This window comes from Salvelinus fontinalis, chromosome 20 (assembly GCF_029448725.1).
Source record: "Salvelinus fontinalis isolate EN_2023a chromosome 20, ASM2944872v1, whole genome shotgun sequence".
Lineage (NCBI taxonomy): Eukaryota > Metazoa > Chordata > Actinopteri > Salmoniformes > Salmonidae > Salvelinus > Salvelinus fontinalis.
The window spans coordinates 11,061,437-11,133,069 of NC_074684.1; the positions used below are offsets into that span (position 1 = coordinate 11,061,437).

General features: G+C 43.0%; 2 protein-coding genes across 2 annotated transcripts; both read left to right on the top strand.

Moving 5' to 3' along the window:
* The first annotated feature begins 18,927 nt into the window (after window positions 1–18,927).
* On the top strand, window positions 18,928–36,346 carry LOC129817284 (homeobox protein Meis2-like). The gene is made up of 13 exons (XM_055872376.1): window positions 18,928–19,524; window positions 19,802–20,034; window positions 20,410–20,551; window positions 20,775–20,825; window positions 21,522–21,572; window positions 21,796–21,942; window positions 24,768–24,882; window positions 29,353–29,492; window positions 31,819–31,895; window positions 32,992–33,050; window positions 33,302–33,391; window positions 34,197–34,294; window positions 35,447–36,346. Exons 1-12 carry the CDS (start codon window positions 19,507–19,509, stop codon window positions 34,253–34,255), a joined length of 1,182 nt encoding a protein of 393 aa, XP_055728351.1. The 5' UTR covers window positions 18,928–19,506; the 3' UTR covers window positions 34,256–34,294; window positions 35,447–36,346.
* A 26,238-nt stretch (window positions 36,347–62,584) lies between these two features.
* On the top strand, window positions 62,585–67,156 carry LOC129817285 (zinc finger protein 770-like). Its single transcript, XM_055872377.1, is given in 3 exon segments — window positions 62,585–62,746; window positions 63,235–63,363; window positions 63,366–67,156. Coding segments are annotated over 2 exon segments (3,264 nt in total). The 5' UTR covers window positions 62,585–62,746; window positions 63,235–63,332; the 3' UTR covers window positions 66,599–67,156.
* Window positions 67,157–71,633: the final 4,477 nt, after the last annotated feature.

The following is a 71,633-nucleotide window of genomic DNA, read 5'->3' on the forward strand; positions in this document are numbered from 1 at the left end:
TCAAGATGACCTTACCTTGATCCAAGCTGGCCCAGCCTCTGGTCAAGCTGGCCCGGCCTCTGGTCAAGATGACCTTACCTTGATCCAAGCTGGCCCTGCCTCTGGTCAAGCTGGCCCAGCCTCTGGTCAAGCTGACCCTGCCTCTGGTCAAGCTGGCCCAGCCTCTGGTCAAGATGACCTTACCCTGATCCAAGCTGGCCCAGCCTCTGGTCAAGCTGGCCCTGACTCTGGTCAAGCTGGCCCAGCCTCTGGTCAAGATGATCTTACCTTGATCCAAGCTGGCCCTGCCTCTGGTCAAGCTGGCCCTGCCTCTGGTCAAGCTGGCCCAGCCTCTGGTCAAGATGACCTTACCATGATCCAAGCTGGCCCTGCCTCTGGTCAAGCTGGCCTTACCATGATCCAAGCTGGCCCTGCCAGGGGTTGTTGGTGTGTATTGGGGGGTCAATTAAAAGTATTGATATTACTGCTAATGTCAGGTTTAAAGCTAGGATTCAGGACTGTGGTTTGGTGTGTAGTCAGCTATAACTGAAGTATGACATTTGAATTTAGTTTTTTTTAAGGTTTTTACATTATTGGTTGAAGTTTTTACACGGTTCATGAATACAATTTTACCAATTTTGTAATGTAATCAAAATTGTCACATGTATCGGATACAACAGGTGTGGACCTTAGCGTGAAAAACTTACTTACAAGCCCATAACCAACAATGCAGTTCAAGAAATTAAGTTAAGAAAATATTTACTAAATAAACTAAAGTAAAACATTTAATAAAAGTAACACAATAAAATAACAATAACGAGGCAATATACAGGGTGTACCGGCACTGAGTCAATGTGTGGGTGTTCAGGTTAGTCAAGGTAATTTGTAGGTAGGGGTAAAGTGACTGTAAATAGATCATAAACAGCAAGTAGCAGCAGTATAAAAACAAAGTGGAGGTCAATATAAATATTTATTTAATTAATTGCTCAGCAATTGTTCACCAAACGTACGGCTTGGAGGTAAGAGCTGTTAAGGAGCGCTTCGGTAACGCTTGTCGTGCAGTAGCAGAGAGAACAGAACAATTTTTTGGACCTTCCTCTGACACCGCCTAGCATATAGGTCCTGGATGGCAGGAAGCTTGGCCCGAGTGACGTACTGTGCCATACGCACTACCCTCTGTAGTGCCTTGCGGTCAGAGGCCGAGCAGTTGCCATACCAGGCGGTGATGCAACCAGTCAGGATGCTCTCAATGGTGTAGCTGTAGAACTTTTTGAGGATCTGAGGACCCATGACAAATCTTTTCAGTCTCCTGAGGGGGAAAAGGTGTTGTCTTGCCCTCTTCACGACTGTCTTGGTTTGTTTGAACCATAATTATTACATTGTGCGCAAAATAATTATTATGTTATGTGTTCGGTTTATTTATTACATGATTTGTGATTTATTACATCATCAGCATTTATTATTAAAAAAAATATATATTTTTTTTTTTATAATTATTTTTTACAAAAAACACAAGGAAGGGGTAACATTAAAGTATTAGAACATGAAGGACAAACAATACAGCATCAAGACACTATCAAACATGTATCAGTCTTTCCGCAACAGAGCCATCCTTATGTGTGAGGGTGCGTGTGCATGATAGTGATATAAAATATGTCATAGTTCCCTTTTTCATGATCACAATCTTGTGAAACCCGAACCCTCCAAGATCCCCCCACAGTTCCCCAATTAGCTGTCCCTCAACCATTCGAGACCCCTCCCACAGTCTCCCCCCCCCCCCCCAATTAATTCCATTCCCAACCCCCCAATGCACCAACAACCAAGAGAATGAACTAAAGAGAAAAAAGGAAAAGACAGAAGAAAACAGCAAACAACAATGCAAAAAAAATTAAAAATAATAATAATACATTTAAAACAAAGGACATCAAGGACAACTGAAATCATAACAGCAATGCCTACTTGATATGTTTGTGTGCATGTCTGGCACTATTACATGTATGTGTGTGTTCTTGTATGTGTTTATTTGAATGAGAGTGTGTGTATATGCATGTGTACAAACACCTGCACGGCATCAGCCTCAGGCAAACCGGCATTAGTTGTAAAAACACTGCCACTTAGTGTCATTCAAATGTACTTTTATTATGTTTCATTTTGACATTTTTTCCCTTTATCTTTTGACCATCGTTCTCTCTCTCACACAGCAACTACACTCCCACTTGTCTCCAATTCCACATACCATCAGCATTTATTACATTATACATGCAAGAAGTATTACATTATTCGCAGCTATTACAATATTGTCAGTTATTACATTATCAGTTGATACAAACCATTACCAAAAATTGCCATTGTATAGATACTAGATACTGTTGTTTCTCATGATTGGTATCAATAACAAATGTAAACACAAAGCTATACCATTTGGGTTTATGATCCAAGATGTAAAAACTTACCTTTGATTAATGTGTCATGATTCATGAATTACATTCTCACAAGTCCAATTCTGATTCAATTACATGACTGTACTGATTATACTTTACCTGCAGTAAGGTGCTTTTGTTTTGTCCTGTAGAATTAAAGTCATGTTTATTGGCTGACATTGAGTGATGGGTATTGTTTATTGGCTGACATTGAGTGGTGGGTATTGTTTATTGGCTGACATTGAGTGATGGGTGTTGACTATTGGTGACGAACTTCTCTGAAAAAAGTGCTTGCAGGCACCATCTCTTGGTATGTCCATGACATACCAATTTCTTCCAGTGGGAGAGGAGACCAGGTAAGCATGCCATCTTCTGGCCATTCTGAGAGATACACAAATAGATCCGTCTGAATATGGATGATGGTCCCCCCTCCAAGAGTTATGCCGACGAGAAATGACTGAGATAAAATAGGAAACAATTACGGACCAATGCCATAGTACAGACTGATTCCTAATCATCTTAATGTAGGGTCACAAACTATTTGAGTCTAAAAAAAACTGAGGTCACACACACACCAGTACAACCCCATTCTCTGCTGGCCTCCTTTCCCACCACACACATGACAATACACTTACTTGGCCAATAGCTAAATTACCTCGACTCGAGGACTAAGGGAAAACTCAAACACAGGGCAAAACGCCGGTGAACTCACACATCTGAGTATTTTGTGCAGCTATCCTAGTAACAGCATGTTACCTAGACAAGTACATTGGCTTGCGAAAGTATTCACCCCCTTGGCATTTTTCCTATTTTGTTGCCTTACAACCTGGAATTAAAATAGATTTTGGGGGGGTTTGTATCATTTGATTTACACAACATGCCTTGAAGATGCAAAATATTTTTTATTGTTAAACAAACAAGAAATAAGACAAAAAAAAAGAAAATTTGAGCATGCATAACTATTCACCCCCCCCCCCCCCCCCCCCCAAAGTCAATACTTTGTAGAACAAACTTTTGCAGCAATTACAGATTACAGTCTCTTGGGGTATGTCTCTATAAGCTTGGCACATCTAGCCACTGGGATTTTTGCCATTCTTCAAGGCAAAACTGCTCCAGCTCCTTCAAGTTGGTTGGGGTCCGCTGGTGTACAGCAATCTTTAAGTCATACCACAGATTCTCAATTGGATTGAGGTCTGGGATTTGACTAGGCCATTCCAAGACATTTAAATGTTTCCCCTTAAACCACTCGAGTGTTGCTTCAGCAGTATGCTTAGGGTCATTGTCCTGCTGGAAGGTGAACCTCCGTCCCAGTCTCAAATCTCTGGAAGACTGAAACAGGTTTCCCTCAAGAATTTCCCTGTATTTAGCGCCATCCATCATTCCTTCAATCCTGACCAGTTTCCCAGTCCCTGCCGATGAAAAACATGGTGGATGGTGTTGGTGTCCTCAGGGTGATAAGAGGTGTTGGGTTTGCGCCAGACATAGCGTTTTCCTTAATGGCCAAAAAGCTCAATTTTAGTCTCATCTGACCAGAGTACCTTCTTCCATACGTTTGGGGAGTCTCCCACATGTCTTTTGGTGAACACCAAACGTGTTTGATTATTTTTTTCTTTAAGCAATGGCTTTTTTCTGGCTACTCTTCTGTAAAGCCCAGCTCTGTGGAGTGTACGGCTTAAAGTGGTCCTATGGAGAGATACTCCAATCTCCGCTGTGGAGTTTTGCAGCTCCTTCTGGGTTATCTTTGGTCTCTTTGTTGCCTCTCTGATTAATGCCCTCCTTGCCTGGTCCGTGAGTTTTGGTGGGCAGCCCTCTCTTTTGTGGTGCCATATTCTTTAAATTTTCTAATAATGTATATAATGGTGCTCCGTGGGATGTTTAAAGATTCTGATATTTTTTTTTAACCCAACTCTGATCTGTACTTCTACATAACTTTGTCCCTGACCTGTTTGGAGAGCTCCTTGGTCTTCATGGTGCCGCTTGCTTGGTGGTGCCCCTTGCTTAGTGGTGTTGCAGACTCTGGGGTCTTTCAGAACAGGTGTATATATACTGAGATCATGTGGAAGATCATGTAACACTTAGATTGCACACAGGTGGACTTTATTTAACTAATTGTGTGACTTCTGAAGGTAATTGGTTGCAACAGATCTTATTTAGGGGCTTCATAGCAAAGGGGTGAATGCATATACATATTCATTTTTTGAAACAAGTAATTTTTTTCATTTCACTTCAGCAATTTGGACTATTTTGTGTATGTCCATTACATGAAATCCAAATAAAAATCCATTTAAATTACAGGTTGTAATGCAACAAAATAGGAAAAACGCAAAGGGTACTTTTGAAAGGCACTGTAGCACTCCAAGAATGAGAAGCACGGGCATCCCGAAGGACCAACCCTCAACCCTTAATCAGGAGACTCTCGGGTATGTTGGGGTGGACTGTCATGATAATTGCTTCACAGGAACCTGGTAAAATGAAGGTTGTAGTGTGACTAGACACTGGATGGCTCTGATTGAATGGACTGTCAGCATGCAGCCAAAGCTACAAACCTTGTGGAGCTAACTAGTGCTCTCAAATAGTATCCTGATGTCGACAGCAGATAAGTTGTATTCATAACATGGCTAACATAGCTAGCTAACATGCATTAAAAATAAAGTTATTAATTGTCTAGCTTGCGCTATGCGCAATGTTGTGTGGTCAATGAGACTGAGACTGGGAGCTAGCTAACCAGCTGAGCTAGCAAACATAGGCATCATTTGCATAAACATTTGTGTTTCTGGTAAACAACAAAACACCTTAAACGGGAGAACCAAATAACAAGAGGCGCACAGCTGTGGCTAGATGTGAACATGACTGGCTAAAGTCGTGAACATGACTGACACGCGTACACTTAGGAAGCCAGTTCAACAGCGGTGGTGAGTAAACATGTTGGCCATACCAAGCAAAGAGAAAACAAAATATAACACACAATGTTTGATGGGAGTACGATAGCATAGTTCATTTATCAACCAATGTTTGTAGACGACCAAACGATGAGTCTGCATTTGTGCGGCGAGAAATGGAGGAAAATGTCTGGAAGTGATGCGTCCCGATCCAAAAAGATGTCACAATGTTTATAGGGCCTAGTTATATATTTGAATATAGGCTACTTACTAGCCTATATTCATTTTATATTATCCAATCCTATCTTACTCTATCAGACTTGCTACTACTGGTTGTAATTATACACATGCCGCGTTCAACAAGTTCCTAATTCCGACTAGCACTTGAACGCGGCATTAGCTGTGGAACGCACACAATGTCTACAGACGACTGAGACACCCCCGGAATGGCCTCCAGCGTATCCCTCCCCTGAATAATGTACACTGTAAAATAATGTATATCTTGAACCCAGTTAAAATGTACACTCAGAAATATACTTATCAGCCAGACATGTTGTGGAAGGCAGAAATTAATAAAATATTACAAATGTTTGAGCAAGACTGAAAACAAAATCCCGACACTCCCCACACTGTTTTTGATTTTCTTGTAGCTTATTCACGCTCACTCAAACAGTCCCAACATGGCAGGACAGTGACACTGGTCCCCATTTACGTTATTAGGGCAAGTACCACTGACATGACCAGTGAGCCAATCAGCATCTCTATCCTCTGGCCCTGCAGGGAGACTGGCACTGGAGTTTAAGTATTTGGTTGACTCTCACTGGTGTCAGCAGGGCACATAATCAGGGCCACTCCACTGAAATGTGAACAAATATAGAGCTGGAGTCGCTAGACTAAGAAAATTTGTAAGTCGCTCTGGATAAGAGCGTCTGCTAAATGACTTAAATGTAAATGTAAAATGACAGCATGTAGGTAGTGGGATTGAGATACAGTACCATGCTAAACCCTATTGCAAACACCGCTCTGTTACCGCACTGAAAAAAAAATATGTAACTTTCTCTTTGGAAGAGGGCGGATAGTGTAAGGGGCGGACTTAGTGTTTTGGAGGCCCCAGGCAGAGGCCAGGCTGACATGCCATACTACTTTTGGCCAGACAGCATCAGATACATGGGCTACATATGCAATAAGTATACGAAACATTAAGAACATCTTACTAATTTTGAGTTGCACCCCACCTTTTTGCCCTCAGAACAGCCTAAATTCATTGGGGCATGGACTCTACAAGGTGTCGAAAGCTTTCCACAGGGATGCTGGCCCATGTTAACGCCAATGCTTCCCACAGTTGTCAAGTTGGCTGGATGTCCTATGGGTGGTGGACCATTCTTGATTACACACGGGAAACTGTTGAGAGTGAAAGATCCAGCAGCGTTGCAGTTCTTGACACAAACTTGTGCACCTGGCATCTACTACCATACCCCGTTCAAAGGCACTTACATATTTTGTCTTGCCCATTCTCCCTCTGAATGGCACACATACGCAATCCTTGTCTCAAGGCTTAAAAATCCTTCTTTAACATGTCTCCTCCCCTTCATCTTCACTGATTGAAGTAGATTTAACAAGTGACATCAATAAGGGATCATAAGCTTTCACCTGGTCAGCCTATGTCATGGAAAAGAGCAGGTGTTCTTAATATTTTGTCCACTCAGTGTATGTATATACTTTTTTATATCCATCTCATGAGGCCCCTTGATGATGTGAGGCCTGAGACAATTGCCTGTTCTGCCTAATGGTACGTCTGCCAGTTGATACTGTGCAATCTGGAACCATTGGGTGTGTTTGAGTGGTAAGGTAATGTAACCGACTGTAGACGAAAGTCGAGGAGTTATGTCAGGGGAGGTGCATCTGCGACAGCCGAAGGTCTGACACTAATGTGGTTTTCCAACAGCAAGGCTCAGATCAACACGGCAGTGTTGCCATTGTTTATAAAGAAGTTTTCCTTTATAATGTTGAAGTAAACTTGGCTCCAACACCCATATCACACGCTCACAAACTAAAATCATATGTGTTCATTGTACAATCAATTACTGAGAGAGTCTCAAATATCACATTCATTTGTACAGTACTTTCGTAAAGTATTCAGACCCCTTAAATCTTCCACATTTTGTTACGTTACAGCCTTACTCTAAAATAGATTCAATCGGGGGGGTTTTCCTCATCAATTTACACACAGTACCTCATAATGACAAAGCAAAAAACAGGTTTTCAGACCCTTTACTCAGTACTTTGTTGAAGCACCTTTGGCAGCAATTACAGCCTTGAGTCTTGGGTATGACGCTACAAGCTTGGCACACCTGTATTTGGGGAGTTTCTCCCATTCTTCTCTGCAGATCCTCTCAAGCTCTGTTAGGTTGGATGGAGAGTGTCGCAGCACAGCTATTTCAGGTCTCTCCAGAGATGTTAGATCAGGTTCAAGTCTGGGCTCTAGCTGGGCCACTCAAGGACATTCAGAGACTTGCCCTGAAGCCACTCCTGCGTTGTCTTGGCTGTGTACTTAGGGTCGTTGTCCTGTTGGAAGGTGAACCTTCGCCCCAGTCTGAGGTCCTGAGTGCTCTGGAGCAGGTTTTCATCAAGGATCTCTCTGTACTTTGCTCCGTTCACCTTTCCCTTGATACTAGTCTCCCAGTCCCTGCCGCTGAAAAACATCCCCACAGCATGATGCTGCCACCACCATGCTTCACCATAGGGATGGTGCCAGGTTTCCTCCAGACATGACGCTTGGCATTCAGGCCAAAGAGTTTAGTCTTGGTTTCATCAGACCAGAGAATCTTGTTTCTCATGGTCTGAGAGTCTTTAGGTGCCTTTTGGCAAACTCCAAGCAGCCTGTCATGTGCCTTTTACAGACGTCTGGCCACTCCACCATAAAGGCCTGATTGGTGGAGTGCTGCAGAGATGGTTGTCCTTCTGGAAGGTTCTCCCATCTCCACAGAGAAACTCTGGAGCTCCGTCAGAGTGATCATCGGATTCTTGGTCACTCCCTGACCAAGGCCCTTCTCCCCCTATTGCTCAGTTTGGCCAGGCAGCCAGCTCTAGGAAGAGTCTTGGTGGTTCCAAACTTCTTCCATTTAAGAATGATGAAGGCCACTATTCTTGGGGACCTTCAATGCTGCAGACATTTTTTGGCAGCCTTCCCCACGTCTGTGCCTTGACATAATCCTGTATCAGAGCTCTACGTACAATTCCTTTGACCTCATGGCTTGGTTTTTGCTTTGACATGCACTGTCAACTGTGGGACCTTATATTGACAGGTGTGTGCCTTTCCAAATCATGTCCAATCAATTGAATTTACCTCAGGTCGACTCCAGTCAAGTTGTAGAAACATCTCAAGCATGATCAATGGAAACAGGATGCAGCTGGGCTTAGTTTCGAGTCTCATAACAAATGGTTTGAATACTTATGTAAATAAGGTATTTCTGTTTGTTTTTTTTATATAAATTTGCAATCATTTCTTAAAACCTGTTTTTGCTTTGTCATTATGGGGATTTGTGTGTGTTTTATTTAATCCATTCTAGAATAAGGCTGTAATTTAACAAAATGTGGAAAAAATCCAGGGGTCTGAATAATTTCCGAGCGCACTGTATATAGGATATCCACTGCATAGCCACTATCCACTATCACTCCAGTGTTAATGCTAAATTGTAATTATTTCACCACTATGGCCTATTTATTGCCTTACCTCCTTAATCTTACTGCTTTTGCAAACACTGTATATAGATGTTTCTATTGTGTTATTGACTGTACGTTTGTTTATCCCATGCGTAACTCTGTGTTGTTGTATGTGTCGAACTGCTTTGCTTTATCTTGGCCAGTTCGCAGTTGTAAATGAGAACTTGTTCTCAACTGGCTTACCTGGTTAAATAAAAGTGAAATAAAAATAAATAAATAAATAAAATAGCTTATATGAAGTTGCTTCCTGTCTTTGGTCACATTCGTCAAACACATGGGTCAAATAAAATCACCCTAATGATTGGTTGACAATAAAGCCTCCCACAATGCTGGCGACGGCTGCAGGATGAAGTTGGTGAAGAGCATATGCCGACTTGCAGTTGACTGCAGTCAAAACTTCATGACCTTTGATCACACGGTTTCTGTAAAAATCATGCAGTCGATATGTAGGCGCAAGTCGTACAATTTTTAACCCCATTATGGTTAGCGACTTGACAAACGTGATCCACTCGAACATGCCCAATAAGAGTGCCTCAACTGACTTTTGAAAGTAGTTTGGCAGCATCTGTCACTCTTTTGGAGTGGTGCCGGTAAAGTGTGGGTCAGTCAGAGTCTCAACTTGCTGTTGAGAATACACAAGGTGCAGTTTTCGAAATATGGTTTTGTTTCAGCAGTTTTCCTTTTGTTATGTCAGTCAATGACAGTCACTCAATTGTCACTCACTAAACATTTTTAGATTGGTAAATTAGTCTAGTAAGCTATCTTAACTTGTAATCATTGCCCACGCAAAAACACATCTCTAGTTTAACCTGGCAGATTTTGATGTGGATTTTTTTATTATGTTACTTAGATTAATGCACAGGTGAATCAATAGACTTTTAAGGAAGCTCTAAACTGTGCCAGCCCACTTTTCATTTATATTCAGTTCGACTCGCCATAAGTTTGGCGTCTGAACTGTGAGTAAGAGAAGCAACTTGGCGTTTTAATTGTATTTTTCTTCTGCTTTAGTTGTTAAAAAGTGATGTATTGCTAAACTCTACGGCTGATTTACATGTATAGCATGGAGCTTGCAACGCCAGGGTTGTGGGTTCAAATCCCAAGCGGGACCATCATGAATGCTGTAAATTGCTCTGGATAAGAGCCTCTGCTAAATGGCTATAATGTAATTGTAACGCCCTTGGATCTTATTGTGAAGTAGTACTGTCATATGGCCAGTGGGTGGTGCCATCTACCTACTAGACAGCAGGTGGTGCTGCCTCAACATAGTCAGCAGGGGGCCCTCTAACAACGTCCATCTATACACCTCATATAGGCAACTGAGATTACCTTTTACGTATATCTCTTAAATACACCGTGTTTAGGGGTCTCAACTAAAACATGAAGATTAAACATTCTCAAATCAATTATTTTGCTAAGTCTTTCAACACGCAGCGATAGCATTTTGGTTGTGTGAAAGGTGAACTGTTGAGGTTCTGATAGTTTAATAACACAGTTTTATGACGATAATAACGTGCTTTAATTATCTATTTAAAGTTGTGAATTTATGCTACGTTATGAAATTGAATGATTGAATAGATACAGGATAATGGATCTCTTCTCTCTAAAGCTATGCCTAGTTAGGTAGGTGGAAACTGCACACTCCACATGTGTTGTTGTTAATAAGTTAACCAATATAGATCCAAACTGATGAATGAGAGTACAGTTAGGTACATTGTTTTGCACAGTCCTTTAACAATGGACCTATACCCTATAAACCACACAGACCTCCTCTAAGTGACTGGATAATGCTATCAGTCCCTCCACACCCACATCCACACCAGGTACATATTGAAGAGGGGTGCGGTGGTGCAGAGGGACACACATGCATGCACAACGTGTGAGGCATGGCACACAACAGAAGTGGCCACAGAGACCAACAGTCTTTGTTTAGGATGAACAATTAAAATGCTCCAAAGGACCCGTAATGAGCTGGCTGGCTTCTAGCCCACAATTCCCTAGGCGAGGGGAAAACAACACACTCCAGCGCTTTGAACGGCTAACGACCAATCAGATCCTTACTGACAGTAGAAAGCATAGGCATACAAAGAATCATAGATATGGATTTATGGTGCTAATGTTTTGTAGCAATTGGGATAAACATTGTTGGCTAATATTTAGAAATTTAGAAAAAGGTTCAAGGAAAAACTGGAAATTACTATATGGAGGTAGGATTTGTTATGGGGACATCATGGGAATATCTGGTGCTCCTTTTTCGGGTGACACTTTATTTGAGGTGTACCTGCACAACACATTCCTAACCCGTATTCTAATGCAGTACATAGGAATTCCATAAAGTCAAACTTCCTGTAATACTTGCCTTTTTGTGGAGTAAGAAAGAGTTTTATACAAAAAAGTGTGAATAAAATGCACTGTGATGGGTTTAGTAGTATTGTCATTTGCATCATGCAGGTGACCTTATCAGAAGTGATTTGGCTTTTGTTCTACTTCTAACACTGTTCACTCCTAGCAAGGCTTAGCTCATCTGTGAAAACTATTGGTCGAGATATCCTTTCTACACCTTTGAGGGTTTACACCTCACCTGTGCTAGATGAATGTAACCTCACTCTGATTGAACTCACCATTATTCCCACCAATATTGAGCTGAGCCTCTTTTTTCTTCTTCTTCCTGATAGTCTTCTACTGGCTTGGCTGTATTAAAAGCAAGCGCCTGCCTTTGAAAGTTGATCTTTACTGTGTACTTACTGGGATCTTTTGTTCACGGCAGCGACTGGGCGTCTGGTCTCATGCCTCTCGCCCTCTGCGGGGTGTGGTCTACAGATAGGTGGCAGTGTGACTCATAGGGTTTCTGTTTTGAATGGACCCCACCATCTTGACTTCTTTCACTCTGCCTCCCTGGGTAAATCTTGTGGATTTGTTGTGGTTACTTACCACTGTTTTTACTACGGTAGTGGTGAGGTGCTGATAACTGACCAAGCACACAACTGTGAGTGCGGATAAGCACGCAAGCTAACTTTGATCTCACTGCTACTACAAGAAATTCGATGTGGCCCTCGTGGTTACACTTGTAGACGGCACTTGTTTCAAAAATTGCAGGATATTAAATCATATCCAATTAGACAGGTCATTTTTCCCGGCTCGCTGTGCGAGATAAGCTTTCTACGATCTCTGAATGAGTATAAGGTGACTTTTCTTTCCTATGCTTGGCTCTTTCCGTGCTGGGTGACTGCTACAGGGTGATTAATGTGTTCATTTCCTATTATTAAAGACTAGACCCGCGCTGCAGGCTACAGATATAGGGCCTGTCATAAATCTTAGCCAAATGAACAGTCAAATAATCGCTCATCGGAAATGAAATCCGGTCTCATTAATACTGACACCCAGACTAGGAAGGGAGAGTACACACACACACACAATGCGTCTGGGCTGTCTCGTTTGTGTGTGTGTTCGCGGTAACACACACTTGCACACAGACACGTTGCAATTATAAATCACACACAAACATACATGCCTTAGAGGGGACTCCGCCACCCTGGCTCACCACTCAGAACAATGACAGGCTAATCATTACAAGCTAACATTGAGGATCTTATTGTGTATCTTTCTCCTCTAGAGATCGATGTGGGCATCACACAGTGATCAGTGACCCACACTGTTAAGACAAAGAAATGAGCATCTCTGAACGATGCAGTAAATGACCCCTATAGGCCTCCGAGGCATCACAAACTGGCATCCTCGCATTCATCCTGTTTATCTACGGCTCTCATAAGCTGTTTGTGGATAATACACACACGTGATTGCGCAAGCGCATACATCACACACACACACACACACACACACACACACACACACACACACACACACACACACACACACACACACTCGTGAATACACAACCACGGAAACATATACACACTCAAGCTCCCTCTCGCTCTCTCTCTCACACACACACACATACATACGCTCCTTAGGGGTCTCCCATCTCCTATAACGGTGGAGATGGAGTAAGAGGTGAGGACAGAGTGTGTCGTGGCTTTGCTTTAATGACTAATGGCGTGCATGGGATTGATTATACGAATGATTAATGGCATGTATGGGTTGCATTAGGCCTGGGATGTATAATAGGCATGGTCTGGATTTATGGTTAGTGGGAACTCTGCCTTCACTCTGAGCTCAACACTCACTTATGTGTCTCCCATACATGCAGAGACACTACGTGAAGGATAGAATGGTGTAGAATGGTGTTTTAAGAGAATGAAGAAAGCAATAGATCATTCAGTATTTTCAGTCCCACAGCGTGCTTATTGATAATCATATGATGTGGCATGCAAAGGATGTGTTAACCCTTTAGAGGGCTGGGCTTATTTGAGGGTTGTAGTACTACTTATAGGAGAAGCCATGCAGCCTGCATACTGACAGTTCACCATCTGTTTGATGATTTATAAGCAACTCTTCACTTTTAATAGCATATTACTAAATATACAACAATCTGCAGTATTGTTACTAACAGTTGTGTATCAATGTATGAATTCATATTAAAGAAACCATAAACAAACAAAAGGATTTTATTATTTTCAGTATTCATACTTGCCTTCCAGTGATCGACATCTTTATATGTATAGCATGTGCTTCAACACAGAGGTCGTTAACACATCCAGATACACACAGCAACATCTCTCCTATCCACAGCCCCATGCACAGCTCCACTCACCCAGACGCTGAGACCTGCCACATGTATACTGTTTACCATTCATCACCCACCCTCTCTCCATCTCTCCCTCTCTCCCTAGACACGACACTGTGTACCATTCCACTACACTGCCTCACACACATGCACACAGATTTGCATGCAAGCACACACACACACACACACACACATACAAATGCATGCAAGCTAAAAAATGCACGCACACAAACACACACACCATCCCAGTCTCTGCTGGCCTCCTTTCCAGGCCCAGTACTGACAACGCTAATGATTCTCACTAAGGCACTGGATGACGGGTGACAGAGTCAGCCAGACCAGGGCTGAGGATAGGGGGTGGGAGTGGGGAAGATGGGGGGGGGGGGGAGCGAGGAGGTCAGGGATGGTGGTTGGCCTGGGTCCTGCTTTCTGGATGGTGGAAGGTTGGAGGATGCTCAGACACGAGGAAGATGGTAATTTATTACATTTAAGACAGGCATGACACCCTGAATCAGCCTGCGTTCAGATCACTGGCCGGGCGAGAGAGTGGGAGGGGGAGGTGGGGAGGTAAACACAAAGGAGGAGAAATGGGGAGCAGAGGAAATGGAGGAGAGTAGTAGGAAATAACGTGCAATGGGAGAATTTAGCCTCAGGCATGATGCATGTTTTGCCTATTTCTGTATAGTTAGTGTATTTATAATTCAAATAGCCTATATGCCTTCAATAATTCACCAGAATAGAATATCAAAGGGTAGTGCATAATGATATTTTTAAAGAGAATAAATAATAAAAGTGTGTTGTTTTGCTAGAAGAAATGACCACATGATTAAGGCTATTTAATTTCTTCCTCACTCTGTTGGTAATGATGTAGATAAAAGTGAATGGTTGTTTTTCATTTGCTTGTCAATATAATTATATAAAGGATTTTTTTGTTTGTTGCTAGACTGTATTTTTGTTAGTTTTCTATAAGGTTATGAATAATATTTATTACACATAACCAAATGCCTATATATTATAGGCAAAACTATTTTTAACAGATTGAAAACAAAATATTGTTCACAAACACCAGGAGGCTTGTTTCCTCTAAACGCTAGATGGCAATGTAATTCAGTCATTTCATAAACCATTTCAGATCCAATTGATTTCATGTGTTAACTTCAGAAGTTTGGGCAGGTGGCTCCTAATGCTTCTTCAATGCTACAGAGAAACTGGAGTAGCCTAAGAGTCACATCAGCTCCAGTAGGCCTTCAGTTGGTAGCTATAGGACTAGCCTACAGATCTTCCGAAATCTGTGAGCACTCAGGCTTACATTTTTTAAGTGGAGAGTCAGATATCATACAGTAGGTCAGTGAAGAGAGGTAATGTTCTTGTTGACCAAAAGTTTATTGTTTTAGTAGGCTAGCTACTTATAAAAATGATTATGCTGCGTTCGCAACCAAGTGGGAAATGGGAATGTACTACCATAGATAAACCCCTATTGGCATGGATTTCTGACATGACAGGAAATTACCTCTAATAGCATTTTCATCAGTTAAATGCAACTACCAAACTGAAAGGTTGATGGTTAGAATACCTGAGCAGACGAGGTGAAAAGTATGTTGATGTGCCCTTGAGCAAGGCACCTAACCCTAATTTGCTCCAGGGGTGCCGTACTACTATCACTGACCCTGTAAAAACACTGTTGGAAAAGCATTCCAGTTGGCTCGTTGAGAGAATGCCAAGAGTGTACAAAGCTGTCATCAAGGCAAAGGGTGGCTACTTTGAAGAATCTCAAATATAAAATAAATGTTGATTTGTTTAACACTTTTTTGGTTACTACATGATTCCATATGTGTTATTTCATAGTTTTGATGTCTTCACTATTATTCTACAATGTAGAAAAGAGTACAAATAAAGAAAAACCCTGGAATGAGTAGGTGTGTCCAAACTTTTGGCTGGTACTGTACTTCCATCTAGAATGTGTTATTTGAACAGGTTTAAAGCCAAGGGTGGTAATTCACTGCCATCTACAGTTATGGAATTTTTGCTCACAAGTATAATTCATTGGCTGATCCCTCCAAATGACCCGGATGGAATCATGTGACCCTTCCTTCATCCATAGGAAGTCCCACCCAGTTGACTACTTTAAAATGGTGTAGCCCTCAATGGCAATGTCCATGCCAAAACAGGTTTTATCCATGTAGAGTCCTGTTCTATGGTGGTAAATGTCCACTTCCCACTTGGTTACGAACGCAGCACTAGCCTGCAGGAGTCCTATAAGAGGGAACAGATTTACCAAGATCCAACTTTTTATTTTTGTATTCCACATTTTAATCATTTTAAACAAACAAACAGAAGACATTTGGTCATTTTTTATTTTAAACATTGGAATAAAATAAGCTTCAGTCCAAGAACAAGATGGTTTAGGCCATATTATATCACTAATATCGAGTTTGTATTACTCCAATGCACTTTATTGACATGTCATGTATTTCATTTTAGTGGAATAAAAATCTAGGACAGTTCTTTATTACAATCTAATAATAAAGCGAATATTTGTATTTTGTTATTTAGGTGTGCATACATTGCCTTCGGAAAGTATTCAGACCCCTTGACTTTTTCCACATTTTGTCACGTTACAGCCTTATTCTAAAATGGATTAAATAAATACAAAGCTCTGCAATCTACACACAATACCCCATAATGGCAAAGCATTTTTTTTAAATGTATTAAAAATAATAAACAGAAATACCATATTTACATACCTTGTCAGACCCTTTGCTATGAGACTCGAAATTGAGCTAAGGTGCATCCTGTTTCCATTGATCACCATTGAGATGTTTCTACAACTTGATTGGAGTCCACCTGTGGTAAATTCAATTGATTGGACATGATTTGTACAGGCACACACCTGTCTCTATAAGGTCCCACAGTTGACAGTGCATGTCAGAGCAAAAACCAAGCCTTGAGGTCGAAGGAATTGTCCGTAGAGCTCCGAGACAAGATTGTGTCGAGGCACAGATCAGGGGAAGGCTACCAAAAAATGTCTGCAGCATTGAAGGTGCCCAAGAACACAATGGCTTCCATCATTCTTAAATGGAAGAAGTTTGAAACCCCCAAGGCTCTTCCTAGAGCTGGCCACCTGGCCAAACTGAGCAATCGGATGAGAAGGGCCTTGGTCAGGGAGGTGCCCAAGAACCCGATGGTCACTCTGACAAAGCTCTAGAGTTCCTCTGTGGAGATGGGAGAAACTTACAGAAGGACAAACATCTCTGCAGCACTCCACCAATCAGGCCTTCATGTTAGAGTGGCCAGACGGATGCCACTCCTCAGTAAAAGGCACATGACACCTAAAGACTCAGACCATGAGAAACAAGATTCTCTGGTCTGATGAAACCAAGATTGAACTCTTTGGCCAGAATGACAAGCGCCACGTCCGGAGGAAACCTGGCACCATCCCTATGATGAAGCATTGTGGTGGCAGCATCATGCTGTGTGGATGTTTTCAGCAGCAGGGACTGGGAGACTAGTCAGGATCGAGGCAAAGATGAACAGAGCAGAGTACAGAGAGATCCTTGATGAAAACCTGCTCCAGAGCACTCAGGACTTCAGACTGGGGTGAAGATTCACCTTCCAACAGGACAATGACTCTAAGCATACTTACGTAAATGTGATAGTCTATTTCAGATACTGATATTTCATTTTTTTTATTTGTAATACATTTGCAAAAAATTATACAACTATTTTTGCTTTGTAATTATGGGGTATTCTGTGTAGATTGATGAAAACAATTTAGTCAATTTTGGAATAAGGCTGTAACGTAACAAAATGTGAAAAAGTCAAGAGGTCTGAATACTTTCCAAAGGCACTGTATACTGTTTAGGATTCTTTTTTTTCTCAAGTAAATAATTTAGTAACACAAAATGAACATTTCATTTAAAAATATTAGAAACTAATTTCCAATTTTAACATGTATTGTCATAAATGTTCCTGTTCTTCAAAATGTAATCATAAGATATGCCTATTATTAGCCATATTAAAAATACTGGCTTCATGTTATGTGAATAAAAGTTTATATGTTGTGTAAATGCATTTCATAACTGCCAATGCAGCGAAATATGTGTTCATCTACAAATAACTTACACTTGGACTAACTACACCTTACCACCAAATCTGCATGTTTCATAATGTATTTCACATGCAGTATTTGTCACCACAAAATGATAAGGCTATCTATCTTTATCTGTCCACACATTCCTTTATACACATGTTGGTCCAGTAGGCATGACTTGGTCGAAGAAAAAGGAGGAATGGAACGTCGAAAGGCAGAGAGAATTCGAGCCAACACGCCAACAGCATTCTTACAATCTGAAACACAACCTCTTCATACGCTGACCACAATATACATGTATAGTGTCTGTAGCCTAAACTCTGTTTACGGATGCATTGTTATCCAATCCTGGCGCTGGACCGGAAGGCTTACTTCAAGGTACCCATATCTGTCATAAAGAGCAAAATATGTGCCCAAAATATATCCGATTCAACCTATATATATGCCACACTCATAGAAAAAAAGGTTCTAGATAGAACCAAAAAAGGTTCTGTGCTTGCTTCATATATGGCACCTCGTTCTATAAAGAACCGATATTGGTTCCACATATAATCTTATATGGAACCCAAGGGTTCTATATGGAACCCTGCAAAAGGGTTATAAATAGAACCTTTAGGGGTGCCATATATGAAGCAAGCACTAGAACCCTTTTTGGTTCTATCCAGAACCTTTTTTTCTAAGAGTGTATATCAAAATATGACTGAGTGACCAATGTCAAGGCTGAGTGAGGCTATTTGCGCAGAAATTCAACTCCTGTTTTATATCCTATCCATAGCCTATACTATGCATGCTATAATGTAAGCCTATACCTTGATCATTAGTACAGAAAGTGGAATATAATTATATTTTCTCAAGACTGCTCTAAAAAATAATCAGACATTTGGAAAAGTTAGATCATTAAAACAAATAAGTACAGTTTTCTTGACGGTTACGTTCAAGGGGAATAGTTAAAGTGTTGAATTGTCATCCACCAAATTCCTTTCTAGCGCTAATTGCAATGGATATCCTCACCGCATTGGTGACAAGATGTGACAGTTATTTTGCGTCACCCTCTGCCTTATCCAATGCAAACAACATTCGTTGGCGTGTCATGGGCTTCACTCCAGTCCCCCTTTATTTGGCAGTATGGGACTGGTTAAACCCTCCCTCTTTCCAGGTTCCGTCATCACCTTCTACCGCTGATCAGTGGAGCCAGTCTATCCTATAAGCGCGCTCACAGCCAACCTGCAAACATTCACTGACACCTTCACATTTCAGAGCAGGAGGCAATGGCCACGAGGACCGACGCATCGATATAGCCTGTTTATCCTGGGAAGTTCTTTCTTCTTAGGCTACATTTCATTCAAAAAGGGAAAACGGTGCGTTGGAAGCAATATACGGCCTTCTGGAACGAATCCTCTCTATCAACTGTATTGGCTATAGATTGCCTTGACAAGCAGTCTCGGTGATTGACAGCAGGACCAATACACGAGGGTTGTCGATGCGCTTATTAGAAAAACTTTTAACCGAAGGTTCTTAGTTAGTTTTATCCGTCATAGTGTTTCGCCATTTAGGCTATTGCATTAATTATTCTTGAAAAAATACACATCTTCTCCTTGCTGCGGGTTTCCTTTTTATTGCCACTGCGGATTAAAATATTCAATTGGACGTAAAAGTCTCAACTTCATACACCACCTTCTCTGCGGACTGAGTCAGTAGCTGTTTCTTACCTCTCTGTATCTCCAAGACAAGCGCATGTCGATGGCGCAAAGGGTAGGTCTTAGTGCACTTGCAATGTGTAATTTCTGAGTTGATCAAACTGAATGCAATTTCCTTTTGGAATACCCATAAGAAGTCTGGACCCTGTATTCGATGCATTGTTCTGTTTTCCATGCATGGGCAATTTGATTAGATTAATGTTCACTGTCATCCTCATGCATAAAGGCTTGTGTTTGGAGGGGATGTCTGTAGCCTCTCTTATATCCGTGATAGAAGCATGCCAACAGACAGTCCTCGAGTTTCTCACACTTAACTGTATTTCTCCGTCCAGTACGATGAGCTGGCCCACTATGGTGGTGGGATGGACGGAGTTGGACTCCCGGCGTCTATGTATGGAGACCCGCATGCTCCCCGGCCGCTTCCGCAAGTCCACCACCTGAACCACGGTCCGCCTCCACATCCAACGCAGCACTACGGAGCCCACGCACCCCACAACATCATGCCCAGCAGCATGGGCAGCGCTGTCAACGACGGACTAAAAAGAGACAAAGATCAAATCTATGGGTGTGCATCAGAATTTTCCCATGGTTTACACTGGGTTTTCTTATTTTTGATATAGCCTACAAATTACAGTTACAAGTGAAGTATTTAAAAGCATCTAGTCAGACGTTAGAACCAAATCCTAACTTGACATGATTGAGTAAATCGAATTTCATTCATTTTGCGCAAAACAATCTAGGCCTATTTTACGAGCATATTGCATCTCAAGATTCGGCCCTTACTCTGAGTGGAGATCCTTCCCTTTTGTCAGCTATTGTGGGCCACCCAGAAATATAAAACACGGATCAAGTGCAATGCAGTCCACTTAAAACATGTTTTTATTTAATATTCCTGGAAAGTGGGAACACATATTCACGTTTTGTTTCCATCATGTTGCAGTCACCCGTTATTCCCTCTGCTAGCACTGGTGTTTGAGAAGTGTGAGTTGGCGACCTGCACACCGAGGGAGCCTGGAGTAGCGGGCGGCGATGTCTGCTCCTCAGACTCCTTCAACGAAGACATCGCTGTCTTTGCAAAACAGGTAGGCTACTTGTGGTTTATTAAGCCACGTTTTGTCAGCAAAAATAGGGATACAGATATTATTGTTGTGAAGGCTACTGTAAATGTTAAACATGTTTTCCTTAATTTATTTAATGTTTGATTGATAGGTGGATGGATTGATTGACTGATTAATTGATCGATTGATGGACTGATTGATTGCTGTATGCAGATAATCGACTCATATTATATATATTTTTTTATAGATACGTGCAGAGAAACCGTTATTTTCATCGAATCCAGAGTTGGACAACTTGGTAAGCAAGTTAACCTGTAAATCCACTGATTACGCATCAATTGCGCAGCTGGATAAATAGTGTGCTATGGGCTTGTTTTGAGTTCACTTTATTTGAACACAACACGAATATTCAGAACGTTCATTTGAAGGAGCAACAGGAAACGCAGACGAGTCATCTATCCAAAGACACATTCCCACTCTGCAGTGGGAAGCCGCGAAGGTCCTTGCCTTGGGCATCCCCAAAGCAGGGACTCTAGGAACCATTGCTGTGCTATTGAATCCATTTGAATAAGAAAATACATTGTTTTAAGTCATGTAGAATACTGTTACATATCACTTTCTTTACTGTATATGCCTGCAGTGGGCGTTCATGCATTTATGGGGTTATTACATAGCGTTGCTGTCTAATGAAAACCTCATCTCCGTTTTCGCCAATTTTCTTCTTTTTTTTTTTTACATTAATTGAAAGCAGTAACTCCCCTCAATGTACTCTATTTCATGACTCTAGGACCAAGAAAATATATTCAGAATAGCTTCTGAAGTTTTATAATATGCTCGTTAATAGGAAAATATGGGCGTTTTATTCTTTTTTTGTTGCTGAGAAGTTTCTGTTGATGAGCTTTTCATCAGACAGCGACAATAGGCTAGTTACTATCCATTTGAGGTCAACATGCCAGCATGAATAAAGCCTAACTCGTATATTTTCCTTTTCCAGATGATCCAAGCTATACAAGTATTACGATTTCATCTTTTGGAATTAGAGAAGGTAAATTATGTTGCTATATTGTAGACCTATATTTAATGCTTTACTCTGTGCTTTTTTTGTGTTATTCTATATTTTTGTCAAAACGTCCTGCAATCACTGATAATCGCACAGTTGTACTCATAACTGCATATTTTACTCGAACACACTAAGCATATAGTTTACCTGGCTGCTGCACGGATGTCATGTGTTAAGAGTGAGGCTAACACGAATTTTCATGGAATAGGTGCACGAGCTCTGCGACAACTTCTGCCATCGGTACATCAGTTGTTTGAAAGGCAAAATGCCCATCGACTTGGTCATAGACGACCGAGATGGCTGCAAATCAGACTTCGATGACCTGACAGGATCTGCCACAAATCTAGCAGATCACGTGAGTGGCTCGGCTTTGAAATTAGCCTACATATTGGTGCTACTTTTGACAAGGTGTCCCAATAACATGGTGTTTGTGACGTACAAAAAAATATAATTTCAAGAAATGTGCGTAATTGTGAGTCAGTTTAATAGATAACAAATGTAATCAACAGCTTTTAAAATAAACGGTAAAAATGTAATTTACTGGTATTAAACGATTTTTGTATTAATAACCTATTAACAAAACGTTATCTAATGCACATTAGTGTGTGCAAAACTGAGACAGTCAGTCCCTTAATTCATGTGTGTGTGTTTCCATTATATTTTGTCCTGGTGGTGTGTAGGGAAGTTTCATAGAGCCTTCTTAAATAGAGGACGAATTAGAGAGGGAATGATTTATTTCGTTCTTAACCTTCTTCTGCTCTATTGTATAAATCATCTACTTTATCTGTTTATCAGAGAGAGAGCGAGAGAAAATGACAATTGTATGCACGCATGACTGTAAGCCGCTTTGGATAAAAGCGTCTGCCAATGGCATATTTTGTATATTAGATGAGAATGTGCTTATTAGAAATGTCCTAAGTCAATTTTCTATAATTTTCTATTCTTTCCTAAATTGCATTTTTGATGTTTTTACTTTGAGGTAATGGATTAGTACAGCTGGATGTGTCCTGTTTGGTCTTTCTCCTCTCCTTCCCCTTCTAGTGTTTGATTTTACACTTGAATGCTAATCCAATCAGATTATTATTGTCAGTAAAGAGGGGGGTCTTTGTCAATCCATGTGCCCATAGCGTGCCCCCTGCTCTGGCTCTTCCTCTTCCCAATACCCACTCCCCCTGTCACACATGTCATCTCAGATGGCATGGTTCCTGAACCTTAGCATTGGAGCAATGGCAGGAACTTTGTGTTGAGGGAGATTCCTCACATTAGATTACTGTCATGTATAGTCGATTTTTCAGAAGTAAGCCAAAGAAATGCTATCCACTGTCCACATTCACTTCCATTTTTGGATGATGTTGCACTTTGTTGATTCGGCGGTTGTAGACACAAACAAACATTGTCAAGGTTCATTCGTCTGTCAAGACAGAACATTTTCCTGCTGGTCATCCTGGGATCCAGTTCACCTTTCGTAATATAATATATGCCGTTTAGCAGACGCTTTTATTCCAAAAGGACTTGCGGTCATGTGTGCATACATTTGATGTATGGTAGGCCCCGGGAATCAAGCCTACAATCCTGGTGTCGCGAGCGCTATGCTCTACCACCGGAGCCATACAGGACCACTTCATCCGCTGCATTATGTATGAGCTGTAGTTCTCTGGGTGTGAGGGCACACGCAGTACACACACAGAATGGTGTATGTGAACGCCAACCACACCATATGTTGGGCCTAGTTCAAGTTTGAGAAGAAACACCAGCTGTTTGTTTATGTTAGCTATGTGCTGGCGAAGGCAACTTTAGCCTCCGTTTCAAGTCTTGCCCATTTGCATGATTTCAGTAACATTTGTGTGACTTGTGATACTAACGGCTACTAGTGTATGTGTGAGAAATTTATCAAAAAAATCTTGTGGAGTTTAGAACTATGTTTCCTCTACTCATTCTATTTCTATAGTGAAGGCTAACCCTCACAGTGATACAATGTGTGAGGGCAAGAAAGTATATTGGTCTGAGTATGCTTCTCTAAGTGGCATCAAGTTCTGCCTCTCTTTTTCCATCCCCTGCTCTTATGCAAATGTGAGCTCATCTCCCTCTTTGAGTGCACAACCCAGCCCATAGCCAAGAGACAGCACCTTTTTATATCTATGTTTAAATCGCACATTTACAGACTCATTTGAGTTAAGGTACGACTGGCTTGAAAAATTGATATTTGAATCAGGTTAACCAGCTAGTTGATACTGCCATTTTTAATATGATTTGAAGACCATGTGAGTTGAGAAATCAATCCAGATATCATAATGTCTTATTTATCTCATCAACTTCTCTGCCTTTATGGGTCTCAGTTTTTATGATACATTTTAAAGAACGATGGACCACACTGTATCAGTAATTAATGTAATCTTAACAGCTGGAGTGTGTGTGAGTAAAGAACCCCCTTCGTTTGCTTGATACACGTGAAAACACATGGCACTTTGAATGGGGCCGCCACACAAACAGCTTTCTAATTACTGTGTGTTGGGATGGAAAAGGGGTCTGCTCGTCGAGCTCGTCGAGAGGCATCATTCACACTGCGCTGCCATTGTTGCCGTGATTATTCTTGTCGTTGGCTGAGCTCTTCATCTGAGCACCATCCGGCAAACAGCTGACGCCAGGAGGCTGAAGAGGTTGCTCTGCTGTTTGGCCCTCAGCTTAAGTCTGTCTAAGTACCATGGTCCCTGCCCTTATATGGCCCAATAAATAGGGGTTCGGACAGATACTGGGCTTCTGATTCAGGATAGGGAGGAGTGTTGCTGGAGCTCTGATGCTGATCGGTTTTGCTCTACAGTATTAGCAGGTTTAGCTGAATATAAACTCTATTTGTTTTTGTTTGTTCTTTTTTGGGGGGCCATCTCAGTTTCAGGGAAAATGGTAACTTAGAGTTTGGGATTATCGATTGTTTGGAACTTGTTCTATTTTCTTATTGTGGTCAGGGTCATATTGTTCCATATTGTGTGCTGTGGTATATCGGCTAATAATGAGGAGAGAGAAGCGGTGCGTGCGTGTGTGTCCGGGAGTTACATTGATATTGAGTAATGGCATACTGTTCCACTGCTTTCTAATGTGATCTCTCTCTCTCTCCCTCCTCTCCTGGTGTGTGGCCGGGATGTGGGATATGTTTATGACCCGATGAACCTCTGTGGACCCCAGAACCCGGCGTCCTGGAGAGACCTGGAAGACGCCCACTCCACGCCTTCTGTGGGCACCCCGGGGCCCTCCAGCGGGGGCCACGTCTCCCAGAGTGGGGACAACAGCAGTGAACTCGGTAAGAGACCCACAGCTTCTCTTTAGACTCAACTCCATATCAAAGGTTGACCTCAGTGCTGACCCCATACAAAGGCAATGGTCTTTTCTTTGTAGGCTATAGGGTAAACTTAGTCTTTCCAGAGATCCTAATGATAAGCGGTTGTTGTTGCTCTATCCTTATCATTCAGATAAAGTTGATGAGATGTTGTTGTTGAATCAACAGCTATTTGATTGAGTTTTGATAGTGACTTTGTGGTTTATCACTTATCGAGGTCAGGTCATGGAAAGAGTTCTATAGTTTAATCTGGTCTCTGTTATATGATGGCTTGTCTGAGGAGTGTCATTACTGCCAATTACTGGTTTTGCATGATTCTGCCGAGCATTGCTGTAGTGTAGCCTACTTGGGTTGCTGTCCGTGTGTCGGCTGTTAATTTGGCCTGTGATTTGCTCAGTGGAGTCTATAACGGTTTTATGACTTGTTTTTCTTTTTATCTCCTATGGCCACAGTAAAAATAGAATAGACTTTAAAGCAACTTACCACCCTCTGCCCATCAGGCATCAATAGCCAGGGCATTGAGCTAAACAATGGGAGGATGCTTTGCAAGACAAGAGCAATTCAGAGGATGAAAGGACAGTCAGAAACACAGATTAAGTCTCTTCCTCCTCTGATTTTACCACAGTTTCCTCACTTATCCTAACTATCTGAAAACATGTCAAACAAATTGCACTTAATATCCATGCCTGCATTTATTTGTAATGTAATTGGATGCTTTAACACAGTAACACTGTGTATCTGACTTGTATGTCAGCAAATAGAGGGGAAGAGGATGGGTGTGAATGACTTTTTCCTTGGTTCCTCGGGAGGGCTTTTTTTAAACAACAGCGGGGGAACACCCAAGGTCCATGCCTCCCTGCCCTTTTGACCTGGGTAGAGAATGCATAGAGGACGGGGGAAGCACAATCCCCCCTGCCGTGGAGCTGGGAAGGACAGAGCCACTTTATGTATGGATGAACAAAGAGGAGAAAAAGCCCCTGGTAGCAGGATCTGATGCTGCCGTGCCTACCTGCTGCTCCTCGTGCTCCTCTTTGCCCTTTTTCATCCCTCGTTTCCATCCCTTGTTTTCATCCCCTTTTCTCATTCAAGGGGATGAGGAAAGCAAACACTTTTAACATAGGAAGGGAACTGGGGCCCAAAGTGGGGCCCTTACGTCAGTAGTGCAGACCTGGGTAGGAGATTGCCGATGCTCTTCAAAGCACCTGCTACTATGAGGGAGCTCCTATTGTCCTAATGGACATTAGTCATGGTTTTCTGGGCCAATGATAAAAGCCTTTAAAGAGTTAACGTACAATCTTAACTAATCTGGGAGCCTTATGGTTGGTTGCCGCGTGGTTGTCGTGTAGTATCAACCACATGTATTTGATATGTGGTTAGTTGGTGGTGGTATGGTTATGGCTGTGTGGCTATGTTAGCCATGTGGCTAACCGCTAACCCATGGCTTATACAGTCTTTGGTTGTTTCCTTGTAAGCTGTGTGATGTGCAGAGGGCTTTCTCTTTGATAACACCTCCCCCAGGGTGACTCTCTCAGATGGGGCACAGGGGCAGAGCTAAAAAGGCTGAGATATCCTAGGAATGTTTTTTTGGGGAGGGGTTTTGAATGTCCATGACAAAGGCAAAAAGGAAAGGAACCCAAGGGGAGATAGCTGGCCGCAAAGCTCCTGTACAAGAGGGGAATGCAGAGAGGGAAGAAACAGGATGCAGTCAGTGCATCTTTTAGTCTCCTCCGGATTCCACCGAAGATGGCATCCGGAACAGCAATGACACTGCAGGCTAATGTCCCTATAGAACCTGTCACAAAATGTTCTCACAAATAACAAGGGAGTGGGACAGGAGAACTATAAGTGTTCATCTCCATCTAACCCCTATCAATCACCACTCGCCGTCAATAGGATATAGGCCTACGGAAGGCACAATTCTAGACATATGCATGATCTGGGGAGAAGATTCAGCAATTATCAAGATCTTCACGCTATGGATTCGGCCGTGTTTTGGCAAGCTGCCAGACAGCAGCTCCCATTTAGCAGCGTGCATCATGGGTAATAACAGGAGGGCTGAGAAGTGTCACTGGTGATGGATCAGGTCCCGGTGAGCTCATTAAGCAAGCTGCACTGGGCTCGCATCACCGATGCAGGACCGGGATACAGCAATCAGTTCTGCTAGCTAGTAGCCCACCCTGCACTTTGTCTTATATGGACATGTCATCATGGGGATTCTCTTGCCTCTAGTTGTCCCAGTTTATACCTGACTGTAGGACAACTGGTCTCTGCTGTTGTTGATGGGAGAGAGAGGACGAGAGATAAAAAGAGAGAGAGGCAGGGAAGTGGGGGGGGTGGAAGCGGAAGTCAGACAAGGATGCCTCTCTTCTTCATATCTTAGGGTACTGTTTTTCCTAAAGCGCCCGAGGCGATACTCCAGCTTTCCTTGCGGCAGCAGGCCGCCCCCCCCCCCCCCCTCCTCTATGTTACGCGTGTAGACACTGGGGCATGCAGGGAGGGAGCTGGGCAAGCAGGCAGGCGAAGGGGGCTAGGTCACGGGAGGAGAGTTCCATGGGTACAACTTTGTGAGTAGTGCACCATCACACTGGTTAGATTGGCTGAGTTGCCAGGGAACAGTCAGAAGTGATTAGCGTAGTGGAGGATCTGCCCTGAGGCCTTCCCTCTCTGGAGCAGGAAAAAAGAGAAGGATGGGGGAGAGGAGGAGGGGGGCAGGAGGGGGGTTGACGTTCCTTAGATATAATTAGGCCATGCTAGTGAGTTCTGTCCTGTCTTTCTTTCTTTTTTTCTCTTATTTTTTTCAGTTATTTGCTTCAGGGACAAAATTACTTAAAATGACCAATATTGGTTTTGGTCATTTTGATTTCCCGCTAAGCCCGAGCGTTTAATGATTGATTGGCATAGTTTGTATTGATTATTTCACCACTCAAGGCATGTCTTGAGTGGTGTCTCTCCCAGCCTGTGAGACGGGATACTAACTGTCCTCTCTGAAATGACAGATCTCTTCAACACCATCCTTCAAGTACTCTGCACCCACAACAAACCTCATCATTTCCTTAGAGAATTAAACTGTTATAACAACTTGTTATAACATCTACAGACAGAGAAGGTGGGGTATGGAGAACAAAGTGAAGCATCACCTATGCCCTGTCCGGTCCACGGATTACACCATCCGTCAAAACTCCCACCCCCCCTCCTCTCCCTCCCCTCACCCCCGTCCCACCCCACTCAGTCCAACTCATCCTTTTTAATGTCAATATTCATTAGCTTAAATATTTATGCATGAATATGGGTGCATATATAGAAGCCCCTTTGATTGATGCATCCCCAAAAACAAAAAGACATGCCAGGGCAAATCTTAAGAAAAGTAGGGTTCCTGTCCCGCCCTGGGGGAGGGGTCTCTCAGATACATTATTCACATGCCCTCCAGGCAGGCTTTCAAGGCATCTCTGCCCAGAGGGCAAGAAAAATAACCACCACTGTTAAAAGTAAATCATCTCTGCTGATGCACAATTAATGGCGGAGAGGGAGAAGGAGAGACATGGAGAGAGGGCACAGAGAGTGCTGTGATGGGGAGCAAGGGCAGGGGCAGAAGCCGCGGAAATCTCAGTTTAAAAGGAAGCCTTGATCCGTGTGAAGGTTCCCGCAGAAATCGAACGAAGATGCCCTGCTAATAATGCCAGGAGGAGAGGTGGCGTACGGGCGTGTGTGTGCGTGTGCATGTGTGCGTGTGCATGCGTGCATGCGTGCGTGTTTGTGTGCGTGTGCGTGTGTGTGTGGGTCCGACAATCCAACACAGACAGACTGGAGGGGGGTGTGGAAGGGGTGGGGTGTGGGTCACTGAACACATGGGGGGGCTTGAGGGGAAATGACCACAACCCCCCCAACCATCCCCCAACACATCCCTAGCCAAATGTTTGATATGTTATTGTCCTCTTATAGCTTTAACCATGAGGTTACAATTGTTGTTTTTGTTATTGTTCGTGTTTTTCTTTTTTTATAACCAAATCATTAGTCTATATCAAACGGCGGCGTATATAAATAAATACGCTGCTGCCTGTGCATTGTGTCCGGCCACGGCACTAACAGTCATTATTCATGTCAAGTGTACAGCCCGGATCCCGCAGTCATTACTTCATGTCAAACGTGTAGCTCAGATTGAGTTAATAACGTGGCTTTTTCATTGAGGTCTCTCAGTACAGCATACTGTATGAACCTCTCTTCAATATCCAGACACTGTAGCAGAGTGTGGATGAGGAGATGCAAATGTGAACGATATGTGGAATATTGTGTTGCTATGCTGTTGCCGTGCCCTAGACCTCTGCTGCACTTTTAATGTGTGTTCGTGGCGAACGGAGGCGACGTGCCGAAATGAAAGCCTTCTCTCTCCTAACGTATCCCGCCACCTCTCTTCTCTACTTCTTCCTCTTATCGCAGGAGACGGCCTCGACAACAGCCTCGCATCGCCGGGCACAGGGGACGAGGACGACCAGGACAAGAAGAGGCAGAAGAAGAGAGGCATCTTCCCCAAAGTGGCCACCAATATCATGCGAGCGTGGCTCTTCCAGCACCTTACGGTAAGACGGCAGGCCGAGCCTAGCACCAGCTCCAGACATTCTCCCTTCATGCAGTGGTTCTCAACCTTAATTTGGGTTATTGTACACCAATCACACCGTCAGGTGCAACTGGTCATGACTATTATCAATTTAACCATGAAGCCTATGTTTTGTCCATATCTTGTACATATCTTATGGCTCTTGTCTAGTACCCCCTGAGAGTAGGCCAAGTACCCCTAGGGGCAATAGTAATAACGGTTGAGAACTGAAGGCCTTGCATCCAACACTCAATGCGCAACAACACAAGGGCGTCGGCCTGTGGCTTTGTAGTCCTTCGCCGGGCAGTTTTCTCCCGGATGTTTTCTTAGTGAGAACAGTCATTGAGACAAAGGCACAGAGAGCTGTGTAAAAGACAAGTAGCGTATGTTGTCTAAACGTGGCCTCTCCATCATACCACACTTGTTAGGAATGATGCCACTTTACTCAGCGTCTGAACTACGTTTTACAAAAACAGAATAGGCTACTTTCCCAAAGTGAAAGGACTAGCTCACATTCCAACGACTTCCAACCAATCGTCAATGAGGAGAGTTTCACCTTTTATCTACGGACCTAAAAGACGCCGCCACTGCCTCTTACTCCTCAGTTTTTCTACTTTTCTCCTCTTCCCGCTCTCAGATGTTTTCATAGCCTCTTATTTGGTTGCCGGGTGAAAAGCGGCCACACAGCTCCTGTACACAGGCAGCAATCCTTTCCCCTAAAAACCCACCTTTAGATTCCCCAGTTAAAAAAGAAGAGGCAAAGAAGGGCTAATTTAATTATCCCCTCTCTGTTCCCCCTTTTCAGCCTAATTGGTTAAGCACAAGTGTTTGTCGTGGCAGGATGTGCCTCGTGAACACTGTGTGAGGGCCCCTCAATGTCCTCTGAATGGTCCAGTTGCAACACCCAGGCGATCAAGCATTCATCGGGCCGCGGAGGGTGTGAATTGTGAAAGGAGCCGGATTATGTTTTGTCCCGACTTTACCGTTGAGGCTGGCATCGGAGAAGGGACAGGGGACGGGGGGGTTCTCTGGATGGTCTTAGCCTCCAGCTTTTGTGGTCCCTATTCTGAGGAAGAACTCTAAGGATCCTCCTCTACAAAGCTATAGAGAAAGCAGCTGTGTAAGGTTTACATTACTTCTAGGATTCCTTATTGGCCCATTAGCATGGCCATACAGTAACTGTTGGTTTCCATGCGAGCCATTCTGTTTGAAGACCTCCATCTGCATGCTGGTGAAGACAGATCTTTGTGAAGCTCTGTTCTAGACAATGTATATAATTAGTTACGACAAACATACATTGCGTTTTGAAATGCAGCTGTAAAAGGGTCCTCTTGTTCAACCATGAGACCCTTTCCTCTGCTAGGAGATAAAAGGATTAAGTCCACAGCTCAATGACAGGTTGCCCCAGAGTGACCTGAGTAAATTTGGTTGTACATTGGAGAGAGGCCCCAACGTGACAACAGTCTGTGGGATATTAGCAAAGTGTTGTTGTTTTTTAGACAGAGGGGTTCTGCTGGGTTGAGGGAGGAGCACTGAGCCATCCGTCACTAGACTGTCAGCCACCAAGCTGGGAGGTGACCATGACGATCACTTGTGGTAACAGTGGCCTTTGTCACTACCATGTCGGTTTCTGTGTGTGTGTGCTATATGCTTGCATGTGTGTACACGCTTGTGTGACTGAGTGTGTGTATACATGTGTGTGTGTGCCTGAAAGCCTTGTTTAAAAATGAAGTGCTTGGAAGCTCATCCTTCACCCGATGACCACAGGAGGTGGCTGCGGCCCTGACAGCGCCAAAATGGGGACGCGCCTCCGACCCTGTACCCTGTACATGGGTCACCTCTGTCTGCCATCTGCCACCCTCCTCCCTCTGTCACACCGCCAGCGGAGAGGCAGGGACAGGGAGACAGGGGCCGGGGCCGGGGCCCCTATTCAGGCCCTAACAAAGGCGGCAATTGTGTCCCTTTGTATCGCATCTGATCATTTGTCAAATAATGTCAAATAATGTCAAACAGTGCCACACGCTTTAAGCCCAAAGTGTTTGGGGCGGGGGCCAAGCAGTGGTCAGTCTTGGTTGTTCACTTGTGCTTATGCTAACTAGAGAGAGAGACTTGTATGTATATGTGCCAAGGATCACTGTGGATGGGAGTCGGTCACAGGGCTTGATTACATTTCCTGAGCGACTTTCCCTTTAAAAGGGTGTTTCAGGGTGTTTCCTTCTAGACGTGATCATTCTAAATGAATGCAAGCTGCGTGTTCTTTTTTCGACTGAAGCACAGACTCTTCTCTTTCTGTCCTCTGTTTACCACAGCACCCCTATCCTTCAGAGGAACAGAAGAAGCAGCTAGCACAGGACACAGGCCTCACCATCCTGCAAGTGAACAACTGGTGAGTAGCTAACCCCAATGTCCCCACTCTAACCCTAACCCCTGCACTTCCTTCTCTCCTTCTTTCTTCCTTTCCTTCTTTGTCTGTCCTTTCTTTTCCTTTTCATCTTTCCTTCTTGCCTCCTCCCAGCACTGGTGAATATGCTCTCATTCGCAACTACACTACAGCCATGTTTTAAGAGAAGCAGAGACGTTCTAAGCTCAGCTCTTTGGAAATGGAACTGAAATGGAACTGTTTTACATGCTCTATCTATCTTCACTGTCTGGGGGACACACTGAAACTTTAAAGGGGAGGTGTGTGTGTGTCCCTCCTCCCCACACAATCCCCCAGCCTCATTTTACATGTATAACATGATGGATTAAAGTATATTTAAGGCCCAGCACCCTTGCCCCTTTGTAGATGGCTTAGCATATTTTGGGAAAGAGGAACAGATACAGGGGGATTTGGGATTTGGTTTTGAGGATACAGTTCTGGTGTGTCATCTAAAAGGCATCATTTTACTTGGGGCTTACACAGGGTCAGTTTTGGATTAATTGAGATGACATTGGCTTCTCGCGATTAATCCTCCCCCGTCCCAGAATCCCATGGTAGGGTCTTTTTTAAGTGTATCAGATTCTCAACAGACCTAATTACATAGACGTGCACCTCTAATCCCAAGGAGTTAAGAAGTCTATGGATTTGTCTCATGGATCTACTTCAATACACTAATCAAAGCAGGCAAATGCTTAGTTTACCTAGCTGTCCGTTCTTTTGGGTAGTGGTACGTCTCTGCCCAAAATTGGCAAAACGTTTAGCCTTATCACAGCCCAAGGCTAAAGGGGCTAAACCCAAATCAATAGACTTGGTAAGATACTGTATGTGGCTTTCTCCTAACACCCTAGATCACGAGAGATTAGAACGCTAGTAAAACTGGGGTAGGAAATTGTCACATTCTGTTTGATTTCTGAATGCTTTGATTGTGTAAGATCAAGTAGACCCGGGAGATAAATGCAAAGGAGATCTAAAGCAAGGAGAAGCTTTATGAACTGTATATTCCATGTTTGTCCGGACAGTGATTGGCTATTTTCTCTCCATTCTATCTTCCCTATCTCTCCAGGTTCATCAACGCCAGGAGGAGAATAGTACAGCCTATGATTGACCAGTCTAACAGAACAGGTTAACCATAACTTACATTTGTTAATTGATAATAATACGATGAGATGATAATGTTGCTCTGTCATATATTTAATTGTACTATACTATATGATTATTTTTATGTAGATAATGATTTTTTGAATGCCACTTTTATTGTTACGGTGTATCTCTTCTGTTTTATGGCCTCAAAACATACTGACCATAGAAATAGAATTATAATCTAGTATTATATCTCTATTTTGACCCATTTCTGGTTTATTTTACATCCACAGTGGGCCAGGGGACAGCATACAGCCCTGACGGTCAACCAATGGCAGGCTTTGTACTCGACGGACAGCAGCACATGGGAATTCGACCTGGCGGTAAGCAACCTTTATTCTCACCATGTCATATGCAGTGGTGGAAAAAGTACTGTATTGTCATACTTGAGTAAAAGTAAAGATACCTTAATAGAAAATGACTAAAGTAAAAGTGAAAGTCACCCAGTAAAATACGACTTGAGTAAAAGTCTAAAAGTATTTGGTTTTAAAAATGCTTAAGTATCAAAAGTAAATATAATTGCAAAAATATTCTTAAAATATACTTAAGTATTGAAAGTAAAAGTAAAAGTATAAATAATTTCAAATTCCCTATATTAAACCAACCAGATGGCACCATTTGTGTGTTTTTTTAGTTACGGATAACCAGGGGCACACTCCAACACTTAGATATAATGTACAAACAGAGCATTTGTGTTTAGTCAGTCCCCCAGATCAGAGGCAGTAGGGATAACCAGGGATGTTCTCTTGATAAGTGCGTGAATTTGATCATTGTCCTGTCCTGCTAAGCATTCAAAATGTAACGTACTTTTGAGTGTCAGGGAAAATGTATACAGTAAAAAGTACATAATTTTCTTTTGGAATGTAGTGAAATAAAAGTAAAAGTTGTCAAAAGTATAAATAGTAAAGTAAAGTACAGATACACCAAAAAACTACTTAAGTAATACTTTAAAGTATTTTTACTTAAGTACTTTACACCACTGGTTATTTGTTCCTTTCTACCAATGTAGCCTAGAATCAGTTTTGGTTCAGGTTTGTCTATTCATGGGTTAAATATTGCAGAGTTTTATATGAACCTGTGTATATTGCATCATGTAATTGGTTCCTCTCTCTGTCACTCATTCTGCAGGACCAATGGGTGGCATGGGAATGAATATGGGTATGGATGGACAGTGGCACTACATGTAAACCCTCTCCAACCAAGGCAAGCCTGAAGAAGATAGTGAAGTAAGCACTGCCTTAATCTCTCTCCCCTGCTACATTTGTCACCCACAAGCCTCCCTCCTCTGTCGTTTCTCTATTCCTCTCCATCACTCCCTCTCTCTCTTTCTCAATCTTTCTCCCACTCCCTCCTCTCTACTCCTCTCCTCCTCACCCTTCGCCTCAATAGTCCCCCTATTCCTCCACAACACCCCATCTATTTAAAAAATGTTCTTGCTCTCTCCCTCCTCTCCTCTCCTTCTCACCCCTTTCCTCAATCGTTCCTCGATCCTTCTCCATCACTCCATCTCTCTCTTTCTCCATTTTTCTCCTCTCTCCATCCTCCTCTCATCTCCTTCTCGGGGCCCGATATGATTAAGAGTGTGGGGTTCTCGACTCCCTCTGTCCCCCTCCAGCCCTATCAGCTCTCTAGCCCTGCTGACAGTTCACAAATCAAGATGTATCGCCTGCCGGAGGCACTGGAGCTCACCGTATTTTATTTAACACCCACACTCCACTGCTCAATGAGCCACGCTATAATGACACTTACCTTGATTAATTGAGCTCTTTATATGTAAATAGGGAACCCCGCGTTTGCCTCACTTTTCACTGGGCGCCAATTCCGCCAACACAGCCCCTTTCCCTTCCCGATAATCCACAGATTTTGCTAATGAAGTCCAAAGAGCATGATGGTGATTGCAGCGACGGCACACCGCCTAAATTTTAAATACAGCCCACATAGACATCTTATGCACTCAAGCTGAATAAATGTTGGCAATGTCATTTTTTGACTGTTTCATCCAATCATTTCTCATTGAATGATCATTGACCGGTTACTGTAATGGCGTAATACAGGAGGCTGTTCTCCTCACCTAATTTAATCTGTAGTGAGACCGTATGCTGATTGTGATGGCAGTAAATTTACCCATGGACCCATGTGGGGTTGTTTTGCAGTAATATGTGGTTATTCTATGCATGATGGAGTCAGAGCCATAACAGTTATCTATTAGGGAACCCTTAAGAATTACACCAAAGAACCAACACTGTCCCAATGTATGTATATGTTGTAAGGCCTAAGTTTGCCTCTGTCATGTGTGGCTTTGTCTTTAACTTATAAGATTTAGGTTCCATGTTTGTTTTTCTGTAGAGACTGACCCAGGCTTCTTCTTTGTGTGACAGGCCTCCATGGTTTGCTCAGGGAAAATTCCATCCTGCCGCGTGGTCCAATGAAAGCGTGACTCCGCCCAAGTCGCACCTGTACCCATCATCTGACCACGCCCACCTCACAACCGCACTGGAGCATAGAGGACCACACCTACCCTGGGACAACCCACACCTGTACAGACCCTGCCCACATTGACCTTTACTAACTAACCCCATGGCTGGAGGAAGACCAGGATCTAGGAATAAACAACAACAACATTTACAGACAACAACAACAAAAAATACTTCTGAATGAACAACAGAAGCTAAAATGACCTCAACAACATTTTGACAAATTAGTTTTCTTTTTTTAAATTATTTATTTATTTTTCTACAATGGTGGACCATTGGGACAAGAACTTTCAAGTATTTGCTCAAGATATATTGTCACAATTGTACATACACACACACACACACACACACATATATTCTCACACACACACACTTCATCCTATGAGCACACCATTTGAAAACAACCACTGTGGAATATCTAAAAAGAGGATGGAGACTAAGACTTTTAATAACTGTTGTGATGTATAGACTTGTGCTTTTTCATTTGACTGTTCTGTCCATGTTTGTGCTTTGTGATCACTAGTTTATAGAGTGAGAGTTTATCACTGATCCCACCTTTATGTGCTGTGGAAGAGAGAGAGAGATTGACTCAGTCTGCAGCTCCATCCAGCTCCCAGCAAAATACCAAGCCCGCTTTTTATACGAGTAAAAGACTGAAAGAGCTGATGAACTGACTCCATACTGGTAAGGTGGATCCTTGACTGACTTCCATTTAGATCATATTCAAATAGTTTTATAGCACACAGGAAGAAGGGAAGGATTTCTACACTAAAAACCAAAATAAAAACTCATTTTAAAACTTGACCTCAAATCTTTTGGAGGAATCTTTTTTCAGCACATATTCCCTTTCATCTGGGAAATAAATAACCTTTTGGAGAGAAAAATAAGAGGTATGCCTTGAGTTAATAATATTTTGTACAAAATATAATACGATATTGTGACCCAATTCATTTGGATAACATTAAGAACTGAATGCATTTTTTGGTTTGGTGTTTGGTGGTTATTTGCACATTAGCTACCTCCTGCTCTGTATCTATGGTAAACATTTATGAAATACCGCATATCTTTGTAAATTAAAATGATTTTCGTAATAACACACAACAATTCGTATTCACACATGAGGTCAAGTTACAGTTTTGGTCGATATGGGACGAAATTGCTGTCGCTGTTTTCTTACTCGATTGAGGCTGACAGGAATGATGGATGACCTAGGACTACCGGTATTCGAAATACAGGGAGATACGCTGAATACCAAAGCCACACTAATTCGTTTTTATCAAGACACAATAGGCTTATGCAATAAAAATTAAGTGGAAGCCTCGAGGAAAATGTCATATATTTTCAAATAATTTCGTATGACATCAGTCCCCCGACAAAAAGGGGGAAAAAATATTTCAAGATGGGTCTTGTAACTTAGCCTAAACAAAACGTCGATTGAGATAAATTCGTTGGTATACGGTTTAATAATGAGTCTTGTTGATATTGCTGTATTTTTCAAGGATATATTCGTTTGTCTAGCTGGCTGTCTGTATTGCGGGGTGTGAATTGGACTGAGAAAAAAAATGTTGTGGGCTACTTGGAGGATCATTTATCAATGTCAACCAGTAACGATATTGTGTGCTGTATTGAGGAGAAGAATTACATTATGGCGAGATGAGAGACTCATGGGCCAATGGTAAATGCGCAATTATGAGTTAGGCATACGAGTTAGACCTATTTATTTTTATTCATCATAGTTGGGAAAATTGTCCGTTGATAGGCTATGACTTATAAACATTAGGCTATACGTTTTATATATATTGTATCTATAAATTATGATGATTATTACTAGGCCTATTATTATTATTATTGGTATGTTATTTAAGCCGCATTTAATTATGTTTGTTATTTTTATGCTTATTATAGTCCTAATCAATGTTATGCCTTTTGAAACAGTTACTATTATTGACGTGTCCTGTTTTTATCTCACACCAAATAGCAATTACACCTATTATACCACCGTCAGTGAACATTTTACATAACTCACCAAAAGATACCATCGGTTTTGTGAGATTCAATTTAAGCTTTCATTTAAGAGCTTTTTACGTGTTAGAATCACACTTTTCCAGCTTCTACCTCTGTCAACTCAATACGAATATGAACAAATAGGCTATATATACATATATTATTTTTGCGACGCAAAATGGTCACTACTGTGAAGATTTTTATCCTCACGAATTGTTCACAAATTAAATACAACTCAGGGAAATTGTTTTCTCGAAATAATATAGATGCTATAACCTGCATCGTGATTTGTGCACCGCATGGGTCGGTTATTGGAAATTATTTTCAAAAGTTAGTGTCAAACATCAAAACTGATGGCCTAGGCAAAATAACAACTTGTAAGCCTAATTCTACCCTTATGGATATTATTTATTGTGTTTAACTGATCAGCTATGTCAAATAGCATCTTAAAGGCAAATTCCTTCATTTATTTTGTTTGTTTCATTAGTCCATGGTTGATATATGCCCAAACTGTTTGCATGCCAGCAATGAAGTTTTCAAGATATATAACTTTCAAAATACAGAAATACAGCTTGCGCGATGCATTTCAGACCAATGGCCTTAAACTAATGGTTTAATCCATGATAGTGAGATGTCTTTATTCCTTAGCCTATGTAATACGTAATTTCATAGCTGTAAATTAACTTGATATTGGTCTAAGAAAAGTATACATTTGACAAGAAACGTTCAAGCATTTCTTCCGTTATCCTCATGTTACTTAAATTAAAATCAGCGAAATCTGCTTCCGCAAACAAACAAAAGGATTGGACGGTTGAATTTTCCAAGACACAAATTATTTCAATTGGAGATGATAATGATTTCAGAGTCACAACATAAAAATATTGAAATATAGTTTACACTGCATACAAGCTAAAATCATTGTGATAAATTAACTGCATAGGTCTGGATACCCATTGTATTTTCCAGATGTAGGCAACTTAACACACACAAAACAAAGAGCATACTGAAACGCATGCAGCCTTTTCCCGACTGTAGTTAAGACAAATGCGTTTTGAAGGCTGCCGGAAACAAGCGCCTATTCACATGAAATATGGGTCATCCCTCCCGCAGAAAGTAACATCACGTGGGAGAGAACTCTTATTTTCAGAACACTTCCATTCACTGGCGCGCGGAATACTGCCAACACTTCTGTTAAACCAAACGGAACCTGCGCCTCTACAACCGTAATAAGTGAGTAATGAATTAATTACAATAGTCCAGTTAACTTATCCCATATAGATAGGCCTACATGAACTAACACACGAGATAGATGCATGGTTAGTCAGGAAAACAGTAACTCATCAAATGAAGGCGTGTTTCTCTATGCATGCACTGTATTTTCTCCAACAAGTTTGCATCAACAATGAACATTGCAAACTGGGTGCATGCTCTGTTCAATTATGTTCTGCCAACGCGTTGCAGCAACCAACTGCACACTATAGCCATGATCTTATGGCCAGGTGAAGATATTAGGCAAGCGAGTCTGAATGTGCCCTCTGAAATTGCTCTAACTCTCCCTCCTTTAAACATTTATTCCATAACACCAAATGTCTTTTCTAATCTGAGGATCTCTCTTTCCCTTTATCACCCTTTTTGTCCAACACGCACACACACACATGAGCACGCGCACGCGCACGTACACACACACACACACACTCTCACTCCTCCCCTCACCCCTCTCTCTCTTCAATCAAGGAATGGAGGAATCGTCAGAGGGTGATGCGGGTGGTTTTATTTCACCCTCTGGTCACAAAATCGCAGCCTACTCACCCAGCTCATCTTCTCAATCATGTCTTCATCCTGTCACGGCAGCAGGCCAGGCACCCATGTCCCAGATACAGGCTGACATCACCCAGAACAGGCTGGGGAGGTCTCCAGGCTCAGGCCCTGTACCGGTAGTCATACAGCCTGGAAGATGCTGTGAGAATCTAGCCTCTGGTGGGAAATGTGGCTTTATCAACAGGGGGTCAACAAGTTAACTGCAGCCACATGTAGGGTATAGAAAGCAGTGCTTATAGGTTACGTTCCGGTTAGGGGCTATATAATGTTTTTGTGACCAAAAAGTTGAAGGTTTTGTTTTGTTTTTAAGTTGGTAACACTGTCATCTACCCAGATTGTCACATGACAATATACTAAAAATAGGTATATTTGAATGGTAAGATATTTCAGTAGATGACAGTATTTATTGAGGATTTATTGACTGACGTGTTGATTTGAACGGTAATGACAACATTCACCCCTAATAATTTCATGGACTACTGGGCTGCAGTAATAGGTCTCCTCTTAATACAAGCATAGAATTACTCCACACCCCCTTGATTTCATCCACCATCTGATCCCAGGTAAAGTAATCTGAGTAATATCTACAGACATGCCATGACAAAACCCCTGAAGCTGCCTTGTCAAACACAATCTCATATGTGTATATCTCCCCTCTCAGAATCGGCAAAAAGTTTCTTTGAGACTCCCTGCAACATGAATAGATGTTTAGCCCATGGTTCAATTCCCTGTCTGGGAGCGATTGGTGTTTAAATTTGAGATCTTTGGGGGATAAGGAAAATCAGGTGGGGCAGCTTGGCGGCAGCAGTCCTCTCGTCAGTTTTATTTACAGCAAATGCATGCCAGAGGTCAAGGGTCAAAGTTGAGAGAGGGGCCAGCAGGGCATAAATAGTGCAGTTCGGATGGGATTCTTATAGGAGGGCGGGTGGTGATGTTTGATGTGTCAGGTCTTCTAAACATCTCTTCGGTATCAGCCTTGACATGCCTCATGGCGCTAAGCAGGGAGATACTATTACGTCATTCTATATCAAATGGTGACCTCATGTCTTCAATGAAACGCCTTCCCTTCAGGAAGAAAGGCAGCGTATAGGTCGGTTTTGGACCTTTTTAACACTACTGTAGTCTTTCAACAGCCATTTTATTTGGGGTTAAGGCACACAAGAATTGACTGACTATTAATCGCCATGGTTACTTGAATATCATGTTAACTTTGCTATTCAGTATATGCTGTTTACTTTTCCATTGGATCCAGAAAAAGGACAACAGTGTTGCATACAGTAATATTGGTACATTGTTCATGTAAAATATTCTGATGAGGACACATTGATTTACTACCTAACGACAGTGTAATGTCTCTGGCATCATATGTGTTTATGTTTCTATGTAATGTATATGTCTCTTGACATCAGCGGGTTAAGCCAAGGTGTCAGACACCCTTCCTCTCCATTTTAAGATTATATTAGAGAATTTCTCTCATCCTGTCCAGCCTCTCCCTCAAGCCCTGTCCTTCTGCGTCTGGGATCTCTGGACATGAGAGTTTTCCCTCGGATTAGGGTGAGAGAGAGGAGAATTCAGATAGGCACGCTGGACTGTGAACTAGCAACACCGGATGCTGCTCTGAGAATCAAAGTGACAGATGTCGTCCCAGGTTATTCACCTGACAACTTTGTTTCCACTGTTGTCCAGTGTATGTGACATCCTCTCACACTATAGCTTCCACATCTGAGCCCTTCTTCATTCAGACACATTTACCACCTATTTTATTGTCCTCGGTCGCTCATGATGAGCCTGTAAAATGACAACACCTACCCATAAATGTTTACTATCGTGACTTCTGGTGTTCGCACATCATTCATTGCATGTTCATTATTAAGTCACAAGCTCATAAACATTTACATCTCTTTTGTTAATAAAAGTCAATTCATACTCTGCACTATATTAACTCATGTTTATCCTGAGTAGTAACAACACTTAAATAATGTGTTAATGTAACAGAACATAAAATACATTAGTAGTCTAATAACTGAGTCTCAAAAAGGTTGAAAATAGGTTTAAATGAGCAACCAACATGTAACCTAATTAATTGCACATGTGGAACAGTCTGAATAGGGAAAATCATTGACAAATGAGATATTGTATGTCAGTGCAAATTAATGAGAAATTAAAGGTCAGAGGTCAAAACAGGACCTCAGAAAGCGCACATGACTTTGATTAGCTGGCCCCTCTGTTTGGCTACAATTGTCACAAGCGGTCAAGTCATCAGGCAATCACTGAGAGGCAGAGAGCAATAGAAGTGAGATTTGTTTAGGCATATTGTCTAAGGCATGATGACGAAAAGACAAATGAATACTACAGGGAAGGACTGTTGTTTTAAAAAGCACATTTAGACATTCAGATGTTAGTTCACCATAGGTTTCTACTGACCTGTTCACGTGAGTTGAACATTATTTATTTCATTTATGTTCTAGCTATCATCTCCTTGCCGAACAAGTGTTACAAAAGTTATGTATCTGATCAGATGATAAAATACCTGACGATAAAATGTCCAGATGTTCCCAGCACATGCGTTAGAGGTAGGGCTGTCAAAGTTAGCGTGTTAATAACGCGATAACGCGACATGTTTATCGGCGGTCAATTTTTTGACATTGTTAATCGCGTCTCCATTTTTTCACCTTAATGTACCTTTTAAGCGCACATGTTTCCCCGCAGAGTCTTTTAAGTGCAGAACACAACACGGAACACAGCTACAGTCAATGTTTGCACCTTTACATCGCTGATAACCGTCATGAGGTTACTATAACCTAGCCTAGTGCTCAGGTCGAGAGAAAAAATTGGAGTAATTAAGGTGACAGACAGTGATAGATTCAATACCGCCTTGCACACTCTTGCTTGCATCTAACTGATCTAGGATGTAATCATTAGTCCAACAGTTGCAAATGAGAGTTTCTATTGGACAAATTCAAGTATGTTTATCCCCATTTCGTCCTGTTTGCATTTAAGAAACGTATTTCAACAGAATCGGCAGAATTAATACACCCCTGATTACCGTAAACACAGTTCACTTTCATAGCAGCCACATACAAACAGCATGATTTGAGAGAGAGGAGTGTGTGTGAGCGCCAAGCAACTTCGCCGAGCTCATCTGGTTCTCCATTACGACAACAAAGTCTGGGTCGGGCCTGACGGATGGAGCGGGCAGACAGAGGTAAAGTGGGGCCTCTACGGGGGAACGGTCGGGGTTGAGAGAGAGGACAAGGCTCCAGAGGAGGACTGAGCCACAGTGTATTTATAAACAGAAACTTAATCCAAAGAGGAGTTCATTGCCACAGCCATTTCAGTCTGATATTGACATTAGGAATCTGTGTATATGTGTTGTAAATTATACAGTATTTTCTTCCATTTTGGCTCAAGCTCATGCTGGTGAGTGGGCTGTTTGAGGTCTACATTTAACACGGTAAATTATATTGCAAATTCTTCCATTTTCGCTCAAGCTTGAATTACAGGTGTCCACAGTTTCTGTGCTGAGTAGTGCTGTGCAGCTGTTTGTTTGAGCTCTCCCCTGGGTTAGTCACCTCCAAGACAGAGTCTCTCTGAGAGGAGTCAAGGGTGTACGCTGTGCTCAAAAAACATTAGGCCCTATCACGGTTCCCTCCTCTTTTGGATAGGATAAAATCCTGTGGTGAGAATCTCTCACGGCCGTGTCCATGTGACAAATGCCTCTGCCCTCCGACTGCGATGGGATCTGACAGGGTCATCCCAGAGAACAAACGTGCCCAGACCACTCACATCCCATAAATCTTTGCAGAAGCCGACAACACAGAAATGCAGAACGGTCGTTTTGGCATTTTTACAGACAGGGCCCCATAACAAAACAGGCATTTGTTCCAAAGACATGTTTCTGATTCGGTTTAGTTTAAACTTAATTCCTCAATGCCCTTTTCATGTTGATTGTTAATGTTAAAAACATTTGATGTCATTTAAAAGTCAAGACTTTTAAACTACTGAATATTCATTGTATTATCCATTTCCTTTTCAGATCATGGAAAGTCTACTTGTTCTTGTTCTTCGTTTTTGTTCTTCTTTTTCTTATCTTGGGTTTTCAGAGCCGTTCAACAAAGATTCTTTATGATCTAAAATAATAATACAATTTCCCTCATACAGGCAGGCAGAGGAGTGGAATTCTATCCAAGGACCAGAGTGAGAGTCCACAGCTGCTGAGTGAGAATTAAGCAAAAAAAGAATAAGAATACTTATTTCACCTTTATTTAACCAGGTAGGCTAGTTGAGAACAAGTTCTCATTTGCAACTGCGACCTGGCCAAGATAAAGCACAGCAGTTCGACACAAACAACAACACAGAGTTGCACATGGAATAAACAAACATACAGTCAATAATACAGTAGAAAAAATACAAATCTATATACAGTGAGTGCAAATGAGGTAAGATAAAGGAGGTAAGGCAATGAATAGGCCATGGTGGCGAAGTAATTACAATATAGCAATTAGACAACGGAATGGTAGATGTGCAGAAGATGAATGTGCAAGTAGAGATACTTGGGGTGCAAAGGAGAATGATAAATAAATACAGTATGGGGATGAGGTAGTTGGATGGGCTGTTTACAGATGGGCTATGTACAGGTGCAGTGATCTGTGAGCTGCTCTGACAGCTGGTGCTTAAAGCTAGTGAGGAAGATATGGGTCTCCAGCTTCAGTGATTTTTGCAGTTCGTTCCAGTCATTGGCAGCAGAGAACTGGAAGGAGAGGCGGCCAAAGGAGGAATTGGCTTTGGGGGTGACCAGTGAGATATACCTCCTGGAGTGCGTGCTACGGGTGGGTGCTGCTATGGTGACCAGTGAGCTGAGATAAGGTGGGGCTTTACCTAGCAGAGACTTGTAGATGACCTGGAGCCAGTGGGTTTGGCGACGAATATGAAGCGATGGCCAGCCAACGAGAGAGTACAGGTCGCAGTGGTGGGTGATATATGGGGCTTTGGTGACAAAACGGATGACACTGTGATAGACTGCATCCAATTTGTTGAGTAGAGTGTTGGAGGCTATTTTATAGCTGACATCGCCGAAGTCGAGGATCGGTAGGATGGTCAGTTTTACGAGGGTATGTTTGGCAGCATGAGTGAAGGATGCTTTGTTGCGAAATAGGAAGCCGATTCTAGATTTAATTTTGGATTGGATATGCTTAATGTGAGTCTGGAAGGAGAGTTTACAGTCTAGCCAGACACCTAGGTATTTGTAGTTGTCCACATATTCTAAGTCAGAACCATCCAGAGTAGTGATTGGCAGGGATCGGTTGAAGAGCATGCATTTAGTTTTACTTGCATTTAAGAGCAGTTGGAGGCCACGGAAGGAGAGTTGTATGGCATTGAAGCTCATCTGGAGTTTAGTTAACACAGTGTCCAAAGAAGGGCCAGAAGTATACAGAATGGTGTCGTCTGAGGTGGATCAGAGAATCACCAGCAGCAAGAGTGACATCATTGATGTATACAGAGAAAAGAGTCGGCCTGAGAATTGAACCCTGTGGTACCCCCATAGAGACTGCAAGAGGTCCGGACAACAGGCCCTCCGATTTGACACACTGAACTCTATCAGAGAAGTAGTTGGTGAACCAGGCGAGGCAATCATTTGAGAAACCAAGGCTGTTGAGGCTGCCAATAAGAATGTGGTGATTGACAGAGTCGAAAGCCTTGGCCAGGTCGATGAATACGGCTGCACAGTAATGTCTCTTATCGATGGCGGTTAAGATATCGTTTAGGACCTTAAACGTGGCTGAGGTGCACCCATGACCAGCTCTGAAACTAGATTGCATAGCTGAGAAGGTACGGTGGGATTCGAAATGGTCGGTAATCTGTTTGTTGACTTGACTTTCGAAGACCTTAGAAAGGCAGGGTAGGATAGATATAGGTCTGTAGTAATTTGGGTCTAGTGTCTCCCCCTTTGAAGAGGGGGATGACCACGGCAGCTTTCCAATCTTTGGGAATCTCAGACGATACGAAAGAGAGGTTGAACAGGCTAGTAATAGGGGTTGCAACAATTTCGGCAGCTAATTTTAGAAAGAGAGGGTCCAGATTGTCTACCCCGGCTGATTTGTAGGGGTCCAGGTTTTGCAGTTCTTTCAGAACATCAGCTATCTGGATTTGGGTGAAGAAGAAATGGGGGAGGCTTGGGCCAGTTGCTGTGGGGAGTGCAGAGCTGTTGACCGGGGTAGGGGTAGCCAGGTGGAAAGCATGGCCAGCCGTAGAAAAATGCTTATTGAAATTCTCAATTATAATGGATTTATCGGTGGTGACAGTGTTTCCTAGCCTCAGTGCAGTGGGCAGCTGGGAGGAGGTGCTCTTATTCTCCATGGACTTTACAGTGTCCCAGAACTTTTTTGAGTTTGTGCTACAGGATGCAAATTTCTGCTTGAAAAAGCTAGCCTTAGCTTTCCTAACTGCCTGTAAGGCAGTAAGGCACTAGGGGGTGTGGTATATGGCCAATATATCACAGCTAAGGGCTGTTCTTACGCATGACGCAAAGCAAAGTGCCTGGATACAGCCCTTAGCCGTGTTATATTAGCCATATACCACTAACCTCAGAGGTGCCTTATTGCTATTATAAACTGGTTATCAACATAATTAGAGCAGTAAAAATACATGTTTTGTCATACCCGTGGTATACGGTCTGATATACCACGGCTGTCAGCCAATCAGCATTCAGGGCTCGAACCACCCAATTTATAAAAGAAAATAAAACCATTGGAGTTAATTGGTGTGCTCCACAGTGCAGGAGACGTTGATTTGCCCTTGTCAGGCGAGTCTGTTTCATTCTGATCACATCTATCACAGTGAGCCTGGTGCAATTACTCTCTAAAATAAACATGTCCGCCGATACACACGCTGTTACTGCTTGTCTGGAAGGCGAGGACGCTCAATCCAAACCATTGATAACTTATCACACCAATGTCCTGTTGTTATATGATACTGTTTTACATGTGAGGTAAGATTAAATGCAGGTGAAATACGCACACATATGCAAGCACATGTACATACGTACCAGTGGAGGCTGGTGGGAGGAGCTGTAGGAGGACGGGCTCATTGTAATGGCTGGAATGGAATAAATGGAACGGAGACAAACATGTCGTTTCCATATGTTTGATGTGTTTGATACCGTTCCATTAATTCCATTCCAGTCATTACAATGAGCATATGCTCCTTTAGCTCCTCCCACCAGCCTCCACTGATCTGATATTTACGTACATATACACGCATACGCACACATGTGTACTCACAAACACACAACCCTCCCAGTAAATTTGATAGTGGGTGGACACTTCTTAATTAAAAATCATCTAAAAATCACAGCGTAACATAAAATCACCGAAACGGGATGAGCCCCAAATACAACGTCAGACAGCAGGTGATGAATGGGAGGGGGCTCTGGTCCGGGTCATCCATCATCTGCCCCGGTTCGCACAACAGCACTGACGTGACAGGAACGGTCAAATAACGTTAAGCACACAGGACCCTGTGTTTGGGGGGAGATTATTACTGTCAGAGCTGTAATGGATTAGCTTGGTTGCTTGGTCCGGCGCAGGTTCCAACCAATCTGCTTGTTGGGGTGGTTATTAGCATAACTATCAGAGGTCCAGCCAGGCTGCAGCAGGTTGGTGATTGACAGATGGAGGTGGCCGCCCCGGCAGACATCGAGCCAGGCTCGGGCCAAACAGCCAGTAGCCAATTATATGGGGAGAAACAGGGACATTCATCATTCAGTTAGACACCTGTCCAGACAGCACAAAGAGAGAGAGAGAGAGAGAGAGAGAGAGAGAGAGAGAGAGAGAGAGAGAGAGAGAGAGAGAGAGAGAGAGAGAGAGAGAGAGAGAGAGAGAGAGAGAGAGAGAGAGAGAGAGAGAGAGAGAGAGCGAGAGTGAGGGGAGCCACAGCCCGCTGCATCCAGGGACTGAGAGGATGCTCATTAGATTGGACTAGGGAGAATAAAGGAAGACCAGGGTTCACACTTAGAGCACACTGCATAGAGACAAGATGGAGAAACCAGGAGAACTTCTCTCTCAAGGTGCAGAGAGAAGAGCAGGGGCAGGGGCTGTGGTGTTGGCAGTAGATGTTGAAGTGAGGACCTTATATGTGACTTGTGACTATACATTCTCCATGTATTATATACATGTATACTGTAATAACCTTTTCACACTGCTGAGCTGAGCCGAGCCGAGCTGTACTGCGCCAGTCTGGTTATGCAACCACCGTAGTTGCTGGAACCATGCTGTAAAAGAGAATGTGAAAACAAAATCCGAGCTACCACAGTTCAGGTTGACACAATTGGGTACATATACACACCCAGTTTATTAGGTACACCACCCCATTCACGAAAACGGTTCGCTCCTACAGACTGTGAGTCACATGGCCTTGGCTTGCTATATAAAGGAGGCAGACAGGCATCGAGGCATTCAGTTACTGTTCGATTGAACGTTAGAATCGGCATAACGAGTGACCTAAGTGACTTTGAGCGTTGTATGATCACCGGTGCCAGGCGCGCCAGATCCAGTATCTCAGAAATGTCCGTCCTCCTGGGATTTTACCCACGACCGTCTCTAGGGTTTACCGAAAATGGTGCGACAAACAAAAAACATCCAGTCAGCGGCAGTCCTGTGGGTGAAAACAGCTCGTTGATGAGAGGTTGAAGGAGAATGGCAAGAATCGTGCAAGCTAACAGACGGGCCACAAACAGGCAAATAATGGAACATTACAACAGTGATGTGCAGAACAACATCTAGGAATGCAGAACTCGTCGATCCTTGTCACGGATGGACTATTGCAGCAGACAAGCACACCGCGTTCCACTCTTATCAGCTAAAAACAAGAAGAAGCGGCTCCAGTGGGCACGTGATCACCAACACTGGATAATTGAGGAGTGGAAAAACATTGCCTGGAACCTGAAAGCAAGTTCAGTTTACTTGAGTGGCCTGCGCAGTCCCCAGACCTTAACCCAATAGAGCATATTTAGGATGATATGGAACGGGCTGTTCGCAGCATGAATGTACCGCCGTACAATCTGCAGCAACTTCGTGATGCCATCATGGACCAACATCCCTGTGGAAAGTTTCCGAAACCTTGTACAATGATCCAAAGAATTCAGGATGTTCTGTAGGCAAAGGGGGGTCCAACCAGATACTAATAAACTGATCGGTAAGTGTATATCTGCAACTACTATGCCAGACCCCTTGACCTGCTCTAAGATCTGGGGTGTGTCTGTATCTGCGTGGCGTGCAACAACTCCTCCTCAACACCCTGCCGTGAGGTCACGCCTCATCAGCCCCTTAGCCCTCGCTCTCTCCACTCCCTCCACTCCCTGATCACAGCCCATAAACCCGGAGCTGCATAACGCCAAAATTAACAAACGCTTGACATTTGCTCCACGTCCAATTACTCAATATCCAAGGCTGAGCACATGTTTAATCAACATTCATATCCCCCAGGGATCCGGAGTCAGCTCTCTGCATCACCACCCCGGCCACATTAGGCCCCTTCCCCTGGGCCACTACCACCACGGCAGCCAGGCTCCACTGTTTACCCTTATCCAAACACACTGGAGACACTGTCATCTTGGAGACAGTCAGCCACAGCCAAATCAAATCTGGGGTTTGGTTTAGGGTTATCGATCTATCCACCTATTACAGTGGGGTCAAACATTCTATCCGAGCCCCCAAATAGACCCCCATCCCCTGGCCAGCTTCCCCTGTCATGCTCCAGCAGGTCCTGGCCAGACCTGCACCCCCCCTAGGAGGGTCAAGAGCAGGCTGGACATGGCAGGGGAGTGACAGCAGTGCGGAGGTTGATTTCCCCTCACTGCAGGGAGGAACAGCATGGGGGCATGGGGAGGCATGGAGGACAGATGACTCCACAACATCTGGGATGTACTGGCTCAATGCATGAGAGACTTGCCAATATGCATAGATGGTAATGAGCTCTGTGCTCTGACACTAAACCAGTCAGTGTTGTTGTAACTTGGGATAATAAGTGTCACTGGGATATACAGTGAGCTCCAAAAGTATTGGGACAGTGACACATACTTTTTGTTGTTTTGGCTCTGTACTCCACCACTTTGGATTTGAAACGATACAATGACTATGAGGTTAAAGTGTAAACTGTAAGTTTTAATTTGAGGTTATTTTCATTCATATCGGGTGAACTGTTTAGAAATTCCAGCAATTTTTGTAAATAGTCCCACCATTTTAGGGGGACCAAATGTATTTGGACACTTATTTGTGTATTAAAGTATTGTGTATCAAAAGTTTAGTATTTGGTCCCGTATTCCTAGCACACAATGATTACATCAAGCTTGTGACTCACTTGTTGGATGCATTTGCTGTTTGTTTTGGTTGTGTTTCAGATTATTTTATGCCTAATAGAAATAAATTGACATTTTGGGGTCACTTTTATTGTAAATAAGAATAGATTATGCTACCATGACTACGCAAACCTTTTCTAACCTCCCCTTTTATTGTAATGGTGAGAGGTTGCATGCACGCACGCACGCACACACACACAAACACACAATCACACACACACAAACACACAATCACACACACACATCAACACACATTGGAATGGGGACATTTTCAAACACATACTCTCGTCCTTCCACTGAGCGTGCATTGTATAACAATAGGGAGATCCATGATCAAACAGAGTATTACATCTGTATGTGTGTGCGGTGCAGATATAAGTGGATGTGTCAGCCGGATGATGGATGACTGGGGGAATGTGCTGCTTCCCAGCAGCCTGATACAAGCAGCCCAATTCCCCCCCCCCACACATCCATCTGAGCCTGCTCCAGCCACAGCCACCTCATCTGTCAGAGAGAAACCATTTTCTGTGCAGCAGTGCATAAAGCTTAAGGTTATTTCATTTCTTCATTGCAAACTGCTGGGATAGAAACAGGGTGATCCTAAAATTCTAAGCTTTCCACACACAGACACAGACACAGACACAGAGACAGAGAGAGAGAGAGAGAGAGAGAGATGAACACAGCTTGGTATACGGATCACAGTTGGCCTTGGTGTAGTGAACGTGGTTTAATGAAGGTTTGTGCGGGGAAAAAAATAATACATGTTTTTAAAACATATTTTTCATTTGCTTTACTCATTGCATACCTCACATAATCAATATAGGTAGCCTTTAGAGCAGCAATATAGCATCGCTTCCACACCACTATATATTTATATTTTCTTCCATTAAATGTTATAGAATTATAGCCTACATTTTTGTATTTTTATCCCTCGGCATTGAACTAAACCACAATACAAGCCATGTGATGCCTCAGTGTCCAATATTTACTTGTCATTGTGCATATTGTGAACAGATTTGTGAGGGTTAATGTGAGACGGGTCATGTTTGGAGACTGTGTTTGGCACAGGACAGCCACACAGAGAAACAAAGACGGGGCCACCGTCGTCATTAATCTTAGTCAGTGGCCACAACGCTGTCGCTGGCCCAATCTGCATAGCCAGGGAGGAGGCCAGTGACAAATGCCACTATTGGACTGGGGCGTCGCATCTCCCTAGCTTCGTCTCCCGTTAATGTCACATCCATCACGGGCCAAGCCCATGTCGGGAGAAATGAGACCGGTCGTGGATACGAATTCATTGGAGGGACAAGCACAAGTTGATATATCTAGGCTTGCAAGTGCCAAAAACAAGTGTCCCTACAGCCTGCATTGGCTTTTGTACTTGTACAGAAGTTCCAAAGCTGTCTACAGTCTTGGTTGAATTGTAATTTTGATTCATTTTGAATCACGACCTTTGTGATTGTATTATTAATTACAAAATTGTACGATAAGTAAGAGTAATAGCATCTAAAGTGATGGTTACTTTTTGTGCAAAATTGTATTGCCTCTCCCCTGTATACTGAACGAGGCCATACCTTTGTAATTTATCTGTGGAGCACTGCCACTGCACTGTGACTTACTACTGCCACCTAGTGATGATAATGTGCCATCATCTATGAGTTAATTACCGGTCTGCGCTATCCTTGGGACGTCCTTACCCTAAACCCCATACCTTAACCCCTACCCTAACCCTAACCTGTACCGTAGCCCTTACCTAACCCTAACCATTACCTTAACCATTTTAAATTTCAACTTCAATGGGGTATGGATGTCCCAAGGACCCCGGAGAGCACGGTCTGTTAATTAACCAGCAATAAACACCTAATATGTTCTACATCCCTGGTTATCTAAAATGTGTGTTTTCTTCAATGAGCTCAAATGTGACATTAAATGGAGAGAACACTCACTCTCACATACCCACGCCCACACACACACATACACACACACGTACACACACACACACAATATAATAAGCTCACATCAGCAGACCATGTCAATTAGCATCTACAACCAAGCACACATTGGTTATTATAAGTGGCCTCACTCCAAACTGAACTGTGTTCACGTCACAGAAACATAAAGTGCACAATCCCTGACATGGCATAGACTGTCAGTCACAGACAAGAATGAAATATGAACGTAATCGACAAGCTTATTCTGTGACAAATGGGAATAATGTGTTTTCATCACACTGTACCAGAGGAGCGTAGGGTTTAGCATCAGAGTCAATCGAGCCCTGCTTGAGGAGATGCTTCAGCAGCCTGACAGCAGCATGATACGGGCACGTCCGAGGGAGCCACTCCTGAGTGATTCAATCAGGCAGCTTGCCCCTCAGCCAAGTGTCAAGATCTGTCCATCCCTGTGTGTTACGCCGATTAGCTGCACATGCATGATGAGGGATGAAAGAATTTGTCATCATTTGCATCATTCCACAGAGATGCGGGCTTAACGGGAAGAGCGATGGGTCCAGGGCTTGTCATGTCCCAGGGGCAGGCTGCAGAGGGAGTGGAACAGGGAGATAACATTTTTCACTGTGAAGAACAAAAATCTCACTTTGAATTTGTAAAAAAAAAAAAAGATCAGATTTAAGGGAAGTAGGCACTTGCCCTCACAATGTTGTTCATCATTGTGGCAATATCAAAAAAAGGTTTAAGTTGGATAGGACTATTGTCAAATATCCTACTGTTTGAATACACTCAAGATACTGTATGTCAGGCTGAAAGCATCAGCAAAATGTAAAGCGATGTTGTAACATGATCCCTCATAAAAGGAGAAGGTGACTTGATGTTTAAATGGCAATTCCTGCTATTTAAATTTCCCCAGAATGACGTTTAGAGAGGTAATTGGATCCCTCATTAGCCATTGAGTTGAGGCTATTCCAAATACAGAATGAACAAATAAAATATATTAAAACACACATTATCTCACCACCCCTCTACTGTTAAGCGCCCTGAGGACTCTGAAGGGTTTTTGACTCCTTACACAATCTTTGCTTTCTCTTGTCTATGCAATCATTATGATTTTACTTCCAGCTCTTTGCAAGTGTTCCACCATGATATACAGTCCTTTTGACCTATTTAACTGTGGGGATAAATGTTCTGAGTGGTTACACTTTATTGCTACTGTTTTGAATATCTATTGGGAAAATGGTAGCCTGGGTACCAGTCTGTTTCTGCTCTCTTGACAAACATTTAGCTTGACACTGACAATGGAGTAGGCAAAAGCACAAACAGATCTTGGACTAGGCTAGGAAAATGGTGCATGCGTCACCCAAGAAACACCTGCCAACTTTTGAAGAAAGCTTGGAGTGAGATTTGCTATGTGAATTGAATTGCCCCATGGCACAGTCCCTTGATGGGGGACAGGGGTTCCTCCCCCAGGAAGATTTTTATAAGGGCACATGGCGAGACCCAGATGCAGACACAGGAGGCAGATGGTTAGGGTCCAATATGTTTATTAGCAATCCAAAAGGTGTAGGCAAGAGAATGGTCGTGGACAGGCAAAAGGTCAAAACCAGTTCAGAGTTCCAGAGGTACAGAATGGCAGCCAGGCTCAAGGTCAGGGCAGGCAGAATGGTCAGGCAGATGAGAATGGAGTCCAGAAAAACAGGAAAAGGTCAAAACTGGGAGGACTAGTAAAAGAGAATAGAAAATCAGGAGCATGGGAAAAACACGCTGGTTGATTTGAACATACAAGACGAACTGGCACAGAGAGACAGGAAACACAGGGATAAATACACCAGGGAAAATAAGTGACACCTGGAGGGGGTGGAGACAATCACAAGGGCAGGTGAAACAGATCAGGGCGGGACAGTAACCCCACTCTAGGGACGTCCTACCTGGGCACATACCTGGCTGACCAGGGTGTCGGCGGTGAAAATCGCCGATGAGGGCCGGTTCCAGGATGTCTTTAGTCAGAACCCAGCATCTCTCCTCCGGGCCATAGCCCTCCCAGTCAACCTGCCCCGTGGTCAAACCCTCAGGAGGCGTCTCACCGTATACGTTGGCTAGCCAACGATGACACGGGGGGAGGGACGGCCCTATAAGCAGAAGACAGAGGACAGTGAGACAAGGGTTTAATCCTGGAAACATGAAACATAAGGTGAACACAGAGGGTACGGGGCAACAGCAGACGGACAGCAGTGGGACTAATGACTCTAGAGATGGGGAAAGGACCAATGAAACAGGGGGAAAGTTTTCGGCATTCTACCCGGAGTGGTAGGTCCCGAGTAGACAGCCATAACCTCTGCCCGACCCGATAGCGAGGAGCCAGAGTTCGGGTGGCGGACCGCTTGTCGACGATACCTTTTCCAGGTACGCCGACAGCGGCGGACGAACATCTGGACTGAAGGTACGTTGATCTCAACTTCTTGCTCTGGGAAGAGCGGGGGCTGATATCCCGTGGAGCATTCAAAGGGGATAGTCCAATAGCCAAGCAAGGGAGAGTGTTCCTGGCATATTCCACCCAGACCAGTTGCTGACTCCAGGTGGTGGGGTTACTGGCAACCAGACACCGGAGTGCCGTCTCCATATCTTGATTGGCTCACTTCGACTGGCCATTAGATTGGGGATGAAACCCAGAGGACAGGCTGGTTGACGACCCAATAAGAGTGCAGAACGCCTTCCAGAATTGGGACGAGAACTGAGGACCCCGGTCCGATACAACGTCAACCGGGAGTCCATGGATACGGAAGACGTGCTGCAGCATAAGCTGGGTCATCTCCTTGGCTGAAGGTAACTTAGGAAGAGGGATGAAATGGGCGGCCTTGGAGAATCTGTCTACCACCGTCAGAATGATGGTGTTGCCATCTGACAGAGGAAGCCCAGTGACGAAATCCAGAGAAATATGGGACCAAGGGCGAGGAGGGACAGGAAGTGGCTGTAGGAGGCCAGATGGAGCTTGCCACGGATTCTTGCTTTGCGCGCATAGCATGCATGCGACGACGAAGGCCGAGACATCAGGAACCATGGTAGGCCACCAGAGGCGTTGATGGAGGAAAGCGATATTCTCCAGCCTGTGCCCAGGGTCCCTTGCCGTCCATAATCTCCTCCCTGGTCCAGGAGTCCTGCGATCGCTGCTGCTGCTGCTGCCCGTTACCACGCTGCTTGGTCCTTTGGTGGTGGGTGATTCTGTCATGAACGTCGTCCTCCTCATCATCTGAGGAGTAGTAAGAAGGATCGGAGGACCAAAATGTAGCGTGATGATTATCCATTTTAATTAGAAAACTTGAAAACAAAGAACAAAACAATAAACGGACAAACGAACGAAAACGCAACAGTCCCGTATGGTGACATACACAAAGACACAGAAACAGGAACAATCACCCACAACCCACAATACAAAACAGGCTACCTAAATATGGTTCCCAATCAGAGACAACGACTAACAGCTGCCTCTGATTGAGAACCATATCAGGCCAAACACATAGAAATAGACAAACTAGACATACAACATAGAATGCCCACTCAGATCACACCCTGACCAAACAAAACATAGAATATTACAAAGCAAACTATGGTCAGGGCGTGACAGTCTGCTTTAATGTTTTTGGATTTGATAGGGAAGCTGAGAGATCAAATATACTGTTTAGGTTTTCTAATGCAATGTTTACACCTTCACTATTACAGTGAAACATTTTGTCCAGGAAATTGTCTAGAAGGGATTGAATTTGTTGTTGCCTAATTGTTTTTTGGTAGATATCCACATTCCTCTCCTTCCATCTAAAGCATTTCTTAATATTATGCAGCTCCTTTGGCTTCGATGCCTCATGATTGAGCAAAGATCTGTTCAAGTAGAGTGTTATTTTGCTATGATCATTTAGAGGTGTCAGTGGACTGACTGTGAACGCTCTCTGAGACTCTGGGTTGAGGTCAGTGATAAAGTAGTCTACAGTACAGTCGTGGTCAAAAGTTTTGAGAATAACACAAATATACATTTTCACAAAGTCTGCTGCCTCAGTGTCTTTAGATATTTTTGGAAGATGTTACTATGGAATACTGAAGTATAATTACAAGCATTTCATAAGTGTCAAAGGCTTTTATTGACAATTACATGAAGTTGATGCAAAGAGTCAATATTTGCAGTGTTGACCATTCTTTTTCAAGACCTCTGCAATCTGCCCTGGCATGCTGTCAATTAACTTCCGGGCCACATCCTGACTGATGGCAGCCCATTCTTGCATAATCAATGCTTGGAGTTTGTCATAATTTGTGGGTTTCTGTTTGTCCACCCGCCTCTTGAGGATTGACCACAAGTTCTCAATGGGATTAACGTCTGGGGAGTTTCCTGGCCATGGACCCAAAATATCGATGTTTTGTTCCCCGAGCCACTTAGTTATCACTTTCGCCTTATGGCAAGGTGCTCCATCATGCTGGAAAAGGCATTGTTCGTCACCAAACTGTTCCTGGATGGTTTTTTCCGGATGCCCCAAACAATCGGAAAGGGGATTCATCAGAGAAAATGACTTTACCCCAGTCCTCAGCAGTCCAATCCCTGTACCTTTTGCAGAATATCAGTCTGTCCCTGATGTTTTTCCTGGAGAGAAGTGGCTTCTTTGCTGCCCTTCTTGACACCAGGCCATCCTCCAAAAGTCTTTGCATCACTGTGCGTGCAGATGCACTCACACCTGCCTGCTGCCATTCCTGAGCAAGCTCTGTACTGCTGGTGCCCCGATCCCGCAGCTGAATCAACTTTAGGAGACAGTCCTGGCGCTTGCTGGACTTTCTTGGGCACCCTGAAGCCTTCTTCACAACAGTTGAACCGCTCTCCTTGAAGTTCTTGATGATCCGATAAATGGTTGAGTTAGGTGCAATCTTACTGGCAGCAATATCCTTTCCTGTGAAGCCCTTTTTGTGCAAAGCATTGATGACAGCACGTGTTTCCTTGCAGGTAACCATGGTTGACAGAGGAAGAACAATGATTCCAAGCACCACCCTCCTTTTGAAGCTTCCAGTCTGTTATTCGAACTCAATCAGCATGACAGAGTGATCTCCAGCATTGTCCTCGTCAACACTCACACCTGTGTTAACGAGAGAATCACTGACATGATGTCAGCTGGTCCTTTTGTGGCAGGGCTGAAATGTAGTGGAATTTTTTGGGGGGGGATTCAGTTCATTTGCATGGCAAAGAGGGACTTTGCAATTAATTGCAATTTATCTGATCACTCTTCATAACATTCTGGAGTATATGCAAATTGCCATCATACAAACTGAGGCAGCAGACTTTGTGAAAATTATAATTTGTGTCATTCTCAAAACTTTTGGCCATGACTGTACTACTGCCAAGAGATGAGCTATATGTGTACTTACCATAGGAGTCCCCTCGAAGCATACCATTGACTATGTACATACCCAGCGTCCGACAGAGCTGCAGGAGTTGTGACCCGTTTTTGTTGGTAATGTTGTCGTGGTTGTGTTTAGGGGGCATATGGGGGAGGGAATGTTGTCACCTCCAGATAGGTGTTTGTCCCCCTGTGTGCTGAGGGTGTCAGGTTATTGTTCAGTTCTGGCATTTACTGTAGGTCGCCACAGACTAGTACATGTCCCTGGGCCTAAAAATTGTTGATCTCCCCCTCTAGGATGGAGAAGCTGTCATCATTAAAGTATGGGGATTCTATTGGGGGGGATATAGGTAGCATACCAGAGGACATTTTTCTCTGTTGAGATCATTTCCTTATTATTTTCTAGCCAGATGTAAAATGTTACTGTTTTGACTAATTTAATAATAGAGTGGGTTAGGTCTGCTCTATATCAAATTAGCATACCCCCTGAGTCTCTTCCCTGTTTCACACCTGGTAGTTTGGTGGATTGGACTACCAGCTCTCTGTAACCTAGAGGGCAACCAGTGGGTCCGTCTCCTTTATACCACGTTTCTTGTAGGATGAGAATGTCTGAATTTCCAATTTCTTTGATGAAGTCTGGGTTCCTGCTCTTTAGGCTAAAGGCAGATGTCCTCAGACCTTGTATATTCCAGGATGAGATAGTTATCTATTCCACTTGCTTTGGCATTGTAAACATATGTTTCCCATGACAATAAAGCCCCTTAAATTGAAATGTTATATAAAAGGTGTGCCATGAGAGCGTGAGAAGAGGGTCAAATGCGTGTCTCACGGCCAATGCGTGAGAGTTGGCAGCTCTGTTTTGTTGCAAAAATTATACATAAAACTGCCTTCCCGTGCCGCTCTTTTAACAGTTTATAAATTCAGTTTAGATTGTTCTCTGTCCATTCAGCTCCACTCTTGAGTGGCGTTTCATTAAAACATGCATCCAATCCCCTTGATCCTGTTCATATTTAGACCAATTATATGCTTCAATGTGCCGTGGTTCACAGTGCTATGGCCAGGGTTGCCATGTCCGTAATTTCACAAAAATGTGGCTAGTTTGAAAATGATATCGCGGGTGAAAATGTATTGGTTATGGGGTTTTGGGCTATTTCTAATTTACACCGCGGCCACTGTAGAATGTCTCTTAATTATATATATTTCACTGTGACGTGCTGTTGTCTGTAAGGCAGTGAGGTCGGCTGTTACCTGAGTGAGTGAGAGGTGGGGAGGGCCGGAGGGGTGTGTTTTGAGAAAGCGCTACAGCTATTGTCTGAGTCACGTGAGCAAGAGGAGCGCATGCAGCACATGCGCACGTCATGGCAACTTGTGGAATATCCGGAGAAATTTCAGAGAGCCACGTCAAATAACATAAATACTCATCATAAACTTTGATGAAAGATACATGTTTTACATAGAATTAAAGATACACTTGTTCTTAATGCAACCGCTGTGTCAGATTTCAAAAAGCTTTACGGCAAAAGCACAATATTCAATAATCTGAGAACAGCGTTCAGCCACAAAAGGAAGCCATACAGTTACCCGCCAAATTGTGCATTCAACAAAACTCATAAATAGCATTATAAATCTTCACTTACCTTTGCTGATCTTTGTCGGAATGCACTCCCAGGACTCCCACTTCTACACGAAATGTTAGTTTTGTTCGGTAATGTCCATCATTTATGTCCAAATAGCTATTTTTGTTAGTGTGTTTGGTAAACAAATCCAAAGTCAGGAAGCGCGTTCACTAAAAGCAGACGAAAAGTCAAAAAGTTCCATAACAGTCAGTAGAAACATGTCAAATTATGTATTGAATCAATCTTTAGGATGTTTTTAACATATATCTTCAATAACGTTCCAACCGGAGAATTCCATTGACTTAAGATGTGCGATGGAACAGAGCTCCCTCTCATGTGAACGCGCATGGTCAGAGCATGGTCAGCTCATGGCAGACCTGACTCATTCCTGTCTCCTTCGGCACCACTTCACAGTAGAAGCATCAGACAAGGTTCTACAGACTGTTGACATCTAGTGGAAGCCGTAGGAAGTGCAAACTGATCCATATCCCACTGTGTATTCGATAGGCGATGAGCTGAAAATCGACCAACCTCAGATTTCCCACTTCCTGTTTGGATTTCTTCTCAGGTTTTTGCCTGCCATATGAGTTCTGTTATACTCACAGACATCATTCAAACAGTTTTATAAACTTCAAAGTGTTTTCTATCCAATATTAATAATAATATGCATATATTAGCAACTGGGACTGAGGAGCAGGCAGTTTACTTTCATCCAAGCTACTCAATACTGCCCCTGCAGCCATAAGAAGTTAAAGTGGAAGTTATCAAAGCTCTATCGCAATTGCCTATCAGTTATTAGAACGCATTAGATTGACGGTAAAAGTAGTCAGATTTGGCTATATATTTATATATTTAAGTGATAATTCCCGAGAAGCCGGTGTTTGGAGGATATATTGGCATGGGTGTTGTTAGGCCCGAGACGAAGTCGTGTTTAAATAAACACTGGCTTTTGACAAGCATATTCAGTTAATATACATATGATTGATCTTTAATTCAGTGATTGAAATTATGACCCCATCCTTAGTAGCCTATTCCAGCAGGCTATTGGGAAACACAAGCACTTACCTCAAAATCGCCTCGCTATTCATGTTGAATACATTAGTCTGTACATTTCAACTAAGCAACTTGCTATATCGTTCAGTTTACATCTTGCTTACATCTTGTCTAGGCTACTGTAGACTATCTGAAATGAGATGTAGGCCTATCAGGGGCTATAAACTACCTGCCTTTATCTAAATAAAAACATGGCAAAATTGAATTACAATCATAAACCCAGATTTTAGTCTGTACCTGTTGAAATGATAAGTCAATCACGCATATGGGCCATTTTTAACGGTTTGTAGTCTTAACATCTGGCACAATTGCCAGAAAACAGCCTAACATTTGTTTTTTTTAAGTTCGTCCATGTGTTTCTTGCTCAGAGATTTCGAGATCCTCTGTCCAACTTTCATCACTCAAACTCTCTTGTCGGATTTATCTATTGTTATGCACATGCGCAAAATTGATTTATTTACAATTATTAACCTGGTTTAAACCCTGAATGCTGATTGGCTGAAAGCCTTGGTATATCAGACCATATACCATGAGTATGACAAAAAATATATTTTTTACTGTGGTAATTATACTGAACAAAAATATAAACACAACATGCAACAATTTCAACGATTTTACTGAGTTACAGTTCATATAAGGAAATCAGTCAATTTAAATGAATTCATTAGGCCCTAATATATGGATTTCACATGACTGGGCAGGGGCGCAGCCATGGGTGGGTCTGGGAGGGCATAGGCCCACCCACTCGGGAGCCAGGCCCAACAAATCAGAATTAGTTTTTCCCCACAAAAGGGCTTTACTACAAACAGAAATATTCCTCAGTTTCATTAGCTGTCCGGGTGGCTGGTCTCAGACGATCCTGCAGGTGAAGAAGCCCGATCCGAAGTTCTTGGGCTGGCGTGGTTACATGTGGTCTGCGGATGAGAGGCCGGTTGGACGTACTGCAAAATTCTCCAAAACGACGTTGGAGGCCGCTTATGGTAGAGAAATTGCACACTCCTTCAAAACTTGAGTTATCTGCGGCATTGTGTTGTGTGACAAAACTGCACATTTTAGAGTGGCCTTTCATTGTCTTCAGCACAAGGTGCACCTGTGTAATGATCATACTGTTTAATCAGCTTCTTGATATGCCACATCTGTCAGGTGGATATGGATTAATGCTCACTAACAGGGATGTAAATACATTTGTACACAAAGTTTGAGAGAAATAAGCTTTTTCTGCACATGGACAATTTCTGGGATCTTTCAGTGTATTTGAAGAGGTTGAAGCACTTCTGACACAATTTTATGATCTTAGTCTGATACTGTATGACAGTACTGCACAGCAGAGCATGAGCAAATGATTCAGCTTCAACATTTTTGTGATCAATTTAGTGATACCCGAGCCCTGTCCATACACAGGACCAACAATTTACATGTTGCGCTCAGTATATGTTGGTAACCAGCTTATGATAGCAATAATAGCATAATAGCAATATTAGCACCCTGGAGTTTGTGGTATATGGCCAATATACCACTGCTAACGGCTATATCCAAGCACTCTGCATTACCTCAAGAATAAAAACACCCCTTTGCTGTGGTGTATTGGCCAATTACCATACACCCGTGTGCCTTATTGCTCAATCATAGTAGTCAAACGAGTTAAATCAACATCCATTGATGGAAAATGACCTGGCGAGTTTAATAAGGGCAAATTGTCTTTGCTCTTGCGACATATTGAAATTCCTTTATTATGTCATGTCCTAGCTCGCAGTAATAATTAATTTGAGGAAAACCGAATTTAGCTTCTAACGTCATTGCAAGTTACTACGATATTCCTTCTTAATTGGCTTGATAAAGTTACGGAAAAAGGGTATATTGTATAATTTGTGTTACGTTTTTTTTGTTTATTGCCTAATTAGTATGCCTTTTGTGCGGGTTTTGAGTGGTCAATGGAAATGCTCTTGACCTGGCAACACTGGCTGTCGCAAAACAGGACACCGATAGAGATTCTGCTCGTGAAGTTAAATTGCGGGCGAAATTTCAAAACGATTTGGAGCACAGTTGAAAATGTTACGCGCTGACTATACAATGGACTAATTAGAAAAATAAAAGCAGTACTTTTCAATGAATTAAATATAAGAGGTGTGCAGTGAGAGCGTGAGAAGAGGGTGAAATGTGTGTGTCTCACGGCCAATGCGTGAGAGTTGGCAGCTCTGACCCATTGTCACTGTGAATTTTCAGGAGTAAATCAGATTAGGCTACTGAATATTTTATTGTGCTGCCTCTGTAACAGTATAACTTTAGTACGTCCCCTCGCCCCGACCTCGGGCGCGAACCAGGGACCCTCTGCACACATCAACAACTGACACCCACGAAGCGTCGTTACCCATCGCTCCACAAAAGCCGCGGCCCTTGCAGAGCAAGGGGAAACCCTGCTTAAGTCTCAGAGCAAGTGACGTAACTGATTGAAATGCTAGTAGCGCGTACCCGCTAACTAGCTAGCCATTTCACATCCGTTACACCTCAACAGAAAAAACTCGACTTCGGGACAGCCGCTATCTGTCTTTCTGAGTTAAAACTGTCCTTTATGAGAGATGTGATCGAGAGTGTTTAAAGCCTTCCTGTTAGGTTGTTTTTCTTTTGTTTATATTGTATTCGATTATATTTTATTATATTATATAAAATAGTTGTTAATTTCATCGAATAAAATATTGTGTTACTTTTGTCATTTGTAAAATAAAAATGTCTACCATCAAATCGAACCCATAGCCTACCACAATTATTGCATACAATCGGATTAATCAGATAATCTGATCACATTTAAATGTTCAAAGAATTGCATTCTGCAGTAGCTAAAACGACCAGGAACAAATAATGGCGAAGACGTTTCCGCCCGTGCACTAATCATGGACGGTAGTTAAAGGCTTGTTTTGGGGAAGGTGGAAGTGTTAGCTCATATAGCAAGCTAATTCTTTGTTTAGTAAAAATAATAATGGTATTTATTACTTAATTATTAGTTCGTGAGACGTGATTTAGCAATTTATAAAGGTTGCCATATGGTGAGTTGGCAGAAATGAGTCGAATCAATGAATTGTGTTTCATACATGTTTTAGTAGCTAGCTTAGCTAACGTTAGCTGTTTCAAAAGCAGCCAACCTCCCATGTTGGGATTCACTAAGAGCAGGTTCTGACTAGAGGGAGTACAGCTACGACCGGAAATTACTTTTCCGTAGCAGGTTAGTATAATTTACTCAGCAGGTTAGGATAATTAACGTGGCAGGTTAGGAGACTTAGGTTAACGTTAGGAAAAGGCTTGTGTTAGCTAAAATGTTCTCCTAACCTGCAACTAAAAGTCACTTCCGGTCGTAGCTGTATCGAAGTGGGATGTTTTTAGGGAATCTCGTCTCACATGGCTAGCGAAAGTTTAAAATTGTATTCTGTTCGATATAATTTATTGCATATAAGGTAGCCCGTGTTGGCAATTTAGTTTACAAATACTATAATATTTTACAATATTTGTAAATGACTAAATGATTTGTTCACTACAGATGTTGTCCTCCCATATTGGCAGCTGGGCTGTGCCACAGAGGAACTAGAATGATGACATCCTAAGAGTGGAAATAATACTATATTGTTAGTGGACACAATGCTAGCCAGGCACCATGGAACACAGGAGGCCTTATGGAGAAGACGCCACAAAGCAAGAATTATCAGTGTGTCACATGCTTGAAATGCTTTCCTGCTCCATCCAAACTACAGAGACACATCCTTTCGCATACAGGACAAAGACCATTTGTGTGTCACCTCTGTGAAAAGGCATTTAGGCAACTAGCACACCTGAAACTCCATATTAACACACACCTTTATCCAAAACCTATTGAACGGAAGAGCAATGTAAAGTCTAGCTTGCATCCAAGTGGATATGAAAATGCCCCTCCTATAAAGATAAATAACTCAAATGCATGTTTGCAGACAGGCTCCTTGGACACATTTGGTGCAGAGGGCACATTGGAGGTGGGCATCAGTCCAACTGCACCTGTCGACAGAGTTGAGGAGAAATCTCTCTGTTCCTCTCACTGCACCGCTGAACTCAATCCCCTACACTCCGCGGTCGAGAGGTTTGAGAAGCAGCACACAAAAGACGAGCCAATGACGAACCACGATGACTGGAGTGAACCTGAGAAACAGACACTGCATGAGGATAGATCCTCCAGAGATGAAACAGTGGCCAAACAAACAAAAATAATTGAGAATTCAAACTCTCATAAATGCCCTGAGTGCTTTAAGTGCTTCAGCGCCCCGTCCAAATTAAAGAGGCACTGCCTGATTCACACAGGCCAGAAACCATTTCAGTGCTACCTATGCCGGCGTGTTTTTAGGCAGCTGGCCCATCTAAAGGTACACTACAGCATTCACCCTGGGGTCACCAAGTCGCGGAACTCACTACCACGGCAAAGTCTCAAATCTATTTCCCAACCCCAGCGGTCAAAAACCTGGCCAAGGAACTATCCATGTAACATGTGTGGAAGGAGATTTAAACAGAAGAGACATTTGATAGTCCACCAACAAACTCATAACGTTTCAGAGACTGCTGTGCACCCTCGTAAGTTAAATAAATTAAGTAAGGCCTACCTTCCCCCTCAAACTAATTGTGCTTCCAAAGTATATTTCCTAAACTCTGAAAGTTCTATAACGTACAACATAGAGCTGAATGGTAAGAGACAACTAGATGTAGTTGAAGGTTTATGCAACTTATCAGAAATATTGCATGACGGTGCAAAACATGCATCACAAGATCACATTGATCTCACTCGCTCCTCAGACAACAGAAACAAGTCGCCTGTGTCTAATCGCACAGACCACACACATACAAGCACACGTAAGGTAAGGGAAAATCAGTGCATGATATGCCTGAAGAAGTTTGACTATCCCTCCAAACTCTCCCGACATCTATTGGTCCACATGGGCATTAAGCCTTTCGGATGCACCGTCTGTAGTAAGTCCTTCAGACAGCTCTGCCATCTACAGACTCACATGAAGGCCCACTACATAAAAAGTGACAATGTTTCGAAAAGAGTAGAAGATACCCCCGACCAACCAGGGGATATTATATTAAAGAACAAGCCTGTTTCTGCAGTGAAGAGAAATCAAAGTGAACATTTAGACCAAGTTTCTCAACCTCGGGAAGCCAGCAGAGGCCTCAATGAAGTTGATTGTTTCCTCAGCCAGGATGTTTTACCTGTCAGACCTACCTTCAGTCATTGCTCCACTGACAGTCTCTCCAACTATGGTGCTCAACAACCTGCATGGAACCCCAGTGAGAAGCTGCTACCTGGATTGGACACTGACACAGACAGGAAGTCTTCAGCAGAGCCAGTATCTCTCAGACAAGAACATAAGACAGACTACAAGAAGACCAGTGATGTATTTGACAGCACACCGACACACCATTCACTAATAGGCAAATCTAAACTAAGGAGTTGCATCTTACAAAAGAAACCCGCAATCCATGGCAGAGGGCGCTATTGTTGCCCGGTTTGTTCAAAGCGCTTTGACGCTCCATCCAAGCTACAGCGGCATTCCCTGGTTCACACAGGACAAAGGTCCTATCAGTGCACCACTTGTCCGAAAACGTTTAGACAAAAAGCTCATCTGAAGGTGCACCAGTCTGTTCATGAACAAGGGAAAGAGGCTAAACCCTCTTTTAGTCATAATGAAGACAGGCAGACCAAGTCTTTATCAAGACTGAAAAGGACCCCATGTTCAAATAGAAAGGACGTAGTCTTCCGTAATAGAAGTGAAAATACTTTATTGAGTGGCAGTGATCTCTCTGCTGTCCCTCTAGCTCAGTTCAACTGCCCCCCAACAAACGATGTCGACAGCCAAACACTGCTTTCTGTTGCACCTAGGAAATCAGGGGTGTACCAGTGCATGGCCTGTCTGAAGAAGTTTGACTATCCTTCTAAACTCTCCCGACATCTATTAGTCCACATGGGCATCAAGCCTTTCAGATGTACCGTCTGTAGTAAGTCCTTCAGACAACTCTGCCATCTACAGTCTCACGCGAAGGTCCACTATAATAAGGCCACACTGCATGGGGATGAACAACAGAGGAACATCAACTTGGCTCAACTGGACAATATTCCCCTAGAGGATGGGACTGTTTCAGAGGGACACATCTTTGCAGCAGGTCTTCATCAAGATGAACCAGGCCCAAGTCAAAGTTTTGGAAATTACGAACTAAATAGTAATTACAGACAAAATGGTCATGGTGGTGAATCATACAATCACTTCAGTTTAACAGAAAGCGCAAACCAATCAACAGAAATCAACAGAAAGCATGAACCAACCCCAACCCCTGAACAGCCAGAAGACGTGAAAAGCATGAAGTCCGAGAATAACTGGAATATTGCTGAGGAGAAACATGTGGAAAAGTTTCCCTCGCATGAATATTATGGGCAGCAAAACCACCCCCAGCTTCCTAACTGGTTATTAAGCCCTTATCCATATCACCAAGAAACTAACCAACACGTTCCTTATCTGGAGGATAGACCTAATTCACAATATGGTGCTAAAGAGGAGGACGGGTTAGAGGGTGGCCTTAGGTCAGAGTTTAATGTTCCATATAAGTCAGAACCTCCCAACGACCTTCACGTCTGCGCAGGCTGTAGTCAGTGTTTTACCACCAAGAGGAAACTGAATCATCACAGGTGTTCTCCGAGACATTTAGAGAAAGAGAGACAGGCGAGCTCGTATCAGTGCGCCATCTGCTTCAAAAGCTTCGAGGCTCCCTCGAAATTGAAAAGACACTATGTTATCCACACAGGCCAGAGGCCATTTCAGTGTACAGTGTGTGGAAAGGCTTTCACCCAGGCGGGCCATTTGAAGACACACCTGCAAATCCACAGGTAAAAGACTTGGGACCGTCATCTACTGTTTAAGGACTAATAACAGATCTCCACACACTCATATGTTACTTTGACTACTTGCTTTGACATGCTCCTCTACTCTCCAACATCAGCTTTTTGGATTGCAGAATATGTCCATCCTGATGAAAAAGTCAATATTTTTTATGTTTCTTTTTGTGCCTTCTATTATAGATGGCGTTATATGGTTTACTGAGTTTGTACTAATGTAATTATGTGTGGTGTATTAGTTGATGCTAACAATCTGCCTATCGTATCGCATACTGGTATTCACAGTGGCTTCAGAAAGTATTCATAACCCTTGGCTTATTACAAACTTTGTTGATACAGCCTGAATTCAACATTGATTAAATATATAATTTTTTTCTGAACCCGTGTGAGTCAGGCCGTAACACAACTAAATGTGGGAAAAAGTCAAGGGGTGTGAATACTTTCTGAAGGCACTGTATTTGTAAATAACTTATTAATATGTAAGTACAACAGCAGTCAGTTCTTCTGTTTCACACACGTGAAGTATACACTAATAAAAATGTCTTCAATGCAATACTCTGGCTGGCCATATCATTATGTTGCTATTTGGTTATAGCTGGAAAATATTTAATTTGGCACTGAGGCTAGGCATTGTTTATTCTCAGATGACAGGATCGATGCCATCTGATAACACTTACTCAGCGGGTCATTTCATTATGGTTTCGCAGTACCACTTCTTCACACAAGATGGCATCATGTCTCTGTTTTGGTTAGTTGAGATGCACTTTGAGGAGGAGAAGCGTCTGATTAACTTGTAATGTGGAGACGTGTCAGTGTGAAATAAACTAGTTTCAACATGGTACATGAAATACTGAGTTAGGTTTTAACGTGAATTATTGCTGTTTTTTGATCACTTGTAGGATTATCAGTTAGAATGCCATTTTCTGTTTGACGTTGTCGATTAAACATCTTACTTATTTATAAATGTGTACTCATTGGAAGGTTTTGAACTGTCTTTAAACCTGATGTAAAGGTTACCTTTAACTGGGTGTCCATGTTGTGACAAGATAAAAACGCTTTTTGACCTGTTAGGGATTTGTGGAGTATGGATTAAAGGGATTATTTTTCTCTTAAAACCATTCAAGATTCAAGCGGTTTCTTTAAGAATTTCACAAGATTTTATGTTATGTGAAGTATATACAGTATTATATTGTATGCAGTTCTACTGTATATGCTAATGAATAATAGCAGTTTTGTCCAAGCTTGTTGGAGCAGTTCATTGGTGTAGATACATCCATATTGCTTGTGGGTGAGTTGTTTGCACTCCCTGCCATCACACTATGGGGATGTGGGAAGGGATTGGGAGAGGGGTTAATGTAGGTCATTATGGGTATCTAAATAAAAATCTCCCTAAATGAAACATTTTGGTCTTTACTGAGGCACCCGAAAGTAAAATTCCAATTAAAGTAATGGAGGTCAGATATTTTTGGAGGTCCCTGTCCACGTCAAAATATCTCAAAATACCTCAATATAGGCGCAATTGACCAACGGCAAAAAAACACAGAGGATGAACCATGGACTTTACCCTCACACAATTGTTTTTTTGTTTCTGAAACACACAGTTGTACATTAAATGCATCTTCCTACTACTCAGAATGTCATCAGAGTCCTCAGAACCTCGTTTTAGAGGTCATGTTGTGATTACAGCGCTGTGGAATAATCTCTGACATGCCTCTGGTGTATGGCGACATGGGATCTAATCCTAGCAGTAATAGCCCCTCTTGGATTAGATAGCCTTATAGTAGACCGAGAGCATCAACCCTATGGAGAGACCTGTTAGGATTGGATAGATAATCGTGATTTATATCACTTTTACAGTGCTATTCATTACATAAAGAACCTAAAAGCGCTGTAAATCAACAACAACAAAAAAGCTATACATTTTTTAAATTTTATTCATTATGCTAATCATCAAGAGTAGATGGACGGTCAAGAGACTGTTCACGGTGGATCTTTATGGAGAGAAAGGGTTTACTAAGTGGAGAGCAGTAAGGATAGATTTACACTGACTGTACAAAACATTAAGAGCATGTGCTCTTAGGTCAGCAGGTAGCCTAGTGGTTAGAGTGTTGGGCCAGTAACCAGAAGGTTGCTGGATCGAATCTCCGAGCTGATAAGGTCAAAATCTGTCTTTCTGAGCAAGGCAATTAACCCACTGTTCCCTGGGTGCCAAAGACATAGACGTCGATTAAGGCAGCTCCCCGAACCTCTCTGATTCAGAGGGGTTGGGTTAAATGCGGAAGACACATTTCAGTGTGTCTAAACCTAACTAGGTATCCCTCTTTCCGTGACAGACTGACCAGGTAAATCCAAGTGAAAGCTATGATCCCTTGTTAATGTCACTTGTTCAATTGACTTCAATTGAATCCAAGATGGCGTAGCAGTCGGACGTGTGTTGTCTTGTCTTGTCCCGTGTAAATAGTCTTCGTATTTTTCGTATACATTTCGTATATATTTTAATTTCACTTTCCATCTAGGAACTGAATATACATTCCTACATTCCGCCTCACCCAATGTGGTACGGACCTGCTATTTTTTATACTTTAGAACCGTAACCCCAATCAGAAGCTAGCCAGATAACTAGCTACTAGCTAGTAGTCAGTTAGCCACTGCTGCGGTCTTCACCCTCAACTCGGACACAGCCAGCTTCAATACCGGGCCAATACCTGCCAGTCTGCAAGCGCGATATCAACCCAGAGCATATAGGACTGCTTTTTCTCTACCACATCACCGGATTCCTGACGCAAGCTCTGGACAATTACACCGTATCATCACAGCTAGCTAGCTGCAACCGAGTGGCTACTACTGGCTAACACCTCTGTCCCGAAGCAAGCACCAGTTAGCCTTGAGCTAGCCTCGAGCTAGGCCCATCTGCCGGCTAGCCGAAGAGGTCTACCAGCGAATTCTTGGGCTACAATACCTCTTTTGCCAATTGGACTGGACCTTTTTTTGCCGACACAGAGCCCTGCCAATCCATCACAACTGGTCTAAATCAGCTACAAGCTAATTTAGCCATTTTTAGCCATTTTTTTTTTGCCGCTGCTAGTAGCTTTTACCTTCCGCACAGACACCAGCCCTGTTATTAGCCTGGATATTACTCACCAATTTACCAGCATCGGACTGTCTCTCGACAACAACGCCGGATTCCTGCCGTAATCCCTGAGCCACTACTTCTGATCCTCACAGCTAGCTTGCAGCTAGCGCAGCTAGCGCCACTGCCACGAAGCTAGCACCAGTTAGCAAACACAATTCTACAATTCACAACCTCTCTTTCGCCATCCGGCTTGGATTCTCTGTCGACACGACCACGTCTGAGCAGACCCCCTCCGTCTGAGCAGACCACCCCCCGGGCTACTAACTTTAAACGCCGCGTGCTAGCTTAGTGGAGGCCTCCCTGCTCCATCTACGGCTGCCCCCTGGACACTATGATCACTTGGCTACATAGCTGATGCATGCTTGACTGTCCATTAATTCACGGTACTCCATTCTGTTTATTTGTGTTTTATCTGTCGGCTCTGTGCTTTAACTCAGGATCTGTGTGTAGTTAATCCGACCCTCTCTGCCTAGTCGTCGCCATTTTTACCTGTTGTTGCTGTGTTAGACTAGCACCCTGTTATTGCTGCTGTTATCTTACCTGTTGTTTTAGCTAGCTCTCCCAGTCAAGACCTGCAATCACTTTATGCCTTATTGTATGTCTCTCTCAAATATCAATATGCCTTGCATACTGTTGTTCAGGCTAGTTATCATTATCATTGTTTTGGTTTGCAATGGACCCTGTAGTTCCACTCTCCGTACCTCTGATACCTCCTTTGTCCCACCCCCCACACATGCGGTGACCTCACCCATTGAGACCAGCATGTCCAGAGATACAACCTCTCTTATCATCACCCAGTGCCTGGGCTTGCCTCCGCTGTACCCGCGTCCCACCATACCCCTGTCTGCACATCATGCCCAGAATCTATTCTACCACGCCCATAAATCTGCTCCTTTTATTCTTTGTCCCCAACGCTCTAGGCGACCAGTTTTGATAGCCTTTAGCCGCACCCTCATCCTACTACTCCTCTGTTCCTCGGGTGATGTGGAGGTAAACCCAGGCCCTGCATGTCCCCAGACACCCTCATTTGTTGACTTCTGTGATCGAAAAAGCCTTGGCCTCATGCATGTCAACATCAGAAGCCTCCTCCCTAAGTTTGCCTTACTCACCGCTTTAGCACACTCTGCCAACCCTGATGTCCTTGCCGTGTCCGAATCCTGGCTTAGGAAGGCCACCAAAAATTCTGAGATTTCCATACCCAATTATAACACTTTCCGTCAAGATAGAACTGCCAAAGGGGGAGGAGTTGCAATCTACTGCAGAGATAGCCTGCAAAGTTCTGTCATACTTTCCAGGTCTATGCCCAAACAGTTCGAACTTCTAATTTTAAAAATTAATCTCTCCAGAAATAAGTCTCTCACTGTTGCCGCCTGCTACCGACCCCCCTCAGCTCCCAGCTGTGCCCTGGACACCATCTGTGAATTGATCGCTCCCCATCTAGCTTCAGAGTTTGTTCTGTTAGGTGACCTAAACTGGGATATGCTTAACACCCCGGCAGTCCTACAATCCAAGCTTGATGCCCTCAATCTCACACAAATCATCAAGGAACCCACCAGGTACAACCCTAAATCCGTAAACATGGGCACCCTAATAGACATTATCCTGACCAACCTGCCCTCCAAATACACCTCTGCTGTCTTCAATCAAGATCTCAGCGATCACTGCCTCATTGCCTGTATCCGCCACGGGTCCGCGGTCAAACGACCACCCCTCATCACTGTCAAACGCTCCCTAAAACACTTCTGCGAGCAGGCCTTTCTAATCGACCTGGCCCGGGTACCCTGGAAGGATATTGACCTCATCCCGTCAGTTGAGGATGCCTGGTCATTCTTTAAATGTTACTTCCTCACCATATTAGACAAGCATGCTCCGTTCAAAAAATGCAGAACCAAGAACA

Bases quoted from the DNA above. Each gene is read 5' to 3' on its own strand.
- LOC129817284 (XM_055872376.1), top strand. The intron at 20,826-21,521 runs GTAAGCAAGTTA...TTCCTTTTCCAG, and splicing joins ATCCAGAGTTGGACAACTTG to ATGATCCAAGCTATACAAGT. The intron at 21,943-24,767 runs GTGAGTGGCTCG...TGTGGACCCCAG, and splicing joins CCACAAATCTAGCAGATCAC to AACCCGGCGTCCTGGAGAGA.